The sequence below is a fragment of the Zingiber officinale genome, chromosome 6A (genome assembly GCF_018446385.1).
Source record: "Zingiber officinale cultivar Zhangliang chromosome 6A, Zo_v1.1, whole genome shotgun sequence".
NCBI classification, from domain to species: Eukaryota; Viridiplantae; Streptophyta; class Magnoliopsida; order Zingiberales; family Zingiberaceae; genus Zingiber; species Zingiber officinale.
In genome coordinates this window covers 20,387,993-20,460,081 of record NC_055997.1, presented here as the reverse complement: position 1 = coordinate 20,460,081, position 72,089 = coordinate 20,387,993, and the positions used below count along the sequence as shown (strand labels likewise).

The 72,089-nt window shown below is 38.2% G+C and overlaps 4 protein-coding genes across 4 annotated transcripts; 3 read left to right on the top strand and 1 right to left on the bottom strand.

Annotated features, from left to right (window-relative positions):
• The first annotated feature begins 37,013 nt into the window (after positions 1-37,013).
• LOC121996070 (protein air1-like) lies at positions 37,014-45,308 on the top strand. Its single transcript, XM_042549882.1, has 7 exons — positions 37,014-37,462; positions 38,265-38,363; positions 38,453-38,617; positions 43,610-43,771; positions 44,340-44,456; positions 44,529-44,636; positions 44,730-45,308. The coding sequence occupies exons 1-7, from the start codon at positions 37,076-37,078 to the stop codon at positions 45,039-45,041; spliced, it is 1,350 nt and encodes a 449-aa protein (XP_042405816.1). The 5' UTR covers positions 37,014-37,075; the 3' UTR covers positions 45,042-45,308.
• A 602-nt stretch (positions 45,309-45,910) lies between these two features.
• LOC121996067 (granule-bound starch synthase 2, chloroplastic/amyloplastic-like) lies at positions 45,911-54,874 on the top strand. Its single transcript, XM_042549880.1, has 9 exons — positions 45,911-46,116; positions 46,684-46,917; positions 49,091-51,074; positions 51,276-51,340; positions 51,551-51,628; positions 51,702-51,812; positions 51,968-52,012; positions 53,028-53,201; positions 53,830-54,874. The coding sequence occupies exons 1-9, from the start codon at positions 46,000-46,002 to the stop codon at positions 54,784-54,786; spliced, it is 3,765 nt and encodes a 1,254-aa protein (XP_042405814.1). The 5' UTR covers positions 45,911-45,999; the 3' UTR covers positions 54,787-54,874.
• A 417-nt stretch (positions 54,875-55,291) lies between these two features.
• Positions 55,292-59,823, bottom strand: LOC121996069 (transcriptional regulator DEF1-like). The gene is made up of 3 exons (XM_042549881.1): positions 59,369-59,823; positions 57,398-57,676; positions 55,292-56,497 (listed from the first exon to the last, which is right to left on the bottom strand). Exons 1-3 carry the CDS (start codon positions 59,657-59,659, stop codon positions 55,412-55,414), a joined length of 1,656 nt encoding a protein of 551 aa, XP_042405815.1. The 5' UTR covers positions 59,660-59,823; the 3' UTR covers positions 55,292-55,411.
• A 677-nt stretch (positions 59,824-60,500) lies between these two features.
• On the top strand, positions 60,501-65,583 carry LOC121996066 (ADP-ribosylation factor-like protein 5). The gene is made up of 3 exons (XM_042549879.1): positions 60,501-60,655; positions 60,831-61,056; positions 65,001-65,583. The coding sequence occupies exons 2-3, from the start codon at positions 60,865-60,867 to the stop codon at positions 65,355-65,357; spliced, it is 549 nt and encodes a 182-aa protein (XP_042405813.1). The 5' UTR covers positions 60,501-60,655; positions 60,831-60,864; the 3' UTR covers positions 65,358-65,583.
• The last annotated feature ends 6,506 nt before the right edge of the window (positions 65,584-72,089 follow it).

The following is a 72,089-nucleotide window of genomic DNA, read 5'->3' as shown; positions in this document are numbered from 1 at the left end:
TCGGCAATGGCACAAGTAAGGAAGTGGATCGGAGAAAGGGCTCGAGAAGCCTACCCCTATCGCTAGCTCGCGTACTTGGCTTCCGGAGACCACTTGGTGCCCGCGACCAGGAGAGGAAGACAGTGGCCATTGTCGATGAGGAGACGCGACAATGGTAGGTGACGGTCGGCGATCTAGGGCGAATCAGGTGGCAACAGAGGAGAAGAAACTCCATGGTTCTCGGGACGGCCACCGACGACTACGTCACCAGCTGATCTTCAGGAGGTGCTTCAACCGTCGGTACTGGAGCAGTCATCGTCAGCGATCGGGTTATGGCAGTGAGGCAAGATTGTGAGGGAGGGGCGAAGGAGATTAGATTGGGAGAGATGGAGAGGAATCGGGGAAATCAGTGGAGTTACAAAGAAGGAGAAGAGAAAATCGGGAATGAGAAATAAAACCTAGGTTTTATAATTCCTACGTAGGTTAATTCATCCTCTTAAACGTGTCATACGAACTTCGTTTAAATTCTAAAAAATTTCTAAAAAATTTTCAAAAAATTCAATAAGGTTATTACTCCAATAAGACTTATTATTGAATTTGTTGTATCTTATACTTCCTCTTACCTCTCTTCTAGGATCCCACCATTGTGACGTCTAGGAGGTATACCTGCATGCAATCCAAGGTACTATGAAGTTAACATGTGTTTAGATCTAGCTCAATTATTATTATTTTAACCATAACAACTCCTAACTTAGCATATAATCAAGCATTGTTCTCCCTTTACCAAATTTCAAACACCTCAGTTTTCATGTAAGTTTAATGATTCTACATGAGTTAACTTTCCATAACAATAGATAATAACTAGTCATCCCATTTAAAGTAATCTAATTTATTTTCCTTACACATGCGCGTTATCATATTGATCATTCCTTATGAGAGCTTATCTGCTGGGGCAAACTTCATGACGCGGGTAGATATACCCATACTTAAGGCTAGCGACTTCCTTGTCTCTATCACAATCTCCTCCCTCCACCTTGTAATCAGGAGGGACTGTATCCTGCTAAAGAGGGGCGTTGGTCTTTGGTTATGAATTCCATCAAGGTTGCTTTTCCAACGTCTCGGTAGAGAATCTCTTAGGAGCTTAAATAAGTCTTCTCTCTCAAAGTGGTGTCCTAGATGCACTAGATGTAGGCGTTTCTTCTTCCATACTTAAAGATACTAAGGTATTATGTGTGTGGGGTCCATCTTATATCGTCTGAATAGATGTAATTTTACCCTTCGCTCTGGAGTCCTTTGCGCTCTAGCAGCTCCTCAGAGGATGCTAAGGTATGTTAAGTCCTAGCCATATCTATATCATGGGGACAATGAAAGACTTATTAGATTGGCATAGAGTTAGTCGCACTATCCAACCCTTGCGATGTTGTTTCTTTTGTCATAACACTTAGGTGGATAGCGGTAAATGGTCAAACCACTACAAAAAATAATTTAAACACGTAAGATATAAATCTTTAACTTACAGACTTGAGGCTTGACTTCGTGAGCTTCTCAAAATCGACAGTAGGCACAACCCTTCCAAGAACTTTTACTCTGATACCAACTGAAACATTCCTATTTTTTTATTTAATATATATATAAATTTAAACCAACACCATCGACATGAAGGAAAATACCGAATTCTTAACATGAGTTCCTAAATCTATTTGCAAACAATAAACTACTAGACTATGTGGAAAGGTAAACTAAAGAGGGTCTTCGGGTTGTGCCACCAATGCCCCAAGCTGGCTCATTGGTCATTGCCTCCTGTCTCATTCACCTCATTTCCTAAAAAAGAAAAAGGTCATAATCTATGAGTCTAGAGACTCACCATATTCAAAATTGTGTTATGAAATAGTTAGCGCCCATAATCTAGTGTGCTAAGGAATATCCAATCTAGGTAACTTAGGACTTACCTACTGACATATTGTGGGCATGATCATAGGCGTCGATATAGCATACGAGCATAAACATAAGCATGAGCATATAAATAAACAAGCATGAAACAAACATAATCATGAGCATATACATATGCATAGACATAAGCATACTTGCATGTCATATACATACACCTAAGTATAGACTTAATCAAGAGCATCAACGTGTAATTAAGCTAAGCATGGAAATAAACATAATTACATAGGGTTAGTGAGCTCCCGGGCTAAGGTCACCGATCACACTCAACTACCTAGGGTTTGGCGAGCTCCCGGGCTATGATCACCGATCCACTCAACCATATAGTTTTAGTGAGCTCTCGGGCTAAGGACACTGGTCACACTTGACCATGTAGATTTGGTGAGCTCCTGGGCTAAGGACACCAGCCACACTCGACCACGTAGATTTGGTGAGCTCCTGGGCTAAGGACATTGGTCATACTCGACCACGGACACTGGTCACACTCGACCATGTAGATTTGGTGAGCTCCCAGGCTAAAGACACCAGCCACACTCGACCACATAGATTTGGTGAGCTCCTGGGCTAAGGACATCAGTCATACTCGACCACGTAGATTTTGTGAGCTCTCGGGCTATGGACATCAGTCACACTTGACCACGTAGATTTGGTGAGCTCTCAGGCTAAGGACACCGATCACACTCGACTACGTAGATTTAGTGAGCTCCCAGGCTAAGGACATTAGTCACACTCGACCACGTAGATTTGGTGAGCTCCCAGGCTAAGGACACCGGTCACACTCGACCACATAATTGCATAAACATAGACATAAGTATAATCATGCACTTAACATAAGCTTGATCACTACTTAAACATAGACATGATCATAAATCATAAATAACATAAGCATGCCAAATCATAACATAAGCTTAAGAATATACTTGTGCATCAACATAGCATGAGCATGCATAGCAACTTAAACATGGCATACTCGTGAACCCTAAACATAAGCATACAAATTCATATCATAAGCTTAAGCATAGATTTGTGCATTAACATAGCATGAGCATGCATAGCAACTTAAACATGGCATAATCATAAACCCTAAACATAAACATGCAAATTTATATCATAAGCTTAAGCATAGACTTGTGCATTAACATAGCATGAGCATGCATAACAACTTAAACTTAGCATAATCATAAATGTAAACATATGTAAGCAAATTCATATCATTCCTATAGCCTACTAAACAATCATGATGTGAAGCAAAAGTAAACACGAGCATACAAGACGAATTCCAAAACTTGCAACTTCTAGGAGCTAATATAGCATCATCTTCTCAATAAACAAAGGAGCATAGGAATCTATAAAAATTCGAACCTTACAAATTATAGGAGCTAGCATGGTATCATCTTCTTAAAACACAATAGAGCATAAGGATCTTAAAAATCTGGACCTTACAAAATTTATAGGAGTTAACATGGTATCATTCTTTTAAAACACAATAGAGCATAGAAATCTATAACATTCGAAACTTGGACCTTCTTCTTTGGAATTCGAGCATACATATTTTCTAACTTCTAAGAGAAAACAATTAGTAAACATGGAGCAAAAAGGTAGTGCATCATTCAAATGAGTAACTCCTAAAATAGAATTTTAAATCCCTCTTAAAGAATCTGAATCTTAGAATGTGTATACTACAAGTTAAGCATGCAAGGTTCTCAAACTTCAAGGAATAAACACATGGAAAACATGAAACTATTGTAGAGATTCATCAAGATAATTAACCCCTAAAATCAGTGAATAAAACTCCTCTAAAATAATCTGGAACTTAAGAATTCTATAACATAAATTGAGCACACTATGTTCTCTAATCCCTAAGGGTAATCACATGGAAGGTCATAAAACATTTATAGAGTTATCCTTAAGATAAGGAACCCCTAAAATCAGTGGTTAAACTAGATACATGTCTTTAATAAAAATAGAATTTGCAACTATGATCATTAGCCACACAATCGGATTCAACTATGAGGATGGTGTTAGTCCAGGTCGGCCGGCTAGAGAGGGTTGAGTTGCCTGAAGCACAAAAGCTAAATACCTTCTTAATATTTCAACTCAAGTTAGCAGCAATAGCAAATAAAATAGAACCAATAAGAAACTAAAGAAAAGAAGCACCAGAATTTACTTGGTTACAACCTAGGTGGCTGTTAATCCAAGCCAAATGAAAGCTCTTAAGAATCTCCTTCGGTGAAGGTAGAGAAGCCTCTTACACTCGTTAATAGCTCAGACTATTGCTAGGAAATCAATACAAAAGTTGTTCCATCTTTCCTAGGTCCAAGGGTCTTTTTACATCCCTTGGAAAAACTTATCCTCAGGCTAAAGGCGCCTTCCATTGGGTTGGAAGGCGCCTCGAGTGAGGCAAAGGATAAAACTGTTAGGATGTATGCTAAAAGCTTAGCTTTTGTATAAACATTTATTTTGAAATAAGAATCACATTAGTCAAATGTCTACATTTATATGCTAAATGTTGTTGTTCATTTAATTTATATTAAAGATAACATGGTGTGTGGTGTCACACAGAAGATCATGTTATCAGTTCCTTATAAATTATAAATAGTTGCTTACAATCAAGATGGATTGAGAGAAACCATTGAAATGGTTGTAGTGTAATTTGATATTAGTTTATCTTGACTATAAAATTACACTAGTACACTCTGAGTGTATTGAGCAGGATCATTTGAGGTTGTTCTTTTTATAGTGACTGTAAAAAAGGAACAGGACTCCTGTTATTATGGAAGTGCGTACTCTTAATCATGTGGCAAAAAGGTGATTCGCTCGCCCCCAGCACCCCCGCCAACCCGTCCCTAGGCCAACATGGAGGAGGTAAATCACGGGTGGCTACTAGCCATTAGTGCAAATGGCCAAGACATGGGGGAGGTTATGCTCGGTCACGTCGTGTTTCAACCCCAAGACCTCATGTGGCAACACCCCATGCCTTAACCATCGCACCGCCCCGAGGGGGCGCGTACTCTTAATCATGATATAATAACAAACATGTATACTTAATATTTATTTCTTTAATTTATCAAAGGATGAGATTTAGTTTCTTTAAATCAATAGGCCCGATAAGTTGAAAAATAATATTATTTATATGGTGTTGTTAATTATAGAATGAAACTGTGTTCTAGTGATCTAAGTTGGTGATGTCCCCTTGAGAGCTCATAAGGATTGTCATGTAAACCCTGCAGGTGGACTTAGTCCAACATGATAATAAGATTGAGTGGTACTACTCTTAGAGCTAAATATTAATTAAGTGAGTTATTAGTAACTCATTTGATTAGTGGACATTCGATATCTTAAACGCAGAGAGATTAGCACATTCATGATAAGTAGGAGCCCATATTGTAATATGAGATTGGTGCGGTAACACAATAATAACTCTTTAGTGGTATGAGTTATTATTGATGAACTTGAGTTGGGTGTTCGGGGCGAACACAGGAAGCTCAAGCTCATCGGGAGACCAAAACAAATTCCTCCTCTCGGTCTCTGTTGTAGCCTCTTATTTATAAAGCCTTATATCTACCCAAAGCCCAGCTTCTTACCCAAGCTTATGGGTTGGCCACATTCTTGCTTGGAGCCCAAGCAAGGGGCTGGCCAAGCCAAGGTTGGAGCCCAAGACTAGGGCCGACCAAGCCATACTTAATGACCAAGCATGGGGCTGGCCATGATAAGAAGGAACAAGGAGATTTTATTAAAAATAAAATTTTGATAAAATCTTTCCTTTTATAGCCATTCATGAAGGGATTTAAAAGAAAAATTTTATTTTTTAAAATTTCCTTTTATAGACATCCACATGGTTTTAAAAGTGAGTTTTAAAATTTTAAAATCTTTTATTTTATAGCTTTCTACAAAGGATTAAAGAGGGATTTTAATTTTGTTAAAATCTTTCCTTATTTGTAGTTATATATAATGTTTAAAAGAGAGATTTTAATTTTGATAAAACTTTCCTTTTTTTGTAACCATGATTTAAAAGAGAAGTTTTAATTTTAATCTTTCCTTTTTTGTAGATGTCTACATGTTTTAAAAGAGAGAGATTAATTTTTTAAAACTTTCCTTTATTGCCATGTACAATAGGAAATTTAAAAAGAGAGAGATTTTAAATCTTTCCTTTTTTTTTTGCTTTTGTGTGGCCGACCATGTATTGTTTAAGAGTAAGTTTTAATATTTTTATTTTAAAACTTTCCTTTTTAGTCATTAGCAAGGATTAAAAGGAAGTTTTAATTTTGTTTTAAAACTTTCATTTTTTACCTTGAGCAAGGATTATAAAAGAGAGGGAGAGGGAGCCTTCATGATAACATAACCTTAGTCTCCTCTCTTGATCCTTGTGTGGTCGGCCCTTGCTTCTTCCCTCGCTCCTTGTTTCTTTCTCTCAAGGCCGGCGACACATCAAGAAGTTCCTTTTCCTTGGTGGTCGGCTATTTGGAAGAGAAGAAGAAGAGAAAGGAAGTTTCATATTTTGGCATACCTTGGTGGCACGAGAGTCTTGGAGGAGAAGAAAGCTTGGGTGGATTTCATCTTGGTAGATCGTCACCCACATGACATCCAAGACAAGGAGAGGAATACAACAGAAGATCAAAAGGTCTATAAGCTACAAAAAGGTATAACTAGTTATTTGTTTCCGCATCATAACTAGTTCATCTTCTTTGTATAGATCTTGAAAAATCATACACAAGAGGATATCAATTTTAGGCTATTATTTTTGTTATCAATTTTGTGTTTCGATATTGTGCTTCTATTGAGGTCTCTATAGTTAAACCTAATTTACTGTAAGAAGTTAAATATCTGATTTCTTTGAAAGGCTTTGTCTAGGAAGTGGTGGATGATCCTATACCCAAGAAGGCCTAGTGTCTCATCATGTTTAACCTAGAATCGATCTTTGAAATAGATATTTAGTTAACTTCTGTAATATTGTTTAACTTATGAAGAACATATCGGTTATACTTGGAGTAAAAATGTTAAGTATCGTTTCCAATTCAAGTTTAACTTCTGAAGGGCAATTTGGATTAATAATGTTAAGCATCATTTGCAATCCAAATTTAACTTCAGTAGAGCACATTGATAGCTAGGATAGTTCTATGCTTGTATAACTTTTTGTACAGGGGAACTAGAATGGTATTCCGAGTAACAACCAACAAAAACTTTATCCTTTCCGCCAACGACCAGATTACCTAGTCGAAGGCGCCTTCCATAGCCATAGAAGGCGCCTTCCATTGGGCTGGAAGGCGCCTCCAGCGAGGCAAAGGATACAACTTTATCCTTTCCGCCAACGACCAGATTGCCTAGTCGAAGGTGCCTTCCATGGTTGGTTGAAGGCGCCTTCAATGGTTGAAGGCGCCTTCTACCTGAAGGTCACAGAGGCGCCTTCAACTCCTGTTGAAGGCGCCTCTAGTAGCTCCATAGCTCCACTCTAGATCTTCCGCTGCTCTGATCGCCTGGGTGATTTCAGTCAATCGAAATAAGGCTCACCCGAACCCAATTTCAGCCTTCTCCTCAAGTAGGCTTCCGCTCCGGCTTCTCATCCCTCGAACATCGCGCACGTCCTTCTCGTCCACTGGCGTGCTCTTCCGCAGCGTCTCATCCCTCGGATGCACCGAGCCTGTCAGCTCTCTCCCATGTCATCCTTCTCGTTAGCCGCATCTTTCGCTCGACTTCCTATGCTCCTAAGCTCCTGCACACTTAGACACAAGGATCAGAACATAACAGGATCTAACCTAACTTGGTTGATCACACGAAAAATAACCTTGGGATTCCAACAATCTCTCCTTTTTTTATGTGAGCAACCTAGGTTAAGTTAGGGTAAACAAATATAAAGGTAAAGCAATAAAAATACAAGTATGCAATAAAGTATAAAAAGATTAAATTTAAATTTTTAAATTTTTAACTAGTACCTCCCCTATACTTAATTTTCCCTTTCCCCCCTTTGATCACATAAAAAAATGGGGTATATAAAAAAATATAAGTATAATTATTTTTAAAAAACTTACAAGTGTTTTGAGAATTGAAATAAAAATTGATATCAACATAAATAATTTAGAAACTTTAAGTTTTGCTAAAGGAATTTCCAAAATTTTTCAAACAAATTTGAGAAATGTTGGTAACTATGTAAAGCATTATCTAATCGTTATTCAATGCTTTATCAGTTAGCCAATTAAACATTTTATTTCATTAATCGGCTTCCAGGCTGTGGCGAGACACTAGGCCTTCTTGATTATTGGATCATCAACCACTTCTAGACAAATCCTCATAATGAAATCAAATATTTAATGTACTTTCTGAAAGCCTTAAGTCTAATTTTAATTTAGACAAATCTTTGGAATCCAATATAGGTTCTTTCCAACTGGATTAATTAGAAATTTCGGGGGTACGTAACTTTTAGGTATTTTTCTGATTTGACCCCTGTGAAATCTAAGAAACCAGTTCAGATTTTTATATTTCCTAATATTTTTATTATATAAGCATGCACAATTTTTCATATATTCTATCGTTGTTTTCAATTTATTATTTTTTATTTTTAAATTATCATATAAATCTAGCAGACATGTTTTAGACAATTGTATTTTCAAGTCTATGTATTCTTTTTCAAACTTGCAACGATTTTTTGATAAAAACTTAACAAATTTGAATAGTTTATCAGGTGGAAGAGATCATACCTGACTTATCTTGTCGATCCCGTCATCCATAGCTCCCCCTGAACTACTACTTTCTTCTGATGTAGCTCCCCCTTCATCGATGCTCTCGATGCTCATTTTGGAAGAGCTTTCTTTGTCTTCTTGATGACTTGCCATCAATGCAAGTCCGGAAATGGCTTTGACCTCCGATTCAGACGACGTTTCGTCCCACGTCACCTTTAGGGCTTGTATTTGTTCTTTTGAATGAGCTTCTTATTTTTGCCTTTGTTCTTTTCGTTGATCATTAACTTAGGGCAGTTGTCTTTAACATGCCCTTCTTCATTGCAGTGGTAGCATCTGATTGTCCTTTTCTTTATACCCTGTAGATGGTTAGATTTTTGAGTTTTAAATAATTTCTTAAACTATCTTACCATCATTACCGTTTCATTGTCGTCGAGAGAGGATTTTGAAGTTTGTTCGTCCATCTTTGCCTTAAGGGAAATATTGTGCTTCGGCTCTTTCGGATCTGCACATCTTATTTATGGACTTCAAAGGTAGAAAATAATTCTTCTAACATAGTGGAATCTAAATCCTTAGATATGTAATATACATCTACTAATGATGACCAGTCAGTACTTCTAGGGAATGTGTCAAGCGTGTAGCTTAGCAAATCTCAATTACTTACCTTTTCTTTAAGATTCGTGAGTCCAGTGATGAACTCCTTAATCCTTGAATGAAGGTGTGCAACTGTTTCACCTTGTTTCAGTTTGATGTTGCTGATATGGTTTCTGAGCAGATCCCGTCTTGCGAGTTTCCTTCATGTAGTTCTAGGAACTTCTCCCAGAGCACCTTCGCAGACTCGTAGGCTCTGATCCTATTGACTTCTTGTGGCGATAGAACGCTTAGTAGATGGAGCTCTGCTTTTTCGTTTGCCACAAAATCAGTTTGCTCCTTTTTGATCCAGTGGTATTTATCTTTACCTTTGGATGCTACAAAACCAAACTCCATTATTAAAAATAAATTAAAATCGGTCTTGAAAAATACCTCCATCTTCTTTTTCCAGTTGGCGAAGTCCCCCTCAAACTTTGGTGGGTAGATGCTTGAACCAACCATCTCGTGTGCTTCGTTCGGCGGTTAGTCCTCCTGAAGCAACTTGGCTCTGATACCACTTGTTGGTCCGGGTCGGCCGACTGGAGAGAGTTGAGTTACCTGAAACACAAAATCTAAACACCTTCTCAATCTTTCAACTCAGGTTAGTAGCAATAGAAAATAAAATAGAACCAATAAGAAACTAAAGAAAAGAGGCACCAGAATTTACTTGGTTACAACCTAGGTGGTTGTTAATCCAAGCCAAATGAAAGCTCTTAAGAATCTCCTTTGGTGAAGGCAGAGAGGCCTCTTACACTCGTTAATAGCTCAGACTATTGCTAAGAAATCAATACAAAAGTTGTTACATCTTTCCTAGGTCTAGGGGTCTTTTTATAACCCCTGGAAAAACTTATCCTCAGGCTGAAGGTGCCTTCCATTGGGCTAGAAGGCGCCTCCAACGAGGCAAAGGATAAAACTTTATCCTTTTCGCCAACGGCCATATTGCCTGGTTGAAGGCGCCTTCCATGGCTGATTGAAGGTGCCTTCAGCCATTGAAGGTGCCTTCTGCCTGAAGGTCACGGAGGCACCTTCAACTCCTGTTGAAGGTGCCTCTAGCAGCTCCATAGCTCCACTCTAGCTCTTCCACTGCTTTGATTGTTTGGGTGATTTCGGCTAATCGAAATAAGGCTCACCCAACCCAATTTCGACCTTCTCCTCGAGCAGGCTTCTGCTCCGGCTTCTTGTCCCTCGAACGTCGTGCACGTTCTTCTCGTCCACCGGCGTACTCTTCCGCAACGTCTAATCCCTCGGACGTACCGATCATGTCGGCTCTCTCCCGTGCCGTCCTTCTCGCTAGTCGCATCTTCCGCTCGACTTCCTGTGCTTCTAAGCTCCTGCATACTTAGACACAGGGATTAGAACATAATAGGACCTAGCCTATCTTGGTTAATTACATCAAAAATAACCTTGGGGGTTCAGCAGATGGTGCACATAAAATCCAAATTAAAACTCAAGGTTCATAAGCTAAACAAGGGGTTTTAAAACCACTACTTACAATATTCGAAATTCCACATCTATCGAATCAAGTTGGAGCATAAGAAGAGGACCTAACTAGATCAACATACTCACAAAACAATCAAGAATAACAAGCTATAGGATTTGAAACCACACAAGGACATAGAACTAACAAAAACATAGCCCAAGTAGAGAACATGTCTTAAATCTTTAGCTATTAACCCTCCCTTCTTGGTCTTCCCTTGAAGCTCTAGAACCGGTGGAAGAGCAATGGAGAGGAGGAGCTTCCTAGGGCCAACCGAATCCTCCAAAACCAGATAACTAATTTAAGAGAACATCTCAATTTTTATCAACTAAAAAGAATTCCTCTAATTGACATACAAATTTTATTATGCTATATATATATATATATATATATATATATATATATATATATATATATATATATATATAATATGCAATTGATGACGCACACGCGAATGAACCCTCTTAATTTTAACCATTAGATTTTTGGATATTGCAATTATTTTTCGGTCGACTGATTCATGGCTTCAGTCAACCGATCTGCCTGATTCCCTTTTTCACTCAGATTTGATACTTTTCGTCATTAATGTCTTTAAATGTTCGATCAATTGATCCCTGGATTTGGTCGACCGATCTACCTGACTTCCAAGTTTTGCTCTATGTGATCTAAACTCTGCCACATCAGCTTGGTTCGGTCAACTGAACCTCCTATTTGGTCGATCGATCCCTTAGGCTTCTACAAAATAGAGTTAGTTCCACAGTAAAAAAATTATCCTTGTAATACAAAGTAAGCACAATAATATAATGCTACATGAGTAAGAAAAGACAGTAAGACCTATCTTGATCTCAACTTGGAAATCTCCTGATTTATTCAATTGGACCAGCGACCTAGAGTTTGTCCATTTCCAGGACACAACCTCCTTATCGCTCCACTCCAGTTGCTTATCTCAACCTACCTGTCAAACATTTAGTCCTCCAAACTTGTTTGGATTTTCTCTGCTCGGTATCTGATCACTTGATCCACTAAGACTTTTCCTACAATACTAAATTAGCCAACAACAATAATAGTAATGCAAAATACTATAGTAAAACTAAACTTAGGTTTACCAAAATTCGTTGGTCCGATCAATCTTGCTTGGGGGTTACTCCCCCAAGACTTCTTGTTACCTAAGGTTACTTCCCTCTAGAGTTTTCTCCACTTGACTTCACCCACCAAGATCTAAGGTTACCTCCCCGTAGAGTTTTCACTTCCTGACTTCACTCACTAGGACCTAAGGTTATCTCCCCCTAGATTTTCACCACCTGACTTCACTCATCAGGACCTAGGGTTACCTCCCCCTAGGGTTTTCATCACCTAGCTTCATTCACCAAAACTCAGCATCGGATTGGCTCGCCAGGGATTCGATATCGAGTTCTCCAGACCTACCAAATCTTCCTACCTAGTTTCCACGATCTGTCGATATTTCCCTTGTTTATCTGCGACTAGGACTTCCCTTGCCTAACCACAGTTAGGACTTCCCTTACCTAATTGAAGTTATGACTAGTCACTTGGTAAATTTCTCACCCTATCTTTACTAATAATCTGATCAACCTTAAACTGACTAGACTTTATTAAACTAAACATCAAAATCTTAGAATCGATTGTACCAATAAAACTTTCATTTTTTCATTCTCTAATAGCATCGGTGTCATTTGATCCAAGGGATTATTTGAATCCGTAAAAAAAATAGATATATATAATCTAAAATTGGTAATTGTTAGAAAAAAATATTAGACAAATTGATTGAAAAAATAATAGAAAAAAAATATTAGACAAATTGATAGAAAAAATAATATTCAAAAATCAACGTTCAATTAAAAAACAACTGAAAAACTAATTAAATCATATTAAAAAAATTATTAATCATTTTTACTATAGCTCACCCATTCTTAAAAATCTGGGTTCGATTTATCGAACTCATTTAAAAGTTTATAAAACAAAAAACCTAGCCACCATTATGGCTATTGATCCTGTCCGAAAGCTGAATCAACGGGCGCTGGGCACGTGGCGCTCTCCAAGCTGCTGACGTAGATCTCCGGTTGATTGCAAGGTGCTCCGGCGAACCTGCACAGAAGTCGGGCCGGGATGGGGTTCCCTCCGACGACCCTCCGACGCTCAAGTCAGGCAAACGAAAAACAAGAGGGTAGCTTCCAAGATTAGAGAATTCATACCTCCGGTGAAGTCCAAGGGCTCTTATATAGATGGGAGCTTGGTGCACACAAACCGAGGTGTGCACGTGGCATACACCATACCGCAGCATGGGCTTGTCAGAAGAGCATGTCTGACGTCATACTGTTATAGCCTGAGCGTCTCCTTGATGGGACAGCAGAACCTTTTGCCGTACGATACTGAGTATGGCCTGGTCTTCGAACATGCCTGTTGTCAACAACAGGGGTTACTAAGATGACGTACCTGCTGTCCCATACTCTGTGACTTCTTCCCGGATCGGCCATCAAGTCGTTCGGCCAGACTATTCTCCTTTGGTCTGGCGTCGGCGGTCGTCCGTCCGGGATGGTTCAGAATCGCCGCCCGCTCGGCTCTTGTAGCCGGACACCCTGGCCGAGCGGGAAACCGCTCGGCCTTTACTCTTAATTTGCAATGCGGCCGAGCGGACTTTCCGCTCGGCTATATGATCTTTTTCCCTTATTAGAAATTTGGGCTCACGGCCAGATGGTTGTTTTCTCGAATGAAGGTCCTTGCCTAGTGATCAGCATGTCCCGCTTGCTCGTCGAGCCCCCTTTGACTGTTGACCTCCACGCGTCGTTGACCTTGCCCTCATGAGGGCCCCCCGACCTTGTTACTAGATCACTTGCCTCCCCTTTAAGTCCAGTCGAAAGAGGCGTCAAAGTCCGACTGACTGGACTGCCGGTCGGACTTAGTGACGGCCATTATGCTAGGCCCGGGAAAGTTCGTCCGCTCGGCTTACCTTCTTCTTCATGCCCGTTCGGCGCTATCATGCTGCCGCCTTCCGTATCCCCTCGGAACTCATGCCGAATCTCCTCCATTAACGCCAAGCACGCGCACTGTGCGCGGTATGGGGCGTTCATTAAATGCGCCCTATGTCCTGCTGACACGTGGCGTTCCTGCTGTTGTCAGCGTACGGCGATGGTGTTACCTCCGATGGGACAACCGCCGTTTGAAATGAACGGCCCGATAACAGCTTCATTTTTTGCGACCTGGATCTGACGGCTGAGGTCATTCGGGGCCAACACTATAAAGCTTTCAATCTCTTCTCTCCGCCGCATTTCTGCTCCCTCGTGTTCCGCGGTCTTGCTGCTCTTTCTTCTCCGGCGACTTCATCTTTCGGCTCTCCAGTGACCTCACAGCCCCTTCGATCATTTTCTTGTTCGTAAGCTTCCCTCATCCTTCATTTCATCTTTCCGTTAGATTTTTCGTTAGCTGTTCTTTTCATCTTGTCCTCATCCTTCCCCGCTTGCTCTCTTGTTTCCTTTCCGCCTTGCATTTCTTCCTTACTTTCGACCATGGCTAGCACCTCCCAGCCAACCACCGGCGCTCCTGGTCTTTGGTACACGACCATGGAGAGTCGGTTTGACGAGGAGGATGCCCTGCGCCTCGCTCGAACCTATGAACTCCCTGCTAACCACAATATAGTATTAGCCACCCCCACCGACCGGCCTCATGAACCGCCGTCCGGCACCGTTCTCTTTTTCCGAGACCAATTTTTGGTCGGGCTACGATTTCCTCCGCACCGGTTCCTCATACAAGTGTGCAATTATTTTCGCATCCCGCTTGGCCAACTTGTTCCGAACTCCATTAGGCTGCTGAGCGGGGTGATAATTCTTTTTAAACTGAACGGCATCCCACTGGACCCCAAAGTTTTCCACTACTTCTATTATCCTAAACAATCCGAGTGGGACACTTTCATTTTCCAATCTAGGATAGGCTTTGTTCTTTTTGACAATATGCCGAGCTCCAACAAGCACTGGAAGGAACATTTTTTCTACTTGCGTTTTCCCGAGCTGCCGACTTTCCGAACCAAATGGCAAACGGCGGTACCAACACAACCGGAGCTCGTCAAGTTTAAGAGTGATCCGGCCTATCTTCATGCATCCAACCGGCTGGTCGGCCAGCGCTACCATATCGATAAGCTGCTCCTTCCAAGAGTGCTGTATATATTTGGCTTGTCGCCCGTCGAAGCCGACCTGCCTTGCAGCATGAGTAAGCATTCTTATCGTCCTCTTTCCTTTGTGCTAACTGATTTATTCTTTGTTTCTGCAGCTGAAATCATGTGGCGTGCCAAGGCTACCGAGCGGCTAAAGTTGAGAGCCGCTGAGATTGAGGCGGCGAAGAATAAGGAGGTCGCCGAACGGGGATTGGTCCTGGCTGGCCTAGCAGCTAGAGGGGGTGAGGGGACTCAGATTGTCCCCGAAGCCGTAACCGCCTCTGTCTCTCTAGACGAGGCTGGGGGCGATATCGCATCCTCTGCTCAAGCCGAGGTAGAGGGTCGCTCGGCGGATGAGGCTCCTCTAGCGACTCAGAAACACAGACGGCAAGAGCAAGCCTCTCAGCCAACCCCCTCCGATGAGCAGCGTTCTGACCGGGGTGATGATGCTCCCGTGATCTCCGGGGCGGTTTCCACAGAGAGCACCCCCTACGCCGCTTGGCTCCCCCCGGGCTGCCTCCGAGGTGCCGCCTGCTAGTCCTCCTCGGACCCTGCGTCGCCTAAGACGATTGGGCGACCGTCCTTCCATGATTGGCGAGCCGTCTGGCACAGCAACCGCGCCCCAAGATGATCCGAGCGGCCCGCGGTTGATAAAAACTGTTCTGCGATTTCCGTCGGAGGAATATTTATTGGCTGCCGATCGGCCAACGGTTCCCGAACAGAAAATCACTCTCACAGGTCCTCTGGCCAAAGCTTGGGAGGACGCTCGGCTTCGCATCGCTCTTATGACCCCCAGCCAACTAGGAGACAGCAATTTGCAGCAGGCGACTGGGGTATATCCTTTGTCTTGTCGGCCAATTTGGTTTAGCTTCTAACTTGATCACATCCGTTCACAGAACTGGGTGGAGCAGATCGCCATCAGCAACCGCCTGGCCGAGTTGGAGGACGAGCTAAAAAAACTCAAAGCCTCGAATGAAAGCAGAGGACAATCCACGGCTGCTTTGGAGAAGGCCAAGAAGCTCTTGGAAGTCGAGCGGAATAGATCCTCTGACTTGGCAGGTGAAGTGACTCGGCTCAACACTCTGGTCAAGCAGCGCGATAAAGAAATAAAGCTCGCGACCACCCGGAAGCTCAAGGCCATCAACGATATGGACTTGATGAAGGTGGAAAACCGAGGGCTAGAACAACGCGTGAAGGACTTGGACGCCTTGCTGGCCACTGAACGGGATGTTGGTTGCTACTCGGAAAACCTAGAGGTTCCACTGTACAAAAATTTTGTACAAAGGTCTGAACCTTTTCCTAGCTACCATGTGTTCTTTTAAATTAAATTTTGGATCGCCTGCGGAACTTAACACGTTTGATCCAAAACTTAATCTATTCGTTCTTTTAGGTTTTGACTTGGGTCTCCTGCGGAACTTAACACGTTCGACCCAAATCACCTTAAGTTATTAATTCCATTAAATATTAATTTCCATAATTGGTTCCCAGTACTGACGTGGCGAGGCACATGACCTTCTTGGATATGGGAGCAACCACCACCGACTAGACAAAACCTTTTATAGAAATCTAATATTTAATTTCCTAAAATAACTTTAGGTTAACCAAAAAGAACAATTAAATCACAAGAGAAAAAAAACAAAAAAAAAACACAACTTCGAAAAACATATTCGAAATACTAGAACGTAAGCCTCTTGTATTTGGTATTATTTCCATAAATAACTAGCATGATGCGGAAAGGAAAAATTACTAGTTATACCTTCTAGAAAAACCTCTTGATCTTCTACCGTATTCCTCTTCTAACCTCGGACGTTGTGTGGGCAACAATCTTCCGAGATGAGAAACCACCAACCACCTTCTTCTCCTCCTAACTAGGTTTGGCCACAATAAGGAAGCTTCACCAAGGAAGAAGATCAAAACACCAACCAAGCTCCAAGAGATGCTAGCTTTCTCTGCTTCTTCTTCTTCTTCTCCAAGTAGTATCCGGCCACCACAAGAGCTCCAAGGAGAGAGAGAGGTTCGACCACCACAAGAGGAAGAGAGGGAAAGGATGATGATGGCCGGCCACACCAAGGAACAAAAGAGGGAGAGAAATAATAGAGGTTGTCTCTCATGAATGCACCCTCACCCCTTCTTTTATATTCCTTGGCCTAAGCAAATTAGGAAATTTAATTACAATAAAATTTCCTTAATTTCCTTGACATGATTTAATTGAGAATAAAATAAAATTTTCCCAATTAAATTATAATGGCCGGCCACATCATGAAATCAAATTAGACAAGTTTCAATCAACAATTAAAACTTCCTAATTTGTTTCCGGAAATTTTAAAATTAAAATTTCTCTTCAAAATCTCTTCATGGTTGATAAAAAGAAATTTTCATAATTTTAATTTTACAACATGTGAATAATTTTTAAAGAGAAAATAAACTATCTCACCAATCTACAAATAAGGAAAGAGATATAATCTCTTTCTTTAATCTTTTGTAGATCTTTTACAAGAGAGATAATTTAATTTTAATTCTCTTTAATAAATTATATCTTCCACATAATAAAAATTAAAATTAAAATTCTTTTTTAATTTAATTGCGGCCCCCTAGCTTGGGTTCAAGCTAGGGCACCCAATTTATACCTAGGCCGGCCCTAGCTTGGTTCCCAAGCTAGCTTGGCCGGCCCCCTTTAGGTGGGTATAGAAGGTGGGTATAGGTGGGTATAGTACTCTATAAATAAGAGGCTACGATAGAGACCGAGAGGAGGAATTGGTTTTGGTCTCCCGATAAAATTAAGCATCCCGTGTTCGCCCCGAACACACAACTTAATTTTATCAATAATAATTCATTCCACTAGAGAACTATTATTGAACTACCGCACCAATCCCAAATTACATTTTTGGGCTCCTTATTATGAGTGTGTTAGTCTCCCTGTGTTTAAGATATCGAATGTCCACTAATTAAGTGAGTTACTGACAACTCATTTAATTAATATCTTAGTCCAAGAGTAGTACCACTCAACCTTATCATCATGTCGGACTAGGTCCACCTGCAAGGTTTAACATGACAATCCTTATGAGCTCCTCTTGAGGACATTATCAACCTAGTATCTCTAGGACACAGTTTCCTTCTATAATCAACAACACACACTATAAGTGATACCATTTCCCAACTTATCGGGCTTATTGATTCATCGAACTAAATCTCACCCATTGATAAATTAAAGAAATAAATATCAAATATATGTGCTTGTTATTATATTAGGATTAAGAGCACACACTTCCATAATAACCGAGGTCTTTGTTTCTTTATAAAGTCAATATAAAAGAAACGACCTCAAATGGTCCTACTCAATACACTCTAAGTGTACTAGTGTAATTATACAGTCAAGATAAACTGATACCTAATTACACTACGACCTTCTAATGATTTGTTCCTTTCCATTTTGGTCGTGAGCTACTGTTTATAATTTATAAGGTACTGATAACATCATCTTCTGCATGTGGCACCACATACTATATTATCTACAGTATAAATTAATTGAACAACTACAACTAAATATAGACAATTTGACCAAATATGATTCTTTATTCATAATGAATGTTTACAAAGCTTAGGCTTTCAGTATACACTCCAACAATCTCCTACTTATACTAATGACTAAGCTGCCATATCTTCTACCATACATCTGATTCCCATTCCCTCCACATGTCGATCGAAAGCTTTAGTGAAAGGATCTGTCAGGTTATCCGCTGATGCAATCTTGGCGATGACAACTTCTCCTCGCTTCACGATATCTCGTATCAGGTGGTACTTGCGCTCTATATGTTTACTTACCTTATGAGCTCGTGGTTCCTTCGAGTTTACAACTGCACCGCTATTATCACAATAAATTGTGATGATTTTGGGCAAACCAGGAATCACATCTAAGTCCATTAGAAAGTTCCTGAGTCATACTGCTTCTTTAGCTGCCTCAGAGGCTGCTACATACTCAGCTTCCATGGTTGAGTCCGAAATGCATTTCTGCTTAACACTCCTCCATGAAATGGCTCCACCTCCTAAAGTAAACACATAGCCTGATGTAGACTTACTGTTGTCCCTATCTGATTGGAAATCTGAATCCGTGTAACCCACAGGGAGCAAATCGTCTGCTTGGTAAACTAGCATATAATCTCTAGTCCTTCTCAGGTACTTTAATATATGCTTTACCGCAGTCCAATGTCCTTGTCCAGGGTTACTCTGATATCTGCTGACCATGCCCACGACAAAACAAATATCAGGTCTCGTACATAGCATTGCATACATAAGGCTTCCTACAGCCGAGGCATAAGGAACTGCTTTCATGTCTTCTATCTCCTTTGATGTCTTAGGAGACATCTCTTTAGATAGAGCTATTCCATGCCTAAAAGGTAAGAAACCTTTCTTGGAATCCTGCATGCTAAAACGAGCAAGGATTGTATCTATATATGAAGCTTGGGACAGACACAACATTCTTTTCTTGCGATCCCTTATTACTTTGATCCCAAGAATGTGTGCACACTCTCCTAAGTCCTTCATATCAAATTGTTTGGACAACCATACCCTTACGTCTGATAATACCTTGACATTGTTGCCAATTAACAAAATATCATCTACGTATAGTACAAGAAATACCACCACGTTTCCGTTACACTTCTTATATACACAAGACTCATCCGGACTTTGAATAAATCCATATGACTGGATTACTTCATTAAACCGGATGTTCCAAGATCTTGAAGCTTGCTTTAGTCCATAAATGGACCGATTGAGCTTGCACACTAGATGCTCTTTGCCTTTTTCAATGAACCCTTCTGGTTGCTTCATATGGATGTTCTCTTCAAGACTTCCATTAAGGAAAGCTGTCTTGACATCCATTTGCCAAATCTCATAATCCATATGAGCAGCAATGGATAAGAGTATCCGGATAGACTTAAGCATGGCTACCGGTGAAAAGGTCTCCTCATAGTCGATTCCCTCTTTCTGAGTGTACCCTTTCGCAACAAGCCTAGCTTTGAAGGTTTCTACCTTCCCGTCTGTCCCTCTTTTCCTTTTGTAGATCCACTTGCATCCAACGACTTTTACACCATCAAGTGGTTCTACAAGCTCCCAAACCTTATTAGAGTACATAGACTCTATTTCAGAATTCATCGCCTTTTGCCAAGATGCTGCATCTATATCTTGGAGTGCTTCGTCATATGTTCGGGGATCAGGTTCATATTTACCCGGGATCAAGTCCGAAGACTCTCCCAAAAACATGAATCTCTCAGGCTGCCTCACAACCCTCCCACTACGACGAGGCACTGTCTGTGGTTGTGTATCATGTGTGACACGTGTTGCAGTCTCTTGTGGTACTTCATCTTGTACTGTTGGTACTAAAGTAGACGTGTCATCTCTTAGTTCTTCTAAAACAACTTTACTACTGGGCTTGTGATCCATTATATAGTCTTCTTCTAAAAACTGGGCATTGGTGCTAACAATGACCTTCTGGTCTTTAAGACTATAAAATAAACCACCTTTCGTTCCTTTGGGATATCCTACAAACACACGAACTTCTGTACGGGATTCTAACTTATCAGCATCTGGTTTCAGCACATGTGCTGGACTACCCCAAATCTGAATATGTCTTAGACTGGGTTTTCGCCCATTCCACAATTCTATGGGAGTAGAAAAAACTGATTTAGAAGGTACTAAGTTCAGAACATACACTGCTGTTTCCAGAGCATATCCCCAAAACGAATTTGGTAATTCTGAATAACTCATCATCGATCTAACCATCTCCATAAGAGTCCTATTCCTTCGTTCTGCTACACCATTCTGTTGGGGTGTTCCAGGTGCAGACAATTGAGATTGAATCCCGGCCTCTGATAAGTAATTCCTAAACTCTCCTAAGAGGTATTCGCCACCACGATCAGATCGTAGTGTCTTGATACTTTTACCTAATCGTTTCTCCACATCAGCCTTGTATTCTTTGAACTTATCAAAGCACTCCGACTTACGGCGCATTAGGTAAATATATCCGTATCTTGAATAATCATCTATAAAAGAGACAAAATATTTAAAACCACCTCTTGCCTGGACAGACATAGGACCACACAAATCAGAATGAACCAATTCCAACACTTCTTTGGCTCTATACCCCTTGGCCTTGAATGACCTCTTGGTCATTTTACCTTCCAAGCAAGATTCACAAGTTGGAAAATTTTCCAACTCTAATGAACGCAAAAGTCTATCGGCTATTAGCCTCTGAATCCTACTTAAGTTAATATGACCAAGCCTTAGATGCCAATGATATGCTTGGTTCATTTCCGAAGGTTCTTTTCTTTTATTTGAGTTAGAAGATGAGTTATAAATTTCCATGTTTTGCTTTGTGGAAGAAATTGGATTTAAAATATACAAATTGCCAACTAATGTACCAGAACAGATAATCACTTTATTTCTCTTAATAACTACATCGTTACTGAAAAAAACTGAATATCCATCTAAAAACAGTTTAGAAACTGAAATTAAATTCTTTCTAAAACTGGGTACATAAAGACAATTTCTTAAAACCAAATTTCTATTACTACTAAAAGATAAGTAGACGTCTCCCACTGCAATAGCCGCCACCTTAGTAGCATTGCCCATGTAGACGGTAATCTCTCCTTCAGTTAGTCGTCGGGTTTCCTGGAACCCCTGCAGGGAATTGCAGACATGATCAGTGGCTCCCGTATCTACACACCAGGTGCTGGTAGATAACACCGCTAAACATGTTTCAACAACTAGAGCATGAGATATACCTTTGTTGTTCTGATTCCTACGAGGACAGCCCGCCTTCCAATGTCCTGCCTGCTTGCAGATGAAGCACTTGCCCTTCGGGTTCTTCACTCCAGCTTTAAATCCCGTACTCTGAGACTTATTCACTTTCTTTGCTGAACCGACTTGTTTCTTCTTCTTCTTTCCTCTCGGTTTAGAAGTAGAACCATTTTCAGCATAGTGAATTTGAGCATTGTCACGAAATAATCCTTCTGCTGCTTGAAGTTCTGTCAGTAGTTCCGCTAATGAATAAATCCTCTTATTCATATTATAGTTCAGGCGAAATTGCTCAAAACTTCTTGGTAGCGTTTGGAGGATCATATCGATCTGGGTTTCCCCATCAATTTCTCCTCCAAGGATCTGTATCTCGTTCAGATAAGCCATCATCTTTAGGATATGATCCCTCACAGGAGTACCCTCTTGCATGGTGGCTGTCATTATCTTTCTCATGGCTTCTTGTCTAGAAGCCCTATCCTGATGACCAAAGAGTTCCTTGAGATTATTCATAATATCATAAGCTGTTGGTAAATCTTGATGCTGATGTTGCAATACATTTGACATTGAAGCCAAAATGTAACACCGCGTCATCTCATCTGCTTTTACCCATTTCCTATGATATTCAATCTCCTCTTGGGTAGATTCACCAGTAGGTGCTTCAGGGCAAGACTCAGTCAGTACAAATTTATAGCTTTCAGCAGTAAGAACAATGTCCAGGTTCCTTTTCCAATCTATGTAATTAGGTCCAGTAAGTCTATTCTGTTGAAGTATGATGGACAGTGGGTTGAAAGTCATCCTAAGAATCACAAATAACTTTTGGTCAGAACTCTAAATTTAGAATAATATTGATTCCTCAAACAATACTATTTTAAATTAACCAACACCTCAAAACACCGTGAATTTTGTATGCCACGTTAGTGTGGACGTATACAAATTCAACATTTGTAAAAGGAGGGTTTTAACCCATTAATTTTATTATCTTGTCAACCTAACTTTTTGACAAATAAAATTAATAGTTGGTGTCTTTTGGTCACACAAATAATAGCAGTGACTCCGATGGGGAGGATACTATTAGATGTGTCTAAGTGTATACCATTACTTGACACTAAGTCCATTAATAAGATTATGCCCCTTCCGTTGGGGAAGATCACACGCTCTTAATTAACTTCCTATAGTCATCCAAAAATGGAAGTCTGTTCTAGTGATCCACAAACAAGCTCATCCGTTATGGAGGAAGGCACTCAGAGTCAACGCGCAAGCTTGTTTGCATCACTTACAAACCAGTAATGGAGACCATGGGATTTACTTAAAAATCCCTCTCCCACTTAGTTATTTATAAATGAGGAATTTTAACTATGTTAGCCTACTAAACATGTAAACTAACATACACACACAGCACAATATAAAAGCAATAAATAGAAAATCTAATTTTCAACTATTATGACTTTTATCTCTAGTTGTCCTCTGTGTGTTGTCATCCCAAGCTACTGTCATATTTGGCCACCGCCACCGGGTCTAGCTGTCGCATCCATCTTGCTCCTAGTTCCGCTGCGCCTATGGTCCTTAGAAGGTTCCACGCTTTGCAAGATTCGATCCGCGACATAAATAGAATTTTACATTTTTGATCCTATATTCCATAAAAGGAATGTACATGTATCTAGATCAAAAATAAAATCCTAATAAAACTAAATACAGCTCCTGCTGTATTTTTAATACAATCATGCACACACATATAAATGCCCTTGACATGTCCAAGGGTCCAATCACACACATAATAACTAAAAGCCATAATACTTGGATCATGCATCCACAAAGTTAGCACATCCTACTATTATCCTGCCTAAATTATGTATGACATGTGCATAATTAAACTAATACCAAATACACAGAGGCAAAAACCCTAGCTCTGATACCAATTGTTGGTTGCTACTCGGAAAACCTAGAGGTTCCACAAAAATTTTGTACAAAGGTCTGAACCTTTTCCTAGCTACCATGTGTTCTTTTAAATTAAATTTTGGATCGCCTGCGGAAATTAACACGTTTGATCCAAAACTTAATCTATTCGTTCTTTTAGGTTTTGACTTGGGTCTCCTGCGGAACTTAACACGTTCGACCCAAATCACCTTAAGTTATTAATTCCATTAAATATTAATTTCCATAATTGGTTCCCAGTACTGACGTGGCGAGGCACATGACCTTCTTGGATATGGGAGCAACCACCACCGACTAGACAAAACCTTTTATAGAAATCTAATATTTAATTTCCTAAAATACCTTTAGGTTAACCAAAAAGAACAATCAAATCACAAGGGAAAAAAACAAAAAAAAACACAACTTCGAAAAACATATTCGAAATACTAGAACATAAGCCTCTTGTATTTGGTATTATTTCCATAAATAACTATCATGATGCGGAAAGGAAAAATTACTAGTTATACCTTCTAGAAAAACCTCTTGATCTTCTACCGTATTCCTCTTCTAACCTCGGACGTTGTGTGGGCAACGATCTTCCGAGATGAGAAACCACCAACCACCTTCTTCTCCTCCTAGCTAGGTTCGGCCACAACAAGAAAGCTTCACCAAGGAAGAAGATCAAAACACCAACCAAGCTCCAAGAGATGTTAGCTTTCTCTCATTCTTCTTCTTCTTCTCCAAGTAGTATCCGGCCACCACAAGAGCTCCAAGGGGAGAGAGAGGTTTGGCCACCACAAGAGGAAGAGAGGGAAAGGATGATGATGGCCGGCCACACCAAGGAACAAAAGAGGGAGAGAAATAATAGAGGTTGTCTCTCATGAATGCACCCTCACCCCTTCTTTTATATTCCTTTGCCTAAACAAATTAGGAAATTTAATTACAATAAAATTTCCTTAATTTCCTTGACATGATTTAATTGAGAAAAATAAAATAAAATTTCCCCAATTAAATTCTAATGGTCGGCCACATCATGAAATCAAATTAGACAAGTTTCAATCAACAATTAAAACTTCCTAATTTGTTTCCAGAAATTTTAAAATTAAAATTTCTCTTCAAAATCTCTTCATGGTTGATAAAAAGAAATTTTCATAATTTTAATTTTACAACATGTGAATAATTTTTAAAGAGAAAATAAAATATCTCACCAATCTACAAATAAGGAAAGAGATCTAATCTCTTTCTTTAATCTTTTGTAGATCTTTTACAAGAGAGATAATTTAATTTTAATTCTCTTTAATAAATTATATCTTCCACATAATAAAAATTAAAATTAAAATTCTTTTTTAATTTAATTTGGCCGGCCCCTCTAGCTTGGGTTCAAGCTAGGGCCGACCAAACCAACTTAGGCCGGCCCTAGCTTGGTTCCCAAGCTAGCTTGGCCGGCCCCTTTAGGTGGGTATAGAAGGTGGGTATAGGTGGGTATAGTACTCTATAATTAAGAGGCTACGATAGGGACCGAGAGGAGGAATTGGTTTGGTCTCCCGATAAAATTAAGCATCCCGTGTTCGCCCCGAACACACAACTTAATTTTATCAATAATAATTCATTCCACTAGAGAACTATTATTGAACTACCGCACCAATCCCAAATTACATTTTTGGGCTCCTTCTTATTATGAGTGTGTTAGTCTCCCTGTGTTTAAGATATCGAATGTCCACTAATTAAGTGAGTTACTGACAACTCATTTAATTAATATCTTAGTCCAAGAGTAGTACCACTCAACCTTATCATCATGTCGGACTAGGTCCACCTGCAGGGTTTAACATGACAATCCTTATGAGCTCCTCTTGAGGACATTATCAACCTAGTATCTCTAGGACACAGTTTCCTTCTATAATCAACAACACACACTATAAGTGATACCATTTCCCAACTTATCGGCTTATTGATTTATCGAACTAAATCTCACCCATTGATAAATTAAAGAAATAAATATCAAATATATGTGCTTGTTATTATATTAGAATTAAGAGCACACACTTCCATAATAACCGAGGTCTTTGTTTCTTTATAAAGTCAGTATAAAAGAAACGACCTCAAATGGTCCTACTCAATACACTCTAAGTGTACTAGTATAATTATACAGTCAAGATAAAATGATACCTAATTACACTACGACCTTCTAATGGTTTGTTCCTTTCCATTTTGGTCGTGAGCTACTGTTTATAATTTATAAGGTACTGATAACATCATCTTCTGCATGTGGCACCACATACTATGTTATCTACAGTATAAATTAATTGAACAACTACAACTAAATGTAGACAATTTGACCAAATGTGATTCTTTATTCATAATGAATGTTTACAAAGCTTAGGCTTTCAGTATACACTCCAACACGGGAGAGCCGCTCGGCTGACCAGGCAAAATCTGAAGGGGCTTTAAAAGATCTGCAGGCTGCCCTTGACGCTTCCCAAGCCACGCTCAAAGAGTATCAAGATGGGGAGCCCGGTCGGTCGGCTGAAGTGCGCAAAGCTTTCGTCCGCTCGGACGAATTTGGTGAAAAGTTCAGCGATAAGCTGTCCTTAACTTTCGAAGAGGCTATCAAGGTGGCGGTTGATTATCTGAAGACTAAGGGCCACCTACTAGCCGAGCTGTCTATCCCCCCCCCCCCCCCGAAGATCTGGCTTTCATGATGGGCTCTATCCCTGATGCCCTTTTTAATTTTGATGAGTGAGGAGTCTTTGGAGTATCTCTTTGTTGTTTTTTGTATGCCCGTCGTTCGGGGCGAACACTGTTATTAGTTTTTGTCTGTCCTCTGTTCGGCGTAAATGAACTCTTTTTTGTTATTTGTTTGCTCGACCAGTATTCAATCCTTAACTTTTGTGTCGGTCCAAATTTTCTCGCACCAAGTATACTGTATAAAGGAGCCGCTCGGTCATATGATGTCTTTATTCTTGCCTTAACGGCAGGCCCGATTATGGGTCGGCCTTTACAACCGAGCGGAACCACGCAAAAAGCTATCCGTCCGGAGGCTTTATAGACTCCGGTTGCTCGCTTTTGAACGTCGATTTTTACCGTCTGAGCCCGACGAACTTCCGCTCGGAGGGTTTATAGACGCTGGCACGTCTCTCGATTTTTAACGTCGGAGCTCGATGGTCTTCCGCTCGGATGATTTATAGACGCCAGATCGTCTCTCGATTTTTAACGTCGGAGCTCGACGGTCTTCCTCTCGGAGAGTTTATAGACGCCGGCTCGTCTCTCGATTTTTAACGTCGGAGCTCGACGGTCTTCCGCTCGGAAGATTTATAGACGCCGGCTCATCTCTCGATTTTTAACATCGGAGCTCGACGGTCTTCCGCTCGGAAGATTTATAGACGCCGGCTCATCTCTCGATTTTTAACGTCGGAGCTCGACGGTCTTCCGCTCGGAAGATTTATGGACCGCGTCTCTCGATTTTTAACGCCGGAGCTCGGCGGTCTTCCGCTCGGAGAGTTTATAGACCGCTCGTCTCGATTTTTAACGTCGAGCTCGACGGTCTTGATGATTTATAGGCCGCACGCCACTCGATTTTAACGTCGGAGCTCGATGGTCTTCCGCCCGGATTTTTAGACACTGGCTCGTCTCTTGATTTTTAACGTCGAGCTCGGCGGCCTTCCGCTCGGAAGATTTATAGACGCCGGCTTTAACTCCGAGCTCGGCGGTCTTCCGCTCGGATGATTTATAGACGCCGGCTCGTCTCGATTTTTAACGTCGACCGACGGTCTTCCGCTCGGAAGATTTATAGACGCCTGGCTCTCGATTTTAACGCCGGAGCTCGGCGGTCTTCCGCCCGGAGGATGGCACGTCTCTCGATTTTTAACGTCGGAGCTCGACGGTCTTCTGCTCGGATGATTTATAGATGCCGGCTCGTCTCTCGATTTTTAACGTCGGAGCTCGACGGTCTTCCGCTCGGAAGATTTATAGACGCCGGCTCGTCTCTCGATTTTTAACGTCGGAGCTCGACGGTCTTCCGCTCGGAAGATTTATAGACGCCGGCTCGTCTCTCGATTTTTAACGTCGGAGCTCGACGGTCTTCCGCTCGGAAGATTTATAGACGTCGGCACGTCTCTCGATTTTTAACGTCGGAGCTCGACGATCTTCAGCTCGGAAGATTTATAGACGTCATCTCGTCTCTCGATTTTTAACGTCGGAGCTCGACGGTCTTCCGCTCGGAAGATTTATAGACGCCGGCTCGTCTCTCGATTTTTAACGTCGGAGCTCTTCCGCCGGAAGATTTATAGACGCCGGTCTCTCGATTTTTAACGTCGGAGCTCGACGGTCTTCCGCTCGGAAGATTTATAGACGCCGGCTCGTCTCTCGATTTTTAACGTCGGAGCTCGACGGTCTTCCGCTCGGAAGATTTATAGACGCCGGCTCGTCTCTCGATTTTTAACGTCGGAGCTCGACGGTTTTCCGCTCAGAAGATTTATAGACGCCGGCTCGTGTCTCGATTTTTAACGTCGGAGCTCGACGGTCTTCCGCTCGAAGAGTTTATAGACGTCGGCTCGTCTCTCGATTTTTAACGTCGGAGCTCGACGGTCTTCCGCTCGGAGAGTTTATAGACGCCGGCTCGTGTCTCGATTTTTAACGTCGGAGCTCGACGGTCTTCCGCTCGAAGAGTTTATAGACGCCGGCTCGTCTCTCGATTTTTAACGTCAGAGCTCGACGGTCTTCCGCTCGGAGAGTTTATAGACGCCGGCTCATCTGAGGATTTTTAACGTCGGAGCTCGACGGTCTTCCGCTTGGAAGATTTATAGACGTCGGCTCGTCTCTCGATTTTTAACGTCGGAGCTCGACGGTCTTCCGCTCAGAGGATTTATAGATATGATTTCTGGTTTGTCCAAAGATTATTACAATTTATTTTAATAATATTGGTGCAGTAGCAAACTCGATGAAACCATAAGTCTATAAGGTAAGTAAACACAATAGAGCGCAAGTACCACCCAATACGAGAAATCGTATAAACGAGGAAAAGTTGTTGCCGCCTAGATTGCATCAGGTGATGACCTATAGATCCTTTCACTAAGGTCCTTAAGGCAAGAGCTTTTGATGGGCATGTTGAAGGGCTGGGAATCAGATGTATGGTAGCAGATATAGCAGCTTAGTCTTTTAGTATAAGTGGGAGATTGTTAGGATGTATACTAAAAGCCTAGCTTTTGGTATAAATATTTATCTAGAAATAAGAATCACATTGGTCAAATGACTACATTTATGATAAATATAGTTGTTAAATTAATTTATATTGTAGATAATATGGTGTGTGGTGTCACACACAGAGGATCATATTATCAGTACCTTATAAATTATAAACAGTAGCTCACGACCATGATGGAAAGGAACAAACCATTGGAAGGTCGTAGTGTAATTAGGTGTTAGTTTATCTTAACTATATAATTACACTAGTACACTAAGAGTGTATTGAGTAGGACCATTAGAGGTCGTTTCTTTTATACTGACTTTATAAAGGAACAAAGACCTCAGTTATTATGGAAGTGTGTGCTCTTAATCCTAATATAATAACAAGCACATATATTTGATATTTATTTCTTTAATTTATCAATGGGTGAGATTTAGTTCGATGAATCAATAAGCCCGATAAGTTGGGAAATGATATCACTTATAGTGTGTGTTGTTGATTATAGAAGGAAACTGTGTCCTAGTAATCTAGGTTGAGAATGTCCTCAAGAGGAGCTCATAAGGATTGTCATGTTAAACCCTGCAGGTGGACTTAGTCCGACATGACGATGAAGTTGAGTGGTACTACTCTTGGAGCTAGATATTAATTAAGTGAGTTGTCAGTAACTTACTAAATTAGTGGACATTTGTTATCTTAAACACAGGGAGACTAACACACTCATAATAAGAAGGAGCCCAAAATGTAATTTGGGATTGGTGCGGTAGTTCAATAATAGTTCTTTAGTGGAATAAATTATTATTGATAAAATTAAGTTGTGTGTTCGGGGCGAACACGGGATGCTTAATTTTATCGGGAGACCAAAACCAATTCCTCCTCTCGGTCCCTATCGTAGCCTCTAGTATATAGAGATTTATACCCACTGCATACCCACCTTCTTACCCATCCAATGGGGCCGGCCAAGCTAGCTTGGAACCCAAGCTAGGGTCAGCCAAGACCAAGTGGATGAGTCATGTAGGTGGCCGGCCAAAGCTTGGGTCTCAAGCTTAGGTGGTCGGCCACTAGAATATTAAAAAGGATTTTTTTTAAAAATTATTTCTTATGTGGATATCATGATTTTAAAAGAGAGTTTAAAAAATTAAAAAAAAATTTTTATAGCTTTCTACAAAAGATTAAGAGAAGAGATTAATCTCTTTCCTTATTTGTAGTTTAAAAGGATGATTTTAATTTTTGGTAAAAACTTTCCTTATTTGTAAATCATCTACATGTTTAAAAGAGAGTTTAAAATTTGAAATCTTTCCTTATTTGTTGATTAAAGGAGGATTTTAAATTTTAAGAAAACTTTCCTTTTTAATCATGTTCATGATTTAAAAGAGAGTTTAAAATTAAATATTCTCTTTTATAAGTTTCTACAAAAGATTAAGAAAAGATTTGATATATTTCCTTATTTGTAGATTAAAAGAGATTTTAATTTATAGAGATAACTTTCTTTTTATCCACATGTTTAAAAGAAAGATTTTAATTTATTAAATTTCCTTTTTATAAACCAATCATGAAGGGATAAAAATTATTGAGAAATTTTTATAAATTTCTGGAAGCAAATAAGGAAGTTTTAATTGGTGTTTAAAATTTTATTTGCTTGGAGATTATATGGTGTGGCCGGCCATTGCAAAATTGAAAAGAAAATTTGTTTTTAATTAAATAAATTTTCCTTTTCAATGGCAAAAGAATTAAGAAAGTTTTTATTAAATTTTCCTTATTTGCCAAGATCAAGGATTATAAAAGAAGGGGTAGAGGTGCCTTCATGGAATACAACCTCTATTATTTCTCTCCCTCTTTTCCTTAGTGTTGTGGCTGGCCAACCTCTCTTCCTCTCTTCCTCTTGGTGGTGGCCGAACCTTCTCTATTGGCTTGGAGCTCTTGTGGTGGCCGGATACTACTCGGAGAAGAAGAAGAAGAAGGAGAGAAAGCTTGTATCCCTTGGAGCTTGGTTGGTGTTTTGTCCTTCGTCCTTGGTGAAGCTTCTTTGTGTTGGCTGAACCTAGCTAGGAGGAGAAGAAGGTGCTTGGTGGTTTCTCATCTCGGAAGATCGTTGCCCACACAACGTCCGAGGTTAGAAGAGGAATACGGTAGAAGATCAAGAGGTTTTTCTAGAAGGTATAACTAGTAATTTTTCTTTCCGCATCATGCTAGTTATTTATGGAAATAATACCAAATACAAGAGGCTTACGATTCTAGTGTTTTGAATATGTTTTTCGAAGTTGTGTTTTTTTTTGTTTTATTTTTCCTTGTGATTTGATTTTTCTTTTCGGTTAACCTAAAGTTATTTTAGGAAATTAAATATTAGATTTCTATAAAAGGTTTTGTCTAGTCGGTGGTGGTTGCTCCCATATCCAAGAAGGTCATGTGCCTCGCCACGTCAGTACTGGGAACCAATTATGGAAATTAATATTTAATGGAATTAATAACTTAAGGTGATTTGGGTCGAACGTGTTAAGTTCCGCAGGAGATCCAAGTCAAAACCTAAAAGAACAAATAGATTAAGTTTTGGATCAAACGTGTTAAGTTCTGCACGCGATCCAAAATTTAATTTAAAAGAACACATGGTAGCTAGGAAAAGGTTCAGACCTTTGTACAAAATTTTTGTACAGTGGAACCTCTAGGCTTTCCGAGTAGCAACCAACAATTAGTTGAATTTAAATTACATTAAATTAAATTTAACTTATAGTTGAGATGACCTGAGCGGATAATCTTAGGCTGCCATCATGGGCTAATTTCTGCTAATTGTTAAGTGCAGACCAAACTTCAAGTCCGAGCAGCAAATTCCAAGCGGACTTAATGGGTGAGCGGGCAAGTAGTAGATTGGTCGACCGGGCAGTAAGGCTAAGCAAGTTCGGCCAGACAGAGAGCAGGCTGGGCTAGAGGTCGGTCGGGCGAGAAGATAGGACGAGCGAGAGGTCGGTCAAGCAAGTTGACAGGCCGAGCGAGTGAAGCAGACAGGTCGAACGAGAGGTCGGTCGGGCAGACAGATCGAGCGAAGCAGACAGGCCGAGTGAGAGAACAAACAGGTCGAGTGGTCAGAGAGGCTGGTCGGGTGGACGAGACCGACTGGGCGAGTGAGAGGCCAGTCAAGCGATGAGGCCAACCGGGAGAGTGGAGAAGCCGGTCGAGTGAAGAGAGCCGACCTGGCGGATGAAGAGACCGGGTGAGCTGATTGAGGCCTGTGATTGACACAATTTTCTTGAAATAGATTTGCCCCATCTCTGGCAGTGCTTCGAGGTTTACTCGGGTGGTCTGTTTCTCATGATACAATGGTTAACCATGATTCCACCAAGTATTGGTGGTCACGACGAACTGAGTGGTACCCGACTGTTATCATGGGCACTCCGCCGAGCAGGAGTTGCATGACAGAGAAAGAGGAACACAGGCGGAGAGCTTCTGAGCCTCCTTATATAGGAGCTCAGATCAACAACTGCATTAATGGTCGTAATGATCATTATTCATCGAGTAGTGAAATGCTCACCGTTTCACTCGTCATTTTTTATTCTGCATTAATCTCGAATTTAATGCACCCGTTACATAGCAACAAAAATTTTCTCCCGACCGGTTCGATATTCGGCATGCGTAAGTTGTGCTTGCATTAATAACTGCATTAATGGTCGTAATGATCATTATTCGCCGAGCAGTGAAACGCTCACCATTTCACTCGTCATTTTTGTTTCTGCATTAATCTCGAATTTAATGCACCCCTTACATAGCAACAAAAATTTTGTCCCGACCGGTCCGATATTCGGCATGCGTAAGTTGTGCTTGCATTAATAACTGCATTAATGTCGTAATGATCATTATTCGCCGAGCAGTGAAACGCTCACCGTTTCACTCGTCATTTTTGATTCTGCATTAATCTCGAATTTAATGCACCCGTTACATAGCAACAAAAATTTATCCCGACCGGTCCGATATTCAATATGTGTAAATTGTGCTCGCACACGAGTCAACATAATTCAATGCAATCTATGTCCTAAATTTACACCCTCTACGCACCCATGTATGAGAGAAAACCTCTCCCCATGTATTTGTTCACATCCTTAATGCATGTGAATCAATATAAATCAACCAATATGCCAAGAAACTCCCAATGTGAAACTAAAGTCTCATTTATAATAATAGAGCTTCACCCCTGCACAGCTCATAATCCTCTTGATTTTAACTGATTTTTTTTAAAGAATTTATAATTTTTTAGAACTTATATAACTCCACAAAATAGATTTAATAAACTATTAGATGCGTTTATTTAGGCTGGTGCTATACCCATTTAGGTGAATTTAGAACATTAAATTCCATTAAAAAATCAGGTAAGACTGCTTTTAGTATTTAGTGTTTTAGGGGCGTTTGGCTTAGGGAAATATAAGTGGGAAATAGTAATGAGAATCATTGATTGTCATTGTTAATGTTTGAATTATAGGAATATGAATATAAATAAGGGAATGAATCTTTAAAATTGGGCAATAATGTTGGATCGAGACGTGCTAGAGGGGGGGTGAATAGCACTCGTGGCTATTTCGTTTTTCGGAAAACACTCGAGTAATTAAAACGCAGCGGAAAATAAGAAAGCAAGCACACAGAGACAGGAGGATTTAGTTCGTTCAGAGCATTGATCGACTCCTACTCGAAGGCCCGCGATCCTTGATCGCTTTCCGTGGGCAATAACTATAAGCTCGTAAAAACTATTACAAACTAATTACAATTCAAAGCAATAAAAGATTATACCGACAACAAAGGACTAAATCTGAAGCTCCGGGTTGTCGGGGTGTCGTTGCAGCACTTCGGGATCGTCTCGTAGGCAGCTTGTAGCAGATAGTTCACTTGGAAGAAGATATTTGAAGCTGCTGGTCGAGACCCCTTATAAAGGGGGTTCAAGGCGCCTTATACTGTTCACCAAGGCGCCTTGAACGAGCCGAGTCACCCGCGTGGATCAACACTGACCTGGTCGAACTCTATCTGCCTTCAGCCTATCCAAGGCGCCTTCAACCTCGGTTCAAGGCGCCTTGAACTCCATCCAAGGCGCCTCCAGTCAGTTGCGTTGGCCTCGAGGCGCCTCAAGCTCCATGGAGGCGCCTCGCTCATCCGAGGTCTTTTTGTACTTTGGTCCCTGCAAGATATGTTAATCCCAAAAATACCTGCAGACAAAGTTAGCACAAAACAATGATATAACTATTGAAATATTTATCTCTTGATTGTCCGAAGTCGACTTGTGTTTCCTACCTGAACCCTAGGTCGACCGACGCCTATCCCTCTACGGGAACGCGTCCTCACCTACTCCACTCGGAGATTTACCTGTTGCCAGTACGATCCTCCGGATCGACTGGACTTTGCACTCGATGCTTCCGGACTTTCTGCTGAACATCCGCTTCACCGGCCAGTTCAGACTTTCACCTGGTTCGCGACACCAGGACTTTCCACCTAGGGTTACCACCCCCTAGGACTTTTGCCTGAAGCCATCGACCTGCCAAGACTTTCCGCATAGGGTTACCACCCCCTATGACCTAGGGTTACCACCCCCTAGGGTTTTACCTTGCCTAACCGCAGTTAGGACTTTCCTGAAACACTCAGCAAAAGCTTTCAGATAACAAAGCACCTTAACTTTGAATCCTTTGCCATTATCAAAACTTAGGTTCGATCGTCGGATACTTCCCGCACCAACAAATAACTCATTCTCATGTACCTCTCATTCAATGAGTCATTACCCTATTTTCATCAATCAAAATATTCCCTTATTCCAAAAGTATTCTTGACCTAAAACTAAAATTTTCTCTCTTAATATCAAATATCAAAATATATTTATTTATTTATTCTTTCATATCACTTCTCTTTCCTTATTCTCTCTCATCGTATTTTCTCTCTTATCATTTTATCACACACTTTCTCTCTCTTTAATATCTTCTATCACATTCTCTTTCCTCTTTTTTTTCCTCATTACACTTTCTCTTTCATTATACTTTCTCTCTCTTCAATCTCTTCCATCGCACTCTTTTCCTTCTTTTTTTCTCATCATACTTTCTCTCTCAATCTCTCCCATCACATTCTCTTTTCTTCTCATCACACTTTCGCACTCATCACACTTTCTCTCTCCTCAATCTCTCTTGTCACACTCCCTCCTTTTTTCCCTCAACACACTTTCTCCCTCATCATACTTTCTCTCTTCTCAATCTCTCCCATCACACTCACTGTTCTTTTTTTTCTCATCATACTTTTTCTCTCACCATACTTTCTCCCTCACATACTTTCTCTCTCATCACACTCTCTCTCCTCATTTTTTTTCATTACATTTTCTCTCCCTTCATACTCTCCTATCGTACTTTCTCTCACATCATATTTTCTCTCATCATGCTCTCTCCTATCACACTCTCTTTTCTTATTTTCTCTTATCACACTTTCTTTCTCTTTTTTTTTTCTCATCACACTTTCTCTTTCATCATATTTTCTCTCTCATCATTCTCTTTTATCATATTTTTATCTCACATTCATATTTCTCTCACATCTAATTTTTTTTCTTATTTTACTTTAAGGGTAAAAAAGGAAATTTTGATGTATCTCGATAGAAAATATGCAACTAACGAAACATTACTTTTAAGAGTGATATTCATGCTCATACCCATTTCCATTCCATAATACAATGATTTTTATTTCAATTCTTATTCCTAGGAAAGAACCAAATACCCTCTTAGGGGCTGCTTGTTTGGGGGGTTTGGAATGAGAATGGAATGAAACATGGTGCTTGGTTTGGGGAAATAATGGTGGATCCCACGGATTCATTCCTTTAAACATAGGAATGTGCCATTACCCATAGGAATGAGTGGTATGTGAATCATTCCCATTTCATTATTATTGACAATCATTCCTATTCTCATTCCGTTTTCCTTATCCGAACCAAACACCCTCTTAGTGTTTCTGACATTATTATTGGATGCTTCATATTAGGTTTAGGGTTAGCACTTCACCTGATGAGCTGGAGGTCCAGATCCAAGTGAAAGCCTGTCCCGGACGACGAGGATGAGGCGGCGGAGCCCGTTACTCATGCAGATCTAAGCAAAGCGTGAATCATAATTTTGCATCTTAATATATACTATGATTACTTGTATAATAATTTTGATCAAGATTATAAATAAAATAATTTTAAAATAACCATGATATAATTTGAACCAAAATTGTTAATTTTTTATTTACATAAGAAAAAAACGTTAATTTATCCTCAACTTATAAAATTTATATCACTTTAATAATTATTATTTTAAAAAAATTAATTGTTTTAAATTCATAATGTCTAAATATTTTACATAGTTTCTCACAGATTTTAATTTTACGATGATAGAATCGTATTACCTTTTAGGGGTGAGTATTAAAATCAAATCTAACCAAATTTAATTAACTGAAATTAAATTAATCACAAATTTTAAACTAATTGAATCTATCAATTTTTTTTTAATAAAAATGAAATAAATAGAACGATAAAAGATGATTAATTTAGTGGAAAATTAAATTAATTACATTTTTTAAAATAATAAGAGATTTAATAAAAATTGAAATCGAATTCTTTTAACAAATGAGATTTATCCATTAAAAGTTTTTATTTTAGTTAATTCAATTTAATTGAATAAAAATTTTAAAATCAGAATTGAACCGAATTTACACATGAGATTTTGTAGTCCGCAATTAGAAGATGAATCATAATAAAAGTTGGTTGACGTCCTCTCAAGACGGTGCGATGGTTAAGACATAGGATATTACCACATGAGATCTTGGGGTCGAAACTCGGCGTGATCGGACATAACCTTCCCCATGTCTTGGTCATTTATACTAATGACTAGTAGCCCGAGTTAGCCATTTGCCACCTAATAAAAGTTGGTTGGTTAATTTGGATGGATTCCACTAGTCTATTCAAATCAATCAATAAATATAATAATATATTTTTAGACCGCAAAATGTGATAACCCGTATTAGTTAAAAAAACTAATTTTTAAGAAAAAAAATTGGAATACTAAATTAATCGAATCAAATTTTTATATTCATCGATTTTATCTGTTTATTCGATTTAACTATTTTTTTTCTTTTAAAATATATATATATATATATTTTAGAATTTATATAACTCCATAAAATAAATAAAAAAAAATATAAATAGGAGTGTTTAAGCGGTTGCTATACCAATTTAGGTGAATTTAGAAGAATTTGAAAAATCAGATAAGTCATATTTAGTATTTTAGGGTTTCGGCATCATTATTAAATCCTTCGTCTATGATTTAGGGTTAGCACTTTACCCTGCAATGAGCCGTAGGTCCAGATCCAAGCGAAAGCCCGTCCCGGACGACGAGGAGCAGCCGTCGCAGCCCATCACCCTCTTCAGCAGCGACGACGAGGCTAACGCAGATCTAAGCATTGCCATCGTCGAGAAAGCGCGACAGCGGCAGGCGAAGCGGAACAAGCCCGTTGATGCCCCCTTCCCTGCCCCAGTACCCGCCTCCCCGCCGGTAATAGTTCTGGATATTTCTTCCGCGTCGCCATCTTCCGGTGAGGCGGAATTTATGTCTGGTCGGGACACTGGATCTTCTGTTGGAGGTCTTCTGTCGCCTGTGGATGGAAAGAGCATGACTAGGAAGAAGAAGTCGAAGAAGAAGCAACAACAGGTTGAAGAGGATAAAGAAAAGGAATTGGTATGTTTTATGCTTCAATGGCTCCTTTTTCATGTTGTTTATCTATATTTCTGGCTCGGCTTCGTTAAAATATTTCGAATAAAAAGAGAATGCTCTTTCCAAATCAGAAACTGTAATTTCTTGTTTGGATTTGAGTAAAAAACGGACAGGAAGAACTTCGTTTTCTTATGTTTGCCATTAGATAGAAATAAATTTAACCTTATATTCAATAGTTATGTCTTAATTTCATCTATTTTAAAAATTATGCTCAATAGATACGAATTTAAACTTCTGTTCTATGACATTTTTATGTCTTTGGATTGCTGTATAGTGTTGAATAGTCAAAATCCAAACATCTGCAGTGTCATTAGAAATATAAAAAACATTTTGAGCCTCCTTAGAGTCTCATTCATGTACTTTATATCAAATAGAACAAAATAACAAATTATGAAAATGGGTTAGAGTACATGAGAACTCCTATTCTTTTCCATTTTTTCTTCTCAAAATTTAGCAATCATATAAAAATAGACTCCACATGAATACCTCTCTATTTTGCTAACATTTTAGGCAGGGTTTTATTGGTCAATCTATGATGGCGGATCCCAATGATTATCATTAATTCTCAACATGTATCTATGATTTTTGATGGGATTGTAAAATCCAAGTTTTAAAAACACTATGAATATGATTTCAATTCTATATTTTTACGGTTCCAAAGAAGGTAAGATTTTACTAGGATATACTCATTTCTAGATGTCTTAGATTTGTGACATCAATTTTATTTTATAGGATGCCTTCTGATTGGAATTCTTTTGAGCTGCAGGTGGGTGTTATAGTTTCTGAAGAGAAACCATCAATAAGGGACGAAGAAGTGATCAATGAGGCAAACACATCTGACAATTTAGTTTTTAGGAAGCTGCTAGTAAGCCAAATTATTTTTCTTCAATTTTATTCTTTTTTTTTTTGTGAGATGAGAAGTCTAGATCTTGATTCTTTGGTGGTTTTGATAAGCGTGGGCCAAGATATTTTGATCCTGAGGAGAACAAATGGGTGACTCCCACTTGCTTCAATTGTGGCGAGGAGGGACATGTAGCTGCAGATTGCATGTTGGAAAGGCGGAGGAAACCTTGCTTTTTTTGTGGTCTTTTTGATCATAATTCAAAGCAGTGTTCGCAGGTAATGATCAGATTATTGTAATTGTGCCCAAATAAATTATAATTTACATAGAAATATTCTTTTGTCTTCTTATATGAATCATAGTGTCTGCCTAGAACTTGTTTTAGGCAAGAAAGATTCTTATTTGTTCATTATTACAAAGTTCTTTATATAACAAGTTCAATAGTTTAAAGCTTTGTGCACTGGTACTTTTTGTTGCTCATGAATGAACAAATTTGAATTATGTTTTTTCTACTGTTGCAATCCATCAAAATTTTAGTTATTTAGGAATTGACATGATGATATAAGCTCTAAGCTGTCACATTCTTCATGCGTGGGTTGATGAATAAAACAATTTTTATGCTATATATTCATGAGTAATAAAATAAGAGTGTAGTCATTATTAAGCCTTAGTACATTTACTGATGTTTGGAATAAGAAATGAAGAAGGGAAAACTATATTAAATTTCACGATAGCATATGACCTTATATTAGCTAATACATTTTTTAAGAAAAGAAAAGAACACTTAGTCACATTAAAAAATGAGAATAATAAATCGTAAATTGACTTTCTTATGGTTAGGAAAAAGGATAGATCTGTAAAGATTGCAATCTCGTAGAAAGCTTAACTATCCAATATATGTTAGTAGTGTTGGGTATACGTCTCGAGCATAGTATCAATAGAAAGAAAATATATACGAATTCTAAAATTAAGTGGTGGAAGTTAAAGGATGGGAAAGAAAATATATACGACTTCTAAAGAAGGTAGGAGTACAAGTATTAGGTGAAATATATGGTGACTCTAATATGACATGGGATAAGATTATATCAAAGTTGAAAATAACAGCTAAAAGTGTATTCGGTGAGTCAAAGGTACATGCACCACTAAGTAAGAAATTTTGGTGGTAGAATGAGAAAGTATAAGAGAAAGTAAAAGAAAAACAGATAACTTATTAGGAATTATATATTTGTTGGAAGGAGGAAAACTTAAAAATATATACAATAGCTAAGAAAGTAGTGAATGAAGCAAAGAATGAAACTTTTGAACGATTATATCAAAAATTAGACATAAAAGAAGAGGAAAAAGACATTTATAGAATAATTAAAGTGAGAGATAGGAAGATAAGAGTTTTTATTCAAATAAAATGTATTAAAGATGAATGTAATAGGGTATTAGTAAACGAGGGAGAAATAAAAAAGCGGTGAAAGAGGTATTTTCATCAATTTTTTAATGAAGGTTTAGGTGACCAACTTAATTTAGGTAATTTAAGTAAGTCAAATGAGTATAGAAATTTAAATTTTTATCATGCAATTCAAACTTCAGAAGTAGAACAAACTTTAAATAGGATGCACAATGGAAAAGCTGTTGAGACTAGATGATATTCTGATAGAGGTATGGAAGTGTCTAGGGAAATAATGTACTAAATGACTTACAAAATTATTTAACATGATATTGAAAATGAAAAAAATGTCTGATTAATGGAGTATAAGTACTCTAGTTCTCTTATATAAGAATAATAACTTTATATAAGAATAAGTGAGACATAAAAAATTGTGCAAACTATAGGGGTATTAAACTAATGAGTCATACTATGAAATTTTGGGAAAAAGTAATAAAAAAAAATTAAGGAATGAGACCACGACGATCAAAAATCAATTTAAGTTCATGCTTGGAAGATTGACAATAGAAGTTATACATCTACTAATTGAAAAATATCGGGAGCAAAAAAAAGATCTACACATGGTATTCATTGACTAAAAAAAACTTATGATAGAGTCGAAATTATATGAAGAATTCTAGAAAAGAGAGGTGCTAGCATAATATATATTGAATTAATTAAAGATATGTACAAGGATGTAACGACCAGAGTAAAGACTTTAGGCGGGATAACTTGAGCATTTCCTGTAAAGATAGAGTTACATTAAGGATCATCTTTAAGTCATTTTTTATTCTAATTATGGATGAACTCACTACACACATTCAAGACATAGTACTGTGGTGCATGTTGTTTGCAGATTGTTTTGATAGATGAAATACATAAGAAGTAAATACTAAATTAGAATTTTGGAGGGAAACACTAGAAGGGCAAGGTTTTAGACTTAGTTGAATAAAGACAGAATATATGGAATTTAAGTTTAGCAATATTAGACGTAATGAAACAATTATTAAGATAGCAGATGATGAGTTGCCCGAAGCCTAAAGTTTCAAATATTTAGGATCATTTTTATAAAACAATTAACGGATTGAGAGAGATGTCTTGGAGTATCCACAATAGGGGATATTTGGAGAGAATATTTCTCCGAATATCCCCCCTCTCAAATATCCCCCACTGCTGGGGAATATTTGAAAGGTATTAGAAATTATCATTCTCTTTTGTGGCATGCAATCGGGCCCACCTTTTGGTGGGCAAAGGTAAGTTTTTTCTTTTTTAAATTCAATCACTTTGGAGAGAATATTTCTCCAAATATCCCCCTCTCATTCCCCTCTCAAATATCTCCCATTGCTGGGGGATATTTGAAAGGCATTTGGAAATCACCGTGTACAAATTTGTGTCAGTGATTTTCTCTTTTGTGGCATGCAATCAGGTCCACCTTTTGGTGGGTAAAGGTAAGTTTTTTTTTTTAAATTCAACCACTTTGCAATCAATCAATGTTTTGGAAAAATAAAAAAATAAACATTGCTTTTATTTTATTTTTTATTTTTTGAAAAATTCAATCAATGTTTTTTGAAAAATTCAATCAATGTCTTCTATTGCTTCTTTTTTAATAAAATATTAATATTAAAATAATTATATTAAATAATTATTATATTATATTAAATAAAATATAAAAATATTTATAGATAAATAATAGATGAAATATATTAAATTAAAAAATTGAAAAATATAATTAATTTTATTAAATAGAAAATTTGATATAAATTAATAAAATGATTATGGGACCCATAAATATTTAGTTAGTAAGATATTTGATTGTGAAATTGAGGATATTTGAATGGAATATTTAATGGGTGGGACCCATAAATATTTAATTGGTGAAATATTTGATTGTGAGATTTGAGATATTTGAAGAGTGAGATATTTGAAGAGTGAAGTCGAAGTGGGGACAACAAATATTTGGGAAAAATATCCTCTCTTATTGTGGATGCTCTTACATAAAATACAAGTAAGATGATTGAAATGAAGGAGAGCGTCGGGTGTTTTATGTGATCTTAAAATACCTCTATAATTTAAAAGAAAGTTCTACAAAATTGCAGTTAGACCTGCTATGTTATATGAAGCTAAATGTTGGGTTATGACTCGAGTACATGAGCATAAGCTGAGAATTGCAGAGATGAGGATGTTAAGGTGGATGTGTAGACATACAAGGATGGACAAAATAATAAATGAGAGTATTAGAGAGAGTCGAAGTTGCATCTATTGATGGAAAACTCTGAGAAACACGTTTAAGATAGTACAATCATGTACTTAGACGACCAATAAATGTTCAAGTTAGGTGATGTGAAAACAAACACACATATCAAGTGAGGAAGAGGAATATCAAAAAAGACTTGGTTAGCAACAATAAACAAAATAAAATTTATTTAAGTATAGATGATCATATATTAGGAGATAGAGCTTAATAATGTAAAAGGATCCATATAACCGACCTCATTTTGTGGGATAAGGCTTGATTGTTATTGTTGTAATTTGTTATTTAGATACTTGAGGGTTGCTTTCATGTGAATACAAACTAGTAAAGGTCTTGGCTTCCTTGTGTGCTTAAGATATTATAGTAGTGCTGTTATAGGTACATTCTTATGTTTGTTACAGGTCATATATTAGTTTCTATTTTCTTTTTCTGCTAGAATTCTGTGAACACACACCTAGTTGGTGAACTTTTTAAATCTTTCACGGAGAAATATAATCTATGTTGCAAGTATCCTGAACCTAAGAATTCATTGAGCAATGATCATGCATTTGAGTTTGTAAATCTGATCAATTTTGTTTAATGTATACATATGAGCTTGAGAATTGTGGAAGTTAAAAATCAGCAAAACAATTATAGCGTTGTATGTCAAATGCTTTTAAGGTCTTTTAACCTATACCTTAATGCAGAGGATTTATGCAGACTAAACCAAGATGGTAATGCCATCTTACTAAACCAAGGTTTTAATATCATACTGTTTTGGTTGGTTGGATTTAATGCCATCCTGATCTGTCTTCTTTTTCCTTCTCATCTTCTACTACTTATTTCTCTTCTTGATTGGTGCCAATGCGCACAACCTCATATCAACATTCAGCATCCTTGCAAATAACAATACCTGTCTCATTTTGGCCGGACACCAAAATGTCAACATGGGATGAGACTTTAAAGATTGGTGTAAACAATCTCAGTATTTTACATCTTAGGAACAACTATTGGATCTTAAGACTTAATTGCATATAGCATTCTAGTGTAAGATACAACTCCACAACATTCATTTTGCCTGTCTATTTAAATTAAAGCCATTGGGATACTTGCAAATTTCTCCAATCAATCTTTATAGTTGTAGAGTCATTCGGTTTTTCCTTTTAATGAGCATCCAAATTGTCTCTTTTCATTTATTGGCATTTGCAACATGGTCTACCTTCGCAATCCTTTTGTCTACTCAAGCAAGGATGTTACAGTTAATCATTTGACCATAATTTTTTCTTTGATTATTTTGGCACAGCAGTATGGCTATTAAAATAAATCTATAATTTTAGTCAATGGGATTGTTAGAAATAATAGGAATATTAATCTTAATCTCATTCCCATATTCTAAAAATTAGGCTTATAGGTTACGTATGGGTTGTGATTTTCTTTGGTAATAATTTGATATGGGATCTCTTAGTGAATTGAAGTTCTGCAATTTAAGTGTATTCCTTAAATTGAAGTTATTAATGGTCTTGCATATTTTTATCTTTAGCATGTGTAATGTCTGTTTATCCATTGATTCTGCTCGCACATTTTTTGATCTAAGACTGCCATTTTGTTGATTGATATATGCAGGGCCAAGATTGTTATATTTGCAAAAGAAGAGGTCATCTTGCTAAAGTCTGCCCAGACAAGAATAAAAAGATTGCTCAGGCATCTGAAATATGTTTACGATGTGGAGGGACCACACATACTATATCATCATGTAGAAATGATTATTCACCTGATGATCTGAAGGTTAATAATGCTTCTCCACTTTCTTATTCTACTCTTGTTTTCCAGCATGCATCATACCACGGCAGAGAATGAAGCTAATATTTTCATGCTATAGATTATTTTATTAGTTGTTTTAGCCATTATTTGATGCAAGAAGATATTGAACATATTACAAGAGAAAGGAAAAAATCCCCATCATGAAGGCTTTAAAAATATTTTGTTATTAAATATGTAACAAGGCCTGAGCTTGTAATTTCTTAGTGATTAAGTTTCCTTAGCTCTGAAATTTCTCGGTCTTCAAGTTTGTTTAGCCCTAAGTAAATTTTGGCTACTGAGGTTGGGACTTATATTGATCGTTTGGGATCATGAATGATAGAATTTAAATTTTAGTATGGTGTAATACTCAACCTGTTCTGAATGTGATTGCTTGGGGAATCCTAGTTGTGGTTGATTATTTAAATATTTATAGTGATACAACCTTGTATATAACTCAATAAGGGATGAAATTCAATAGTCTCTAAATAGTTAAGAAAAGCACGGCTTAATGATAATGATGACTTTTACATTGTCTCTTTTTTTTATATATCAGGAGATACAATGTTATGTTTGCAAAAAGTATGGTCATCTTTGCTGCGCTAACTTAATGGATACTAGTCCAAGAGAAGTCTTTTGTTACAACTGTGCCCAAACTGGTCACACTGGCTTGGTAAGCCCAAACATTTAATAATGTAGTTGTAACAATTGAGTGTGATAAGATTTTCCTTGGAAATTCATTTAGGGGTGTGCAAAATCACGAGGATATGGAACGACGGATGCATCACCGCCTACATGTTATATTTGTAATCAAGAAGGACATTTTGCTCGGGGCTGTACGAAGAAGACTAAGGTTCAAGAAACTTTTGACCTACTTTTTAGTTGTGTGTGTAAACCCTCATTGTTTGTAATTTTTTCAAAACTTTTTATTCAATCTGCTAAATAGCTGGGCGAGTCATCAACCCCTCGGACATCAGATAAGGATAAAAGGTGGTTCAGGGGCTCTAAATCTGTACCACACGACTTTGGCAAAAGGCCTAAAAGGGATTGGGTGTATGAAGAAAGATGGAGGACGCCCACAAAGACTAAGATAAAGGGCGGTTGGATCGTCGATGATCCAGGCGATCTTCCTAGAAGGAGATTCGGTCCAACCAAATATGCATCTCCCAGGACAACTGTGAAAAGGGTAAGGAAAAATTATTTATCAGGCTTTGGTGGGCATTCTTCGGGTTCCCATGGTTGGAAGGAATGGTTGTAAACTGGAACTCAAGGACATATGATCGAGAGTTCGCAGCATTAAAAGATCGGCAATTTTCAATTTGACACCTGAGGGCGTTGTGGCCGTTGTTTACGTCACATGTACGCCTTCAGTGCTGCACTGCGATCGGTTGTAACATGCTATTCAATGATGTGGGCATGCACCCAGAAGATGTTCCTAATTCCTTGTTTCCTCTAATGTCACAAAGTTATGACCAGTGAATTATCCAAAACTTACTTGAAGCTTGTTTGAAACTTCCTGAGTGAAGCTGTAGACCTCTCACAAATCTGGTATCTCTTTCAAAATATTTATAGTTTGTAGAATATTGATTGTTTATGGGGAAAGGCCGTCTATTTACATCCAATTGCACCTAACATTATCTTGTATTTGTAAGAATACAATGCTTAATAAGCTGCTATAAGTAAAATAATATCAAATTTGCAAAGAGAATGCAGATTACACGTTTCCACTGCATTGGGTTGAGTGTTGAGTAAACTCTCATGATATATTCTATTTCAAAGAGCGAGAATCATCCTTCTGAACCGCTTTTGAACCGTTAAAGTGACGGTTTCACCCACCAGCAAGCTTAAAGAAGAGAGAGAGAGAGAGTAAAAAGAAGAGAGTAAAAGGGTGCGGCAACAGCAAGCCATTCTTTTGTGTTTTTTATACATATTTATTTTTGTCTCTTTCTGCAAATACACTCTCAAACTTCACTTGCTTAAGCATCCTCAAAATAGAAATACTATCCGATATTTTAATAGTAATTAAACTTCAAGGGGCATTTTTTAAAACGTCTGTAATGCCGTATTTCCCAGCTAAGTGTGTAATGCTATAATTGGGAGGGTTAAATTAAATATTCTCCTAATGGAGCGAAAAAGCTTGCAGCGCTACCGCAGTAGATCATCGCGAGGGGAAGTGTAGTTTCCGGAAGCGGGTCGGAGCGATCGCTGAGGCAACAATGCTCTCCTGCCTCGACTTCTCTCTTCGAATCCCGTCTCTGCGACCGCGCGAGGCCGTCGCCAGCGGCCTTGCTCGCAATGGGGTCCGGCATCGGCGATCTTCCTCGCTCTCGACTGTGAGTTTCCCCTTCCCTCTCTGTGTGCTTGCTCATTCTACATGGTCCAGTACTACGACATTCAATCGTATCATAAAATGAAGCTACAAAAGTTTTGAATTCTTTTCTTGGGTAACGGATGCGTTGATCCGTTCATCAACTTTTGAAGAACACAAAACGATCTGCTCCTCATCATTTAAATATGTTTGTGGAGGAAGTATTGATGATTTTGTGTTACGAGCAATGTTTTTTTTTATTTTATTTTTATTGTTACTATTATAAAAATACACTAGCATTTTCAGTACTCTGTGTGTTTCTCATTTTATTTCTTGATGGGAATCAACAAGACGTGGTCTGTGTAATATTAATTTAAGTTTCTTCTTTAATCAGTCCAACCGGACTTTCTTACATGTTGATCCTGGAAGAAAAAAGCGACTATTTCATCTGTTTGTTCCCCTTGCGAGTAATTTTGTTTGTTCCTCATAAGCTCCTAGCTTAGCTTTTAAGGTTAAGGAGTTAGCAATTTTCAAGATACTGTTTGTTTTTTGTATCTTCAAATTTCTAAGAATAACATTCCATTTCCTTCAGAGCCAAAATGGAACCGCTTGCACCAAGAAATTCCTTCATGTAGTCTACCATGGACCGTTTGTGTATCTACTTCCAATTGGCCGAACACATGGAAGACCTTCCAGAGAAGTTGGAAGAAGCAATAGTGCTGAGGGGCAAGAGGATATTGATGCAAATTATGAGGATACCATTCATGATCCACCTGTGTCTGTCATGAAACGGAGCAATAGTAATTTGGCAATGGAGAGGGATCTGGTAAAATAATATTTCATTAAAAGATTCAAACCTGTGTCACAATATGTCTCATATTCGATTGTATATTATACCTTTTCTTGTTTGATGTCTTCATAGTTACTGGGTGAGCACTTTTTTGTTAGTTCCTTGTTTTTGTGACAACCCTATTCTTCACGAGAAGGATGAGTCACAACAAAGTCTTTGACAGTACATGTGCATATCATGCTGATAATTAGAAGTGCTCATTAAGAGAATTAAGATAAAATTAGCTTCCTTATGATCAAGTTTATAAGAAAATTTTAGCATTAATAAATGAGTTTGCCAGTACAACTCTCTAGTGTTTGGATGTCTAATGACACTAAATGGGATTAGGATTGGAGACTACTTTAGCACACCTTGCTTGAATCCACCGTATCAAAACACGGACTTGTAGATCCACCACAACAAAGGCATTCTTCACTGACAGAGGCTTCACGCTATATTCTAGGCATTGCACCAAGGAGAAAACTCAAGAGTGTCTGTTAGACTACAATTATTACATTTGATCTATCTTTTTTATTAACTCTGCAAATCCATCTTACTGTTCAAAGATTCACTATTAAATTTTTTAAACTTTAATTCCCTAACAACCTAACACTGTTCCCAAAGGTATGTGGTTGCATCTCATTTTATAAAACTTTTCTTAAGGTATGGTTGTATCACATTTTTATAAGTTATTTCTTCTAGCCTAATCGGCACAAGACAATTCCATAAGTTCCTCTCTATTTCAATTCTTTAATCATTATCCTATTAATAACAACTTCATTAACATTTCATTAAATAGTAACTTTAAGATATGTTAGGAGCAATGAGAAAAATTGTTAGGTTTTCCTTATCCTAGGTAGTCCTCTTTACCTCTATCTATATTCATTATTGTAACTTAGACACCCTATAGTATTTGGTATTTATATTTAGGACCCTATTATCTGGTTTATACATATTTTAGAAATCTAACTTTTTACAAACAAATTCAATTCTATGATTTCATGAAAATTCAGTTAGAAAATGAGTTAATTAATCATTGGAGTGGACAAGTTTATTAATTTGGTTGCAAGTATATCCATCTATTTGTTTTATCCTTTCGTATAATACTGAATTGAAGGGAATGTTCATAGAAGCTTGATTGACATAATGTAACTTCATAGGTTCTTTAGGAACATGTCTCAACTCGGTCATTGACTGTTTGATCTAAATAACTTCATATGTGATAGAGCCATAGCCATGTATTGCACCTCTATACTCGACTTGGCTACGCACTTGGCTTCTTGAGCTTTCAAGAAATCAATTTACCTCCCAAAAGAATACAATAACTTGATGAAACTTTTAAATTCAATTACCATTACTTATAGATGAAACTTATTATGAAAGAGTGGCAATGAGTGGGTGAAAAACCTAAGGTTGGTAATGATGATGAAAATCAAGGAAGAAAAAAGCTTCATAAAACTTGACATGAGAGGCAGTAACTAATGTGGATAAATTTTCAACTAATCCCTACATCTTTGAGACGATGATATGTGTCCACTGTAATGATAAAAGTGAGAACATAGCTTAATCCAGGTGCCCCAGATATAATCAAAGGGGTGAGGACATTTGTCTAGTTAACTTGGTCATCAGTTGAAGAGCATTATAAGGACAAATTAGACTCATCTGGACATCCTTGTCAATATGGAGTTCTATAATTCAATCACTCTGAAGCCAATAAAAAGGAGCCAAATACAAGGTGAAGAGGGGCCTCTGGCTACCTACAACAGTTGTCACCACTAGCTTTAGGTGATCTTCTAGTAATGACTTGTTATCTTCACATCATCCTTGCTTGGCAAACCAACTCTCAGCCCTTCCCCTTCAGGATACATTCTTGATGCCCAGATCCAATATTAATACCAACCTAGACTATTTCACATCAACTGAATAAAATCAACTTTGAGCTGTAATTCTGCCGAGTTAACACAACTTCAGTTCAAACGTTAGTTGAGCTACTCTTACCTTTTTTCAGCTCTATCCGACTTCCCTAATTGAGTACCAAGCTAGTATAGGTGGTTGGCACCTATAAGCTTGAATTATAATGATTTGAGTTCATAAATATATTTTTTATTTTTTGTTTTAATTTTCCATGTTAAATTGGGATCTGATACTAAATATATTTTTTTTTTGGAAGATTGTTGAGAGGAGAGAGGACTTAACATCCATGAAGGATATTATTACAAAGGAAAACGAATCCACTGTTGGCAATCAGAATCCTGGATCTCTCTCAAACCCTGACACTGCTAACAGTGTTGCTCAAAAAACTGAAGTTGGCGTAGTTGATGATGACCAACTGAAAATGGCACAGGAAGTTGAACAATCCAAGGAACATGCTCTTGGGCTACTAAAAGAAACCAACTTGGATTATAGGATAACTGCAGAAGAACATGAACTAGAGTCCTACAACCAAAGTCAGAATTTTCTCTTGAACTTTGATACTGGGAAAAATGGTCAACTTGATAGCACACATAGTTTGACTTCGTCTGACAGCTTTGGTCAGTCAACTGAAATCGTCACAATCAACAATGACAAGGGTCTTACAAATAGCTTAGAAGATGACCATCTTGCGCGATTAAAACAGAAGAGCTTGGAGCCATATACCTTGGAAGAGGAACTAGACTCTCATGATCAGAGTAAGTTTATTCCGTTCCTTGCTATGGGCGACACTAGAGAACTATCTAGAAAAAAAGGTGCTTCTTGGACATCCTCTGACAACTATGCTCTGTCAACTCATGCTGATGTTGATGATGGTGAAAAGCTCATGAAAGGCTTAGAAGCTGAAAAGTCCACGGCAGAAGTTGTTGGAGAGCTAAAACAAAGAAACGTGGAACCATTTATTATTTCAGAAAAAAATGAACCAGTTTCTTACAATCAGAGTCAAGATTCTATGCCAAAACATGATATGGATATTGATGGAGGGCTTGAAAAGACACATGATTTTTTGTTTCCCTCTGATAGTTTTGCTCAATCTACTGAAGCTAGTATAGATAATGATCTTATTCAGATGAAGCAAGCTGATTATCAGCAATCTCAGTATCAAACTACACTTCCATTTCCTTCTGACATGTCTAGTTCTGATGTAATAGATGAGAACGTTCATATCACTGCAAAATTCAATATTCATGATTCAGATAAGCAACAACAGGTGCTACCTGAGGTAGGAAACTTGAGCCACCCTCCTTTAGCTGGCGCAAGTGTCGCGAATGTCATATTTCCACCTGAGCAACATATTACCACAGAACAAGATGAACCAGTTTCCTACAACCAGGGTCGAGATTCTTTGACAAAACTTGGTATGGATAATGAAGAGCCTGAAACAACATATGACCTTTTGTCTTACTCTAGTTCTGCTCAGTCATCTAAAGCTGGTGTAGGTGATCATGATGAACTCACAAATGACTTCGTTATTGGAAAATTCATGGAAGATGCTCATGGACAGCTAAATCAAACTGATCATCTGCAATCTCAACCGCACATTATGCTTCCAGTTCTACCTGGCATGCATAATTCTGTTCTTATGATAGATAATAACCTTGACACAAAAACCAATATGGATGGTTCTGATGGACAACAAGAGGTTCCATCCGAAGAAGGGAACATAAGCTCCTCTCTTTTGACTAGCTCAAGTGTAATGGGCATCATAGGGCTGCCTGAGCAATATATGATTCCAGAAGAAGCTGCAGTTTCTTACAGTGAGAGTCAAGATTCTCAGTCAAAACTTGATACGGATATCTATGAGCTTGAAAGGTCACATGACTTTTCTTCTTCCTTTGACAATTTTGTTCAGTCAAATGAAGTTGGTGTCAGTGATGATGATGAACCCAGAAATCACTTAGAAATTGAGAATTCCACATCACATGATCTTCAACAACTTCAAGAAACCAATTTCGAGCAATCCCAGCCTCAAATTATGCTTCCAGTCCTCCCTGATCCATTCATTTCTGATGCCGTGGTAGATTACAACCTTGAGTTCACTGGAGAAACAGATCTCCCGATTTCAGATGAGCAACAAGATGTGCCACCTGAGGAAGGAAACTTAGACTCTCTTCCTTTGGCTGGCCCAAATGTCATGAATGTCATAGTGGTTGCAGCAGAATGTACTCCATGGTCTAAAACAGGCATTTACATCCACTTTAACTTTGAAACTAATCTGTCTCATTAAAATCCTCATGCCTGACATTTTTTTTTATATGTCCTATTCTTCAATTCCAAAATCGTTTTTCCCTTTTGAGTGAAGGAATTTATTCTACTTTTAACTGTTACAAAAAATGTCATTATATTTGTTGCATAGTATTTACACTTCTTGATGATTTGGATAGGTGGGCTTGGAGATGTTGTTGGAGATTTACCCAAGGCATTGGCCAGGAGGGGACACCGAGTAATGGTAATTAGTATTATGATTATCCTCTTTCTGTTAGTCAACCTAAAGTGAAAAAAATAAAATAGGAATGTAAACAGCAATTGGGTATAAAAACTAATTTATCTCCCCTTTCATCAGAACCAATGGGTTTTGCTGGCCTCATTTTTGTTTAGAATTGAAGTATTAGCCAAATTGCATGGTTCACACTTACAAGTTGATTTGCTGATTAAATAGGTAGTGGTTCCAAAGTATGGCAATTATTCTGAACTCAAAGAATTAGGTGTCCTGAGAAGGTACAAGGCTGACGGACAGGTATTTATCTTTTAAACATGACCACATAAAATATAACAGATACATTATAGAAGTCTTTGTATTCTGTTTACAGGATCTGGAAGTTACTTATCATCATGCCTACATTGACTTTGTTGATTTCGTCTTTATTGATAGCCCTGTTTTCCGCCACATTGGAAATGATATTTATGGAGGACACTGGCAGGTAATCCTTGTGTTTACTTGTCTTCATAACTAAACTTTAATGATTATAACCTATTGTTTCCATAATCTCTCAATTGAACTTTGCATCTTTGTTTTATGACTATAAATATTAATAAAATCTTATGCCAAAAAATGTTTCTTCTGGTGTTCATGTAGGATATACTGAAAAGGATGATTTTGTTCTGCAAGGCGGCAGTTGAGGTACTTTCTTGAGCATTTTGGTGCTGTCCATGATCAATCAATATGACAGTGTGATTCATGACCACAAGGATAAACCAAGTATTATTATTGTTATATGGATGAAACGAACCAAATTAAAATCAACTCATAAAATTTTGTAGTATTTGACTGCAATGGGTGTTTTATTTTGATTTTATCAGACAATATATAATAAATAAAGTGATATTTAATGTTTAAAATTTTTATCAAATGCTCATGAATAAATTTCATATACAATTACATAAACATATAAAAATAAACCATTTCAAATAAACTTTTATACTCAATAATAAAAGTTTTTCCGGTTTTTAAATTGGAAATTTCTCAAATATTGCCAAAAGCAAGAATGCCCTAATTTACAAAGGACTAGAGAAAGTCTCATTTTCTTTTCTTGTTGATCATTCCAACGTTTTCTTTTCTTTACAAGAGACTAAATAAAAACAAATTTAATTGGTTGTAATTTAAATATAATTTAATAATACAAGATATTGATGTGGTCAAATTAATCAACAAACATAAATAGAAGAACAAATTTAATTTAATAATTATTAAGCAAACAATCAATTCCAATAAAATGTTAATTAAACTATATTGGTAAAACATGATATGCCATAGAAAATGTATCATTCTCACAATTTGACATTTTAAACCTCGGTTATGGGTTACTGGGTTTTGGTTAAACAGGCTAACGGGTCTATACTTTTTTTTTTAATTGATTGACATAGGAAAACTGTTATTGAATACTTGCGATCATTGTTTATTTTTTAAAAGCTTCCAAAAATAGAATTAGAATAACTAATGCACTTGTGGCAGTATTCTTTAATTTGCTTATCATCCTACTTGATGCTTGGTACTCAGGGATTGAACTTGATCTATTGGTATTCTACCTAATAACTTGTATTATGTTTCAGTAAGCAAAGATATGTTCTCAACATTTATTTAATCGATACTTCCATTTACATGGAACAATGTAAACTAAGATGTTTCAGCCTTTCAGGTTCCCTGGTATGTTCCATGTGGTGGCTCCTGCTATGGAGATGGGAACTTAGTTTTCATCGCCAATGACTGGCATACAGCCCTGCTTCCTGTTTATCTGAAAGCATATTATCGTAACAACGGATTGATGATATACACCAGATGTGTTTTGGTGATTCACAACATAGCCCACCAGGTATATATCATAAAAATTTTATCGGCATTGTTATCATCATGCAATCAATTGTTATAGATCTATTCTTCCAATATATTGCAACATTTGGTTGATTATTGAAGGTAGGCAAGTAGATATCATTCTCTTACCTGATCTGAACAAAAGGCATATCATGCGTAGTTTGAGATTAAAAAGATAGGTCTTTAGATCCTAAAATAGATCCTGAACAAAAAAGGCATATCACGTATTGTAATGTGAATTCAGTTAAAAAAAACTGTAATAGATAATAGATTTAAGAATATAGTTTTTAGATCCTAAAACAGATAAAAATAGCAAAATGACATATTTAATAAGATAACCTCCTTAAAGAGACACGCTGATCATGGCCACAATAAAGTACGCTAATGTTTTTTCCTTTATCAGTTGACCATAATGTTTATCTATTTCATTAATGAAATGGACAACATGACATTTCTTTGTGAAATGAATTGTGGATGGTATGATACTATGATTATGATAACTATGGTCATGATAATAATCTTTTATATGCACTAGTGCCCTAATTATCAATCCACATAGCATAGATGATGTCAATTTTATTTCTCTCATCGATTTCATTAAATTAAATAAAGTTCCTCTCCCCTTGCAGGGTCGTTGTCCACTAGACGACTTCGCCCGTCTAGATTTGCCAGGACACTACATGGACCTCTTCGAACTCTATGACCCTGTCGGAGGAGAACATCTTAATATCTTTGCTGCTGGTCTGAAATGTGCTGACCAGGTGGTCACTGTTAGCCATGGTTACTCTTGGGAGCTAAAAACATCTGAAGGTGGATGGGGTTTACACGGGATCATTAACGAGATCGGCTGGAAATTCAGGGGCATTGTCAACGGGATCAACACCCAAACTTGGAATCCTAACTTTGATGTGTTCCTAACATCAGATGGTTATACCAACTATAATTTGGAAACTCTTCGAGTTGGAAAGCCACAGTGCAAGGCCGCTCTACAACGCGAGCTTGGCCTTCCAGTGCGGGATGATGCCCCTATCTTTGCTTTCATTGGGAGGTTAGATGGTCAAAAAGGCATCGATCTGATAGAAGCCGCCATGCCATGGTTCGTCGGTCAGGATTTACAGTTAGTCATGCTAGGCACTGGAAGAAGAGATCTGGAAGATATGCTTCGAAGGTTCCAAGCTCAGTACCCCAACAAGGTCAGGGGGTGGGTTGGGTTTTCCGATAAGATGGCACACCGAATCACCGCCGGTGCAGACGTGCTGCTGATGCCATCAAAATTTGAGCCTTGTGGCCTGAACCAACTTTATGCAATGATGTATGGAACTGTCCCGGTGGTGCATGCCGTTGGCGGTCTTAGAGATACAGTAAAGCAGTTCGATCCATTCCATGATACAGGGCTGGGTTGGACGTTTGAGAAGGCGGAGGCAAACAGGATGATAGATGCGATAGCACATTGTTTGAACACATATCGAAACTACAAGGAGAGTTGGAAGGAGCTGCAGATGAGAGGGATGGTGCAAGACTTTACTTGGGATAATGCTGCTCAGCTTTATGAACAAGTCCTGGTTGCTGCCAAGTACCAATGGTAATCACCTTCGCATTACAAGTTTTTTTTTTTTTAATAGCATTGCAACAGATGGCTTTGATGATTCTAAGATAAATATAAAAACTTGTCCAGCCATGTATTTTACGGGGTTGTAACTTGCAACCATTGCCTATCTCAGAACTTGTGTGAAAATTTTTTAGCATTTTGGTGAGGACCATGTTTGATCTCTTTGCTAATGTCATCCCAAATGTATACTACTTAGTCTAGTAAGAAAATTCTCTACGGCAAGTCGGGGCCTTCACTCTCCTACAGCAAGTGCATATGGCAAGTAACCCAATCCCTGAAAGGCTCGTCCAGCTGATATATATGTTTCTAAAGTCTGCAGAACATTAATGTAAATCCTTAACAGCATTCACATTATTTGACTTTCTCGGATCAAAAAGTACTATTGAACAACCATATTTATCCATCCATTTGCCGTTTAAGGAATAACCTTAAACTGGCCATTAATTTGGAGCATTTATGGAAAACACTGATCGAGGCATGAGTAAACAAACACATTCAGTTGATGCATTGTGCTCGGAAGGCACAACACTACCACAGGATGTAACTCAAATCAGTCAATCCAGTAATAGGAGTTTTATACACTCATAAAATTTCTGCATTTGTCACCGACCAAACCAACCCTTCTGCGGTTGGATCTCCCCGTCATTCATCAATTTGTCAAGAACCACATTCAGATCAACCGATTGTCCATTCTCAGTCAGTTTCCTTACAGTTGCCCTGACTTGGTCCTTTGAGAACCCCATAGTCGTAACTTTCTCTATCACATCATCAATTGGTACTCTGGCTCCTGGAGAACCACCTGAACCAGACCCAGTTGCTGCAGCTTGTGGTAGGACACGGGCCACCGGCAGACGTGGATAATTGCTGCTTCCACCAGGTGGCACAGACGAAGCAAAGGGCAAGGGTTTCCCGGCAGAGTTACTTTGGCTTGAAGCAAACCCAGTATGAACATATGAATCTGAGTAATTAGGACCAGGTGGCCCGTAGCTAGAGGAAAATGATGGCAACCCAGGACTCTGCTTGCTTGTAGGTGGTTCATACGTGCTGGAATTGGGACCATAAAACTGTTGAGATGGGGGATGCTGTGGAAAAGGAGCAGGTTGCCTGATGCTCGGAGGATAATTCTGAGGCAGAGGCACATGTACAGATTCTTCAGAGTGAGGGGGTAGGGTAAGTGACTGTGGCGACGGATGTACAAGTTGGTGTGATGGTGGTGGCTGGAGATACTGTGGAAGCTGAGAGGACTGGTAGGTTTGTGGCAGAGGTGGGGGAGGTGCCGTTGCTTGCTGCTGCTGCTGCTGAGCTGTGACTTGAAATGGTTTTGATGGGTCTTCTACTTGTGGAGCTGCCGAAGGAAAGTAAGGATCTCGTGGAAAAGATGGCACTGAAGGAACCTGTGATTGAGGTAGTGGAGGGATCGGGAGTGGTGAATTGGGTTGTACAGGTAATGAAGCATTTGGTACAGACGCAGAAGGAAGCATTATTGGCTGAGTTAATGGGACAGTGTGTTGATAGGATTGCTGGATGAGCTGTTGTGGTGGAGGTATCTGTTGCTGTAATTCAGGTTGCTCAGTTTTTGAACTTTCAGAATACTGCAGCTCTACCTTAGGAGCATTCAATTGTGTAAGATGCAGCTGTGCCTCCACGACATCTTGCTTATCCTGCAGAACTTGCACCCCAGCATGCACCTGCAAGAGTACATTAAAAGCTCAATGACCAAACATGGAATAATAGGCTCTCTAGCCAACATACAACTGAACTGGAGGACATTTGACCAATTCAATTTTAGTTCATTTGTGCCATTTATCAGTATAGGGGAACAAGGTTGACCTATACAACTGTATATGGATATATTAGAATAATTAAATCCTCTATGAACATCCATTCAGGTTAAATTTATTGTGTAGCTTAAAGAACAAATATGTCAGACAGTTTTTTTATTTTACCAAGAAAAAAAAGGAAATATATGCAGAGAGCATTGATCAGAATATAGTAAGCACTTTGAGAGGCAAAAAAAATTGTAGAATAATGGAAACGCTAGCTACCATTTAGCCTAATTTATCCAGAATGGATCCTAAAAAAATGTCAGCTAACTAAGTGCTCAACAAAGCTTAGGTTATTATGTGAAGATGAAACTCAGTAAATGAATTTTGGGATTGTTCTTTGCGATAAAGATAAGAACGTTGATAGAGATCCAAAATGGTTGTTCCAGATAGGAGTTAACCAATTAAGAGACATGAAAGAGGTTTGATCAAGGAATCACAAGAAAAAAAATAACTCAACAAGGAGGCAATGCAAGAACTACTTGGAAGTAGATGACATCATATAATTCAATAAGAACATATAAAGCAGTGGAAAAAAAACTATAAAAGTAATTAATCACATGAGATTCATGACTCGCACTTCTTCACAATTGTAAGTTAATTCCTCTATTTTTGTCAAATTTAGGTTATCCTATTCACACCATTACATTAAACAAGAAGGGATGCTAACAGTATGAGATAAATTAAATGAAAGGAAGTTGAAATAAACTGAACTTTCACATGATATACATGCAAATAGGTAAAATATAACAATAAATAAAATACCTCTCTCAGAATATTCTCGAGTTGACTTAGCCTTCCATCTGTACTTCCATTATTATTTGCGATGGTCATTTTAATCTCAGATAAAGAATTTTCAAGGTGATGAGTTCTGTTGTCAAGTTGTAATAGCTTTGAACTTATACCTTCCATAGCATCCATCAGCCTATCTGTATGTTTTTTCACTATGTAATCAATGTCAGATCCAATTACATTATCATATGAACTCTTTTCTTTCTCATGGCCAACTTGTGCAAATCCATGAGGCTCTGGGGTACCAGCATTCTGCAAAAACATCAAGAAAAAAAAGTCATGATCAAGATCATTGTTGAAAAAAAAGAAGTATTATACAAGCTTATTCATGGTAATAACAAGATACAGTAATTAAAACGTTCTAAAATATTGCATGAAAAAAATAAGCCAAGCATGTTGTAGATAAATTGAAGTGAATAGATTATTATCTAAATTGAATATGATAAAATTAATAACACGAAGCACCCTTCAAAACCCAGTAGATTATGACCTACTTTTGTTGCGGATAATATTACTCACTAATCCCATGAATCATGGTGATGAACATCAACAAGGCTCAATCTGTGTGACCTAGTTAAAACCAATAAGGATGGGGCATGTGTCTGGTCAATTTGGTCAATGCTTTGGTCACAAGGAGATCCACCATTAGATGGGAATTAACTTGGCACCTATAAAAGCAAATCAAGGGCAATATGTAAAGAAGACTTTGCAGGTCAACTACAAAGGCAAAGGACTCCAAAGATTTTCAGATGACAACTTGTCGCCATCACCACATTCCTGTTTTCCTTCTAGTTATCTCCACTCCAGCATAATTGGCCTCTGCTCTTCCTCACCTCAATTTCAGATTGAACCTCAAGTTTCAAACCATATAATAGATCCCCTAATCAAAAGACCAAGTTAACCCCACCCTTGTTCACTTCAACCAAGTTGCTTGCATCTAGACCAACCTCAGCTCCCTATACTAGGAGTTATCATAAGTTTTATGACAACCATGCATTCAGCTCCATGAGGTTAAGTATCAAAGTATGGTGATCCCCAAATGAAATGATTATAACAATTTCAATGAAATTTGTGCAATAGTCTCAACTAACCACTTGCATTAACCATGCATGAGAAAGTTCATACACACTAGGTAATTACCATTTGCGTCAGTTGCTGCCAACACTAGATAATTACATACTAGAGATGTTAGGATTAAAAAATAGTTAGTTATTGTCTACACAAAGATTACACAGCTAGAGCTATTATAGGCATGTGGCAATCAGGCATCATTAGCTCCTGATTGGAGATCAGGTGGTAAAATTATTTTTGACTATGACCAAAATGGTCCCTTAGTTTATATAAGCAACATGCACCCCCTTTATGAGTACCGTTGAGTTTCCCTACCTAAGAATGGACATAGAAATGCAAAACAAAATCTAGCCACTGAAAAAAGTAGAATAAAAGACTATGATATATCTCTATTAACCATCTTATTTATATACTTGTATACATTTTGGTTGATTTCCTTAGAGAGGCTCTTCTATCAGTTTATTACAATCCTAATCCTATTTTTTCCTAGATCAACACAAGGCTAGTAGGGACCACTCTACTACTTTGACAGCTCTAAGCCACTACTACCTCTATTAAACGTTCTCTTTTCTTATCATAGCAAGTCGTACAGATCTGAGCTCCAAGTCATACCACTAGCTTCGGGAGTTATGTTCCAAAACAATAAATCTACAAATGGCCCATCCCAAATGCAGAGCAGATTGTCAATTTTTTGGGGTTCCATTTTCATGCTAGGATCAGAATTTCTACACCAGCTCACAACGAGAGAACAGGAACTAGGATCGTTTCACAGTGAGGAACACATCAGATCTACCAAAATCCAATTAAAATTCATGATAATATATTATAGCCCGATCAACAAAACATCATAAAAATCCAAAGAAACTTGCATACTTTGAGATTTAAAGAAGCCAGTTTAGAGTCGACGGAACCCCAGGTGGGCCAAGCACCACCGATTCCACCGCCGCTGCTGGTTGGGGGCGAGAAGGATCCGATGGGATGAAAATCATAGCTCGGAAGGATCTCAGGCTCCTGATGCTGTTGCTCTTTTTTGACGTCTCCTCCGGCGGCGGTGCTGATAGGATGCTCCTCCTGGGGGTTGATGAGGTCGAAGAACTTGTCGGGCGGCTGCGAAGATCCTGAGAGCTCCATGATTTGCTTGTCCATGAACTTGGAAGCGTTCATGGGATCGAAATTGCGGATCAGAGCGAGATGAGCTAAGTGGCGATCACAATTCTAGGGTTCTCTTCTCCGGTCGGCGATCGGCGATCGGCGATCGGCGAGAGGCGAGAGGCGAGAGATTGCACTAGATCTCAGATTTGGCGTGAGAAGAGATGTTTCCAGAAACGATAAACATTTATAGAATTCCAAACAGTCGGTTCCGAACCATACGGCTCACCAAGACATGCGTGCTCGGGACAGACATGCGTGCGACCGAACCGGTTTATTTTGAATGGCATGAAGAAAAAGATCATAAATAGCTGATAACCGAATTATTTAAATTGAATTTAATAAATAGAATTTTTTAATTAAATTAGGCTCGAGAGAGGAGTAATTAAAGATTTTAAATTCTCAATTCTGATTTCAACGTAGCTAAATTTGATTCGATTTAATTAAATTTAAATTTTTAAAATTGAAATCAAATTAATTTAACTGAAATAATTAATATTTTTTTTAAAAAATAAAATTTCTAATTAATAGATCTTTTAATTTTGATTATGTTAATTCAATTTAACCGATCTTTTATTTAAAATAAAAATAAAAGGAAGAAAAATCTCTTTAATTTAATATTTAGATTTTGAGACTAATAGAGAGTAGACTTAGTTGATAATTATTATGTTTATTAAATTAGTTGCTAATCATTTAAGCCCGAGAATAGAGTTGGTTTTAAGAGAAGTGAATTAGTTGATCGAGCGAGCCTGTAGGTCGTCGCGGTGTTTGGTGGGCCCACTTGTGTTGGCAGACGTGGCATGACGTCGGTTTCGCCTCCTCTTGCTTTACTCTTTACCCTTTGCCCTTTGCCCTTTGATGGAACAATGGTGGAACACTATAAAAGGAATTTTACCTCATAAGTTGGGAATATATCTCATCCCATTTCCTTTCCTCCTCCGATCTCTCGATTTCCAGGCGAGGGCGAAGCTCCCTATCGGAAGTCCAGATCCCAGTTCCGGCGATCGATAGGTGGAAATTCGTTGCCAATTCGGGATTTTTTTTTTAATTGCCTTTTGATTTCTGTTTGGTTTCTCGAGTCGTCGATCCGTTCTGGTTCCTATTTGTGAAATTCTCGAGATTTCATGGATTAGGGTTTTCGACGTGAGTGTTTAATGGCTCTGATTGTTTTTTGTTTTTTTGCCAGATTTCGTTGGTGGCTAGGTTAGATCGGGGAGGAGATGGGGGTGTTCTTTTCTAGGTTCTGGTTCTTGATGTTTCCCGCGAAGGAGTACAAGATCGTGGTCATTGGGTTGGACAATGCCGGAAAGACTACGACGCTGTACAAACTGCACCTGGGGGAGGTCGTGAACACCAGTCCCACGGTCGGCAGCAACGTGGAGGAGGTCGTCTATAAGAACATACGATTTGAGGTTCGTGATTATTATTTTTCTTTTGGTGTTTTGTATATTTCTTCTGTGTTGTTAGTCATGCAAACTTAATTTTTTTTTAACTCGATTACGCAAAGAAGCAGGCTGCCTGATGAATTCGTTGAACGACATGGGTAGATTATCTCATTTGGCAGCGTCTGGCATACAAGTATATACGATCAGGAACTTTTATAGGAGTGTGCACTTTCTTGTAACTTGTTTATGTAAGAGAAATGGTACAATAGTTTATGAACCTACTAATTTCAGCTATTTCTTCCCTGTCGTTAAAAAAAATATTTTTGACCCTTTAGAAAGAATCAGTCCATATTTATCATAGTATTCACTTGCACTATAACTACTGAGTATTCGGATAAGATGCATGTGACAGCATGGTTGGTCATTGGAATCTTGCACATCATTCTAATTGGCTTCAGCATTCTAATTGTTTTGCTGTTTCATCTACATCAGATCTGATGCTATACTTGGAGGTAATCTCTCTATGCTTGAGAGACTTAATTTCATTTTAGTACCCTTGTATGTTTTTACATGATACTTTTTTCTCCTCTTCTTCTACCCAATCAGAGCCCTCCTTTTTTCAATTCTTTCCTCTTTTATTCCAAAACTTTTCTCACTTGATCCAACATTGACATCGTCTCTGTCAAAATTTCTTGTCTTTTGTCTCATTTCCATTTTTTTTTATTTTCCCTCTGGTATAGTTTTGCAGTAAATTTCCATTTAGAAAAGGCAAAATTGCAAACAAGCATGTGGATTATGAATGCTTGATATTGTCCTAACTCCTAAGAAGCATTATTGTTTAATTTTTTTATTTACTTTTTCAGGGAGCCTTTCCTTTTTAACATCAGTCAATAAACACAATAATGGAAGTCTGATGTTGATATGATGGTTAGAGCAAATCTCTCTTTCTTTTAAGGGGGATTAGAACAAATATCATAATAGAATTAATTTAATTTTTAGTACCTTTTACTTCCTACAGCATGTTGATACTCCTTGGTTTATAGTTGGCAGGCTTTGTTGTTAATGTGTTTATACCCCTAGGTTCCTAACTCAATATTCCTTTTTTTTTACACTACTCTGTTCAATTGCTTTAGAACACTTTTTAAATCACCAAAAACTGAACATAATCCCTGATTTAAGAGGGCAAAATTGAGATGGAGGAAATGCAAACTATGTTTTGTCTAGCCATGTTGATTAGGCAAAATCAAGGATTTGTACAAGTTTATGTGCAATGTTACATAATATAAGGTATCAATGTCCGTACCTATACTACCAGAAATTTTATTTTGGCATTATATTTGTTGGTGCAATAAGATGTTATGAAAAATCAAATGAGATATACAATTCTGCACATTGATATGACATCTGACACAGGGTGTGTGTTCGATCTTTTCCTTGGTTAACTTGAAGCATTCCCTTTTTCCGTTAAAATGATTTCTATCAATGTTTTTAGTATAATCAGTTTACAAGTTGACAAAACAACTCACAATTCCAGTTGGCACTACTGAGTTTAGGAAGCAATCATAATATAAGTATTTTGCCTATATATTCAATATAACTATTTTTCTTCATAAACGGTTTGGATTTCTTAGAGAAAACATTGTGGTTGCTTCTTGGAAGGGAGATTATTCTTCTAACTTCAGGATTCCTTCCAAATGCTGTTTGATATACCTTTGTATATACATGTCACAATGTTATAATATGATTACAAATTAAATGAGGGGTTTGAACAGTCTAGGCTGGGCCATGTTATTGACAATAGATAATAATTATGCCAATGGGTAACAAAGCAACTTATTGCCTTAATTTACAGAGTTATCTGTGCTTGGTTTCTCATAATCTCAAATGTATGCCAATGTATGATGGCTTGGTCTTAGAGCATCTAATGTTATAAACAAGCTACTTTTAATAACTTTTTATTGTCATGATAAATAACAAGCTTCAACAATTTGTTTTTGCTTATTTTTAAGATTAGCTGAGCCTTTCTGTCTTGTCTTGTTTCTATATATAGATTTTAGACAAAGTAGTTTATCAACTAGCTAAAGTTTATATTTAACTGCACTAATGTGCTTGTTTGTGATCTTGTTGATAAAGCTTCTTTGATCCCGAACAAGCTGCAAACAATGTTTATTAACTTGCTAAGGATTATCTACAAATTCAGAGCGTGATTTAGCTTGAAGTTTAATGCTCTTTTCTGATAAGAAGCCGAATTGGCGGCTGATAAGAATCAAAAAGCAGTGAATTGGTGAATGATCGGTCTTAGTAGACTATTCTGCCACATTAAATATAAAAAATTATAAGCCCATTAATGGTATAAGGTAAACGAGAGTATTGGTTTCCTCTGATGATTCATTAATTTAGATTGCTAAAACAGCTTGTGACCCTTACAGTTCATACGTGATTATGTTGTTGAGCTCCTTTAAGGTACCTAATTCAATCTATTTACTATATCTGCAATGCAATCATATATTTTCTATTTTAAGTTAATTATTCTATTTAGAATCTAGAAACTACTATATTTTTTTCTTTAATATATTTTATTTGTTTGTGATTGTGGTGAGTCATCAATTGCTCATGGTTTTCCTCTCTTTCTCGATAGCCATGACAATTGAAAGTCTATTGCCTCTTCATTTGTCTCTCTTTCATTCACACCCTCAATTCTTATAAGGTTTATATTTTCTCTTAATAATTGGTAGCCACCCTTAATAATTGGTAGCCAAACTTCTTTGCTTGCAGTTAAAATTTTAAAACTCTCTACGGAACTAGGATTATAAAGAGGCCTATGAATTCAAATCTTAAAATTGTGTGACCTAATCAAAATGATTGGTTGAGAATCATTTAAACAAATATTTTATCTAATGCAACATGCATTAAAACAATGAATAAGTTTGTCATTAAATACTATGGCTGATAGCCACGAACGTGAATGAATTAGTCTTGAAGAATATGAAAAGAGTTGATTGCTTTAAAGCATCTATTTGTTGTGAACAAGTTTAGTTAAGATTTATCTTGCTTGGTATATACTCTAATCACATTGTAAATGTTACTTTGTGATAATTCCTGGAATTAAAATTGTGAAACTCTCTACGTGGGCTTGTATTATGAAGAGGTCCTAAAACCCAAATTTTAAAATCTCGTGACATAATCAAAATATATGGTTTAGAATCATCAGAAATACTTTATCTAATCGATTTGCATTAAAATAATGAATTAATTTTCCCATTAAATACTATTATGGCTGACAGCCTCAAATGTGAATGAATTAGTCTAGAAGAATATCTAAAGAGTTGATTGTGATATCCATCTATTTGTTTAGTACCGCAACCCTTCTGATTATTGAGTTACTATCTTTTGGTGATCGCCTCTCCCCTGATGTGATGGTTAAAAAAATGATGATAATGATTTGAAGACTTTTTCCTCTATTGTCAGTTTCACTCTGCCATTATTTTTCTTCCTGATCTTTCTAGTTTTCTTCTCTTTTGAGCTCTTAATGTATGCATTCTCTTCTCACTTATTCTCCCCACCCTATCTCTCTCTCCCGTGCCCGCATGTATATCTGCCTACCTAGCCTTTCATTTCTTTCTCTTAACAGTCCAAGCTGAGCTCAAGAAGGTTGAAGCTTGGCTTGAGCTCACTAAGAATCACATGCTACGTCTGCAAATGAATGGAAGTTTTGAAATAGATACTACCCACATATTTTGTTTTCTGCTTGGATTTATCAGAAAGTAACTACAAACAGTTAGTTTTCTCCTCTATGATTTGTGCAATTGAAAGCATTTACACATTCCTCGACTCTGTGATGCTTACAACATATTTTTTCATTTACATGTTTTGCAAATATTATAGTATTTGATTTTGTTCTTGGTACCTGAGAAATTACATTCCATAACAGCTAATAATGTCACTCTGAGCTACCCTTACATCATGAGCAGGTGTGGGATCTAGGAGGACAAGAAAGGCTGAGAACATCATGGGCGACATACTATCGTGGAACTCATGCTGTTATTGCTGTAATAGACAGTACTGACCGAGCTCGGATCAGTATCATGAAGGATGAACTTTTCAGGCTCCTTCAACATGGTGATCTTGAGCACACTGTGGTACTCGTATTTGCCAACAAGCAGGATCTGAAAGATGCCATGTCCCCTGCTGAGGTAACTGAAGCCCTCTCGCTACATAGCATCAAGAACCATGACTGGCATATCCAGGCTTGCTGTGCCCTTACAGGCGAGGGGTTGTATGATGGGTTGGGATGGATAGCTGAGCGAGTTGGCAAGCCAGCGACCTGAAGTAAACATCCTTTACATGCATCGTCTCTGTATTCCCTTCGAAAGAAGACATTGTTTGTTTGACGCTTGACGCTTTAAGATATGTTTTCCCTACATTCGTAGTATCACGTTCTTTCCTAGTCAAACATACACCAAGTTATTGTTTATAAACCATGCAAGCTGGCCAAAATGTTCGAATAATTAATTCACTTGAATTCGTTATGAATAGAAGTTGCCGTTCCTTTTCTTTTTTTTGTTTTTGTTTTTCATACCAGCTTGAGAGAAAATTGCAAATCAGCTTTTTTTTATCCTTTTAAATTTTTTTTAGTTGGTACTAGATATTTAATTTAGTATTAACTGTCCGTGAGAGTGAGTCTCAGGGAGAAGGGATTTATTGAAATTTGTTCGGTGGCTGAGGGGATGTTTATGATCACTTGATTAAATTTTTTGATGTAGGCCCGTAATATTTCCTTGGGCCTTTGCTTGAGTGAAAATAAACTCAGTGTTGTTTTGTGATAGCGACGTCTGTCAGCAAAATGATGAAGGAATGTCTGGCAAAAATCTTTGAAACAGCATATGGACTTGACCGGGAGTCAGTTGAACCACCTTCGTGCCAAGCCAGAGAGAGTAGTGAGGAACACTCGACATTTAACCCTGTTCATGTATTGGTGGAGGATAGTCGCATTTTCAAACTTGAGCAAATGATCCTCGAGGTCACTCGCTCCTCCATATTCTCTTATTGACAACGGTTGGAAATGAGCTGGCAGTTTATCTTTCAAGATCCCTTGGGAGAAAGGCGTACTCACACGCTCAAGAGAGCTATTGTTCATTGGGGCGTTGCCTTTACAAAGGTCTTAGATGAGTGTGTTTTCAGAAGATGATCCTTGAGGTCTCTCCGCTCGGCCTATGTCGTCAAGGGGGTGTTCAGAACAACGTCCTATGATATACAGTCGGTGAAGGGGGCACGGGCGGTAGGTTGGCCGGTGGCATGAATGCCCGAGGGAAGGCAACTAGGGGAGGTTGGATTGGTGAGAACACAGTCGAGCCTTCCATTCGAGTTCCACGCTCAACCGAGGGGTCAGTCGAAGATATGGCGGGGTTGTTCGACAAGTGGCCCTCAGTTGCTGTCTGTTGTTGTTGTACCATTTTAGTCGATTGGGCAACTATAAATAGTTCTAGTTCTTCTTGTGTTAAGGTTATCGTGGTGAGTTATCCAGTCTCGTTCATCTTCACGTTTCAGATGCAGAAAAAGTTCTCACAGACGACGTCAAATATGATCCTATTCAAAAATGGAGAAAATGGCTAGTTGGGACGTGTGTCTGATGTTGACTAAACGAAGACTCATCGCTGTCCTACATGTCACAAAGAGTGTTAGCAATCGGGTCAAGGAAAAGGTCCCCGACGCAGGTCCTCCGATACTCAAGTCAGTACTCAATTTCTGGAAAGGAATAGTGAAAAGAAGAGTAGCAATGGATGTGTAAAATTACATAGCGTCGTATACCTACGCCGATGGAGACATCTTTTTATAGAATTAATGTTGTATCTATGCACGGATCTCAAATTATTTCTAGAAAGGACAAGCCATAAAGAGGCTATGACACCTTTTTCAAAATGGACCCGTAATTTCTGTGATTGACAGGGTGGAATCTTTGAATGTGTAGCTTACATGCATAATATTCTCTGTCATCCGTGACACATGATGCCAAAAAAGAGTATGAGACCGTTGGACTATGGGGCTCACAATAGACTTCCTTGGTCAGCAGACTGAGTATCTAATATAGTCCGACAGACCATCACTCATAGGAGCCACTAGGTCAGCTTTGATGAATGCAATCGGTGACTTTGCCATCACTAGACCTCTTCACTTGGACGGAGAACTCGGGTGAACCAAGCATCAAATATGTCTGATCGGACCCTATATCCACTCGACTGGAGCAATCGATTAGGCTAGCTAATATTTGACTTCAAGGTTCATCAATGCTTAGGAGATAAGAGCTCGAGGCCCAACCGGCCAGAGGATCCGATTGAGTAAGCTCTCAGTCTGAATGACAGTAAATCTTGACTCAAAATATTGACCGTCTCTTAACTTTAATCATATTAAACGGTCTCCTAGACTTTAACCTATCTTGATGGGATCCATCTTAACCACCGCATCAATATAAATTGAGAAAACTTGTTTCATAAATCTTTGAAATTCATTAACGAGTTGCAATGACAATAAACGAGGCAATGAAAAGTATATTTCAACAAAAATATTTTTTTTAAAAAAAGACACCTTCAGTGATAATCTAAAACAGTTTGACAAGATATTTTTTAAAAGAAATTACACACTTGAAACGAACAAGTGTGTCTATACTACATCACGCTAGACCTACCGGACCAAGACTCGACTGTAAATCGGATCAACGATCAGTTATCCATGGTAGCAACGATCAGTTATATATGGTAGTAGAAGATAAATATATTTATTCCTAGCATCTCTATTAATTCATCTTAGGATAATTAATACGGAGAAGATAAATCATGTACAATTATTAATCATTGAAATAGTGACTAGCAGATAAAGGAAGTATTTATCTTGACTTTGCTGAGATTCGAATCCCAGATCTTATGATGAAAACACCTCATGTACTAGTCACTAGACCGTCTCGAGGGAGCCAACGATTAATTATCCATTATCCATTGATTTCAGGTCTAACTCATAATCAACCTATCTTAATTTAGACGGACTAATTAAGGGTCATGCCCCAAGTAAACAGGCGAACCAACGATTTGAATTTTGATTCAACCGTTTAATCATCTATTTATTAATATTTAATTTAATTTAATTTAATTTAATTTTAAATTATTTAATAATATTTTATTAATATTAATGGCATAATTTTAATATGAGATTATTATATTTTTAACTCATTAATTTATTAATCTAACTCTCTTATACCATCATAAACTATTTAATTTATATAATATATCTAATTATAAAATTTCCAAACAATATAATTTATTATACAATGAAATTATATATACCTTATGTCACGTACCTACCTCCTGCAAACTCGAAAAATAATTTTAATTTGATTTTTTTTATTTAATATTATAATCTAACCTCTAAACTTTAAAAATAAAATTTTATTAACATAACTGAAAACTTAAAAAACTTATGAATATATGACTTAAATCGAGATCAAGAGATATATGATCACTGAATAAAGTAACCATGATGGAGTATTTTCGACTGGGTGAATACCAACACTCGAGATGTTGAATAAAGAGGAAATCTTTCATAAAAGATATGTAAAGACTTAAGGAAGTTGTTAGAATGGGCTAAAATAACCTCTTCGACACTCAAGTCAAATCCCGACGGAAAGGTGTAGAAAAGAAAAAGGAGTAGAAAGTTATGAGATTACTTACCTTAATACTTCAATCGATTACCTTTAAATACTAAAAGAAAAGCTAGCCTTGGTTCACAAAGGGTACACCTCTCCTTTTGGTGGCCAAGAGATACCTCTCTTAGTGATATGTATATTAACCACCGTATCCCTTGGTGACCGTCGCTTCAGCAATCGCTGAGTCGAATCATAATTTGTGTGAACCACATGACTCAGACTAAATTGACTTGAGGTCTTCTTTTAAGGATGATTTGATCCAAGTTTAGTTTAACTTGATCCAAGCTCAGTCCAACTTAACCTGAGTTCATCTTGACTGAACCTGAACATGAACATGACTTGTCTTGACTGAGCTCATCTTGACTAGAGTCCATCTTGACTTTGACTCCCAGTTTAGCGTGGTTGTTGACTTGACTATGTCATGTGGGGATGGTTGTCTCCATCGCATTACAAGTTTCTACTTCAAATATAGTCGAAGGAGGTACGAGTTCGATTGACTAAACTATTGAGCATCACTATAGGAAAAAAGTAGAGGAAAAACCATGAAAGTAGAGGAAGAACCATGTGGCCAATTGTGAATGCAGAGTCGCTGCATGCCATTTTGAAAACCTGCGAGGGATAATTAAGGTATACGATACTCCATATTTCATATCAAACATGTGTTGAGATGACCACATGCCCATTACTGCTAGCATGCGGAGAACACTACAACTGTCGAGGTAATCATGGATATCAGGTCGATGTGATGGCCGATATCGTGTGGATCATAGAGCCATATCTTACGACGATGTTGAGTAGCCTGTCTTTTCCTAACAAAGTTTGTTTAGTTTCTAATTAGGTCTTCTCCTACCTAATCTCATTAGGACTTTCACTAATTAACTCTATTAAGACTTGCACGGTGTTGGTGCAATTGACTTCTAGAGTTTCGATATTTGACAGTACACCTAAGTCTGATCAGTTTGACCAAGGGTTAATCCAAACAGGACTTGATATTTGGAGGAGAGTAGTCTAGTCAGGACTAGATGACTAGCAAGTGTAAGTCCTAATCGTGGATAGACAAGTGAGAAGCCCTAACTAGAGGATAGGTAAGTGGAAGTCCTGATGAGTGAAGTCGGACCCTAGTGAGTGAAGCTAGGTGGTGGAAGTCCTGGTAAGTGAAGCCGGGTCCTAGTGAGTGAAGCTAGGCGATGGAAGTCCTGGTGAGTGAAGTCGGGCCCTAGTGAGTGAAGCTAGGTGGAGGAAGTCCTGGTGATCGAGTGAAACCAGACCTTAGTGAGTGAAGCTAGGTGTAGGAAGTCCTGGTGAGTGAAGCTAGACAATGGAAGTCCTAATGAGTGAAGCTAGCCAACCCTAGAGAGGTAACCCTAGGTAATGTGTGATCGACTGGTTTTCGATCAACCACGCGAATCCTAAAATATATTAACACTGTTTTACTTTACTATTTTATCTATTGTACTAACCTAGTGTAGAGGAGTTGACAGGTCTGAGGGAGTCTAGATAGGTCAACGGGTCAACCAGGGTCTGCGAACCGAACAACTGGCAAAGTGGTAAGTTAAGGTAAGTCATTTGAGGAGAGTGACCTTATGAGAACGCATCCTGATTGAGGCGACAGTAGGCATCAGTCCAAATTAGGTCAATTTTGGATACCTAATCTGAGACTTTGACTAGTTTCTAGTCTTGGGAGGACAGAAACTAATTACTACTTATTATTATTATGTTAACTTTGTTTTGTATGGTAGATATTTTAGACTAACACATTTTGCAGGGCAAAAAGGAGCAAAAGCCTTCGGATGAACAATGTCTGAAGGCGCCTTTAAGCAGTGAAGACGCCTTCGTACTGTTCATGGAAGACACCTTCCATGGCTTTAGAAGGCGCCTTCCAAAGCTATGGAAGGCGCCTTCCAAAGGATAAAGTTTGGCATTCGAAGCAGATAACGCACAAAATTTGTGGAATAAAGTTTATCCCATTGGAGGTACCTTCAACACCTATGGAAGGCGCCTTCCATGCTCTTTGTAAACCTGCTCGCCCAAAGCTTCATCAATAACTGATATACGAGCTACTGTGCATTCATTTAAGCTTTCGACTGCTCCAGGCTTCTGCTACGACTCTGCTACAAAGCTATTGCACCTGACAACTATTTTGAGGATTTTTTATCGTTGTCGATAGACCGACATTGACACACAAACACTTCCACATTCAAACTCTAAGTGTCGGTAACAAACTTTACTATTGTACTTACATTCTGCAAACAAAAAGTGTAGCATGTTACACTTATTTGAATTATTCTCTGTATTTGATTTCCTCTTCTAGGGGTACCGAAGGAGGTCTTTAGTGGATTACCCATCGATAGGTCCACGGGACCTGGGTCTTGGAGTAGGAGTCGTCAAAGGCTCTGAACCAAGTAATCTGCTTGCGTTTTCTGGTGTTGGCTTTTCGTTTAAATTTTTCGCTGTGTACTTTACTCTCTTTTTTAAAACCAAAAAGAAAAGTCTTGAAAACCACGCAATTCACCCCCCGCTCACGTGCGATCGATCCAACACACTGCTTGGTTCCCAACTAGGACTTCCATTGGTTATCCCCGCTAAAACTTCCACTACCTAGTCCCTAACTATGACTTCCACTACTTAGCCCCGCTAAGTCTTTTCACCAACTGTCAAGTATCTGGTCCTACTCGAACTTCTCACTTTCAAGCCTCTAGTTTTTTTTTTTTAGTTTGCACCCAGTATCTAATTTACGTTGACTAATTATAAGGGAGACCGGCCTAACCCATAGAAGTTTCTCTTCGGCCATCAAGGTAAATTGGGAAGCGGGTGATCCATTAACCCAAAGTTCTTAGGTCAACTGTTCATTAAGAAAAATTTATTTGTTAATTCATCGAAACTAAGACTCGATCCTTAGATACATGAGAAACTGAGAAGACAATCTGCCATTGCACCATTGCCCCTGTTGGTGTAGTTTACACTAACAGTCTAACTCATATTTTGATAAATGATAAGTGAGTTAAGTTAGGTGTTTTGTGATCTAGCTGCTTTACCAGTGTGCAGGAATTGACGAGTTCGAAGGACTGGACACCAGGCTGAAATCCAGCTAGGTCTGTGGGGCCGGATAACTGGTGTGAAGACCAAATAGGTCAACAGGCTGACCGAATATTTAGCAGGAAATCTTGTTGGGTCTGTGGGACCGGACAACCGGCAGAAGCCCAGTTGGGTCTGTGGGACCAGATAACTGGCATGAAGACCTGGTGGGTCAAGAGGCTAGTCAACTAACAACAAATTGGTAAGTAAAGGTAGGTTACTGAAGAAGAGTGATTAGGTGAGGATGCGTTCCCCAAAGAGAGAACAGTAGGCGTCAGTCCGACCTAGTATT

Excerpts from the sequence above, each read along its gene's own strand:
- LOC121996069 (XM_042549881.1), bottom strand. The coding sequence starts at position 59,659 with ATGAACGCTTCCAAGTTCATGGACAAGCAAATCATGGAGCTCTCAGGA. Across the intron at positions 57,677-59,368 it reads TGGCTTCTTTAAATCTCAAA|AATGCTGGTACCCCAGAGCC; the intron begins GTATGCAAGTTT and ends ATGTTTTTGCAG. Across the intron at positions 56,498-57,397 it reads TCGAGAATATTCTGAGAGAG|GTGCATGCTGGGGTGCAAGT; the intron begins GTATTTTATTTA and ends GTACTCTTGCAG.
- LOC121996066 (XM_042549879.1), top strand. The coding sequence starts at position 60,865 with ATGGGGGTGTTCTTTTCTAGGTTCTGGTTCTTGATGTTTCCCGCGAAG. Across the intron at positions 61,057-65,000 it reads ATAAGAACATACGATTTGAG|GTGTGGGATCTAGGAGGACA; the intron begins GTTCGTGATTAT and ends CATCATGAGCAG.
- LOC121996067 (XM_042549880.1), top strand. The coding sequence starts at position 46,000 with ATGCTCTCCTGCCTCGACTTCTCTCTTCGAATCCCGTCTCTGCGACCG. Across the intron at positions 46,117-46,683 it reads GATCTTCCTCGCTCTCGACT|AGCCAAAATGGAACCGCTTG; the intron begins GTGAGTTTCCCC and ends CATTTCCTTCAG. Across the intron at positions 51,629-51,701 it reads GGTACAAGGCTGACGGACAG|GATCTGGAAGTTACTTATCA; the intron begins GTATTTATCTTT and ends TTCTGTTTACAG.
- LOC121996070 (XM_042549882.1), top strand. The coding sequence starts at position 37,076 with ATGAGCCGTAGGTCCAGATCCAAGCGAAAGCCCGTCCCGGACGACGAG. Across the intron at positions 38,364-38,452 it reads TAGTTTTTAGGAAGCTGCTA|CGTGGGCCAAGATATTTTGA; the intron begins GTAAGCCAAATT and ends GGTTTTGATAAG. Across the intron at positions 38,618-43,609 it reads ATTCAAAGCAGTGTTCGCAG|GGCCAAGATTGTTATATTTG; the intron begins GTAATGATCAGA and ends TGATATATGCAG.